General features: G+C 39.4%; 1 protein-coding gene and 1 long non-coding RNA gene across 2 annotated transcripts; both read left to right on the plus strand.

The window, feature by feature from the left end:
- The first annotated feature begins 8,422 nt into the window (after positions 1 to 8,422).
- Positions 8,423 to 15,175, plus strand: LOC113976145. Its single transcript, XR_003537014.1, has 3 exons — positions 8,423 to 8,796; positions 11,811 to 11,919; positions 14,832 to 15,175. It is a non-coding gene; the product is annotated as an uncharacterized LOC113976145 (long non-coding RNA).
- Positions 15,176 to 17,063: 1,888 nt separating this feature from the next.
- RFT1 (RFT1 homolog) lies at positions 17,064 to 30,632 on the plus strand. The gene is made up of 13 exons (XM_027700851.1): positions 17,064 to 17,220; positions 17,306 to 17,391; positions 17,967 to 18,083; positions 19,951 to 20,140; positions 20,727 to 20,828; positions 21,816 to 21,950; positions 22,837 to 22,915; positions 23,193 to 23,243; positions 23,894 to 24,024; positions 24,877 to 25,021; positions 25,492 to 25,597; positions 26,589 to 26,838; positions 27,707 to 30,632. The coding sequence occupies exons 1-13, from the start codon at positions 17,158 to 17,160 to the stop codon at positions 27,869 to 27,871; spliced, it is 1,620 nt and encodes a 539-aa protein (XP_027556652.1). The 5' UTR covers positions 17,064 to 17,157; the 3' UTR covers positions 27,872 to 30,632.
- Positions 30,633 to 72,089: the final 41,457 nt, after the last annotated feature.

Consider the following 72,089-nt stretch of genomic DNA (forward strand, 5'->3'; position numbering starts at 1 on the left):
TCCTCATAAGAGAGATGCTCCAGTCCCTTAATCACAGGATGACATCCTTTTACTGCTTTTGTTTTAACATACTCTTAGGTAATGACAGCAGAGTTATGGCTGATAAAAGTATACACGTACCCCCTAACACAAACACAGCTTATTTTGTGCAGTTACAGTAGGCAAAAGAATTAATTTCCTGATGATATGGCTTATTTTGGTTGTTCCAGTGATGAGAGAAGCAGGACAAAATTTTGAAAATGAGGCTTGTGTGTTTATTTTATTAGGCCAACTTGTTTCTCTGTTAATCAAAGAGAGTGTAATACCTCTGCCTTAAATTCCTGCCTTGCTTATTCACAGATCAATCTAAACAACAAAGGAAGGCTCTGTATCTTCAACATTATTCTGTGTAGTTTGTTCCAGCAGAGCCTGTGACACATCCAGGAGCTTATGATGGTGTAGCTGTGGCAAGTGGTTCTTAATTCATTCTTCATCTCTTAATCTAATCAACTGGGACACAGTAATTCCCAAAACATAACTGGATTATCAGCACAGTCAAGCTGCTATCCAGTCACAGTTCAATATGAACCACCCTATGAGGCCATGGGAAAGGCACTTAATTGACAGAGACACTTAAAACCCTCTTAATTATGCAATTTGATTAATCAGAACATGTTTGAAATCACACTGAGATTTATCATGTGCAAGTATCATTCTCTTTTTCCAGTCTTAATGTACGGCTGTTTGCTTCATTGAAGGAGATTTTTGTTCCTCACAGTGTTTATAAGCAATAGCTGCTTTTCACTGAGGGATGGGTATGAGTCCTTTTTTCCTCAGTTTTGTTTCTGTGTGGGGGGAGTTGGTTTGGTTTTGTTTGGGTTTTGTGGTTTTGTTTTTTTACATTGTGGAGGTCATATAGAGAAAGCCTACGAAGGCAAGGCACTAATGGATAGTCTGCAGCCTGGATAAACCTCTGAAGTTCATAGTCTCATGTTCCAACAAATTCTATCACTTTGCTGTTTTTTGGGTGTTTTTTTTAACTCTGTTAAATTTAAGACGTTGAAAGATTCCTATTGTTGCCATCCACTGGCTTCTGTTTAGGAAGTAATTATAAATTTTGGAATTTTCAGCCGCTCCGTGGTAGCAGCATTATAATACAAAAGCAACTTTTGAAGAAAAGAACTACCTTTCAGATCCTGGGGCTACACCTTCATCTGGGATTCTTCCAGCCAGGAGTGAGAGGTCATTCAAGAGGAGAGTGAGTTTAAGTGTTACCTACTAACACTTTCACTCTGCTGACTTGGCTATATGTCAAATTCAGACAGGAGTTACCTCATCTTTAAGCATTTGCCCCAGAACAGTACTTTTAAATACTGTCCTGCAGAGTTGAACTTCAGTAGAGGTCAGTGCAGTCTCTGGGTTGGTTTAGCTGCTATAGCACAGGTACTCAGAACACAATGCACATACTCCTATGTAAGAAAAATGTAATCCAGTAACCTTGTGATAGTCAGAATTGGTCGTTCAGTTTTACTAAAGACATTTGAAGCTTCTGTAGGTACTGAAAAATCAGCTTACTAACTGTGTAACTCGAATAATTATGATACCTGCTGATTTAATGCTGTTAATGAAAGAGCTTCCTGAAACTTTTCCAGGAATTACATCCAAGTACTGAGTCCCTTCAGCTCTTAAGGTCTTCTCTATCCATAACACTTAGCAAGAGCTACAGAATAATGGATATTTTTGGCTTTGTCAGTGTGTTAACAGTGACATTAAAACAAACTTGGAGACTTTTTGGTGAAGATTTCAAGAAGCAGTAGCCTAATTATGCTCTCAAAAAAGTCAATATGGTATGTCACTGGATTAGAATCAGTTTAATGCTTTTAAAATTGAAGTCCAGAACTGTACTAGGGTGGATGTGATTATTAGGGTGATTGGACAAAGCTGGAGGCAGTATATGAGTCTGCAGTTTTGTATTTTTTGAGAACTTTTTGTCTTTTTTAATTATATAAGTTACTAGAACATTCTCCAGTCCATTTATATTACAGCTTCTGGGTACTCTAGCTTAAAAACCTCTAAGGACATGCTAATTTTCAACTCCCATTTTACAAGTGTAGTTTTAACTGTGAACTGATCTCTTTGCTAAATAGTGAGTCTTCATTAACTTGGATTCACTGCAAGTGATGATGAGATGCAGATCCTTGCAGAGTGCCTGATGTCTGAAACATTTGTGGAAGGCTTGTTTTTCCAGGCATGGCCAAGTTTGTATCTGTACCAGCAACACCACTGGTATCAATACCTGCTCAGAAGCCTACATGAAATGATTGACTCTTGCAAGGGCTAAAATAACTTCTCTTCCATCATGACCAGTGACAGGAGATGTTCCTGTGGCTCCCAGGGCTGAGAAAGCCTCAGGGAATGGTCCACCTGTTCTGACAACTGAGTGCAAAAACCAAATCCTGATCGATTCCACCCCTGAAATCTGTGGTGACTCACAAAAATACCATGTACATGGAACGAGTCTGAGGGTACTGATGACTGTCTCTTTGGTCTGCCCAGCTGTGTGAACAGATTTTGGATAGAACAGTCAGCCTGCCTGGTTTGCTGTAAGAGGGAAACATCTATTCCTGAGCAGCAGTGCACACCTTAGTGTCACTTGGTTGTGACAGTAGCTACTGATGCCCTGTTGTTAATGAAGATACATCACTATTAACAGAGATGTGATTGAAGTGCAGGAAGAAGGGCCAGAAAATTACTGTCTGCATGCAAAAAACGCTTTATGAAAATAGAGGCAGAAAGCCAGTCAGATAAAAATCAGCATTTCCTGGACACTGATTGTTCTGTTACAGTTGTCTGTCTTTTGCCACGCATTATTATTAAGTGCTTAATAATCACTATTAAATCTAATTTTGGGATAACTTCTGAGAAATTAGTTTACAGCATTAGCAGCTGGAAGAATGTACTGCCTGTTAATTATTTATATTATCTGTCTCTTGGGATAACAGCTGGCAAGCAAAAGAGTCTAGAATTAAAGTGAGTACCCAGATAAATGCTACATTTATGTCAGTGTAGGAGTATACTGTGTAATCTCTTAAAGCCAGTGCCTTCAGAAGGTGATGTAAGGACTCATTTGAAGTACATCCTGTATTGATGTGTTTTAAGTAAATGGGAGGTACTTTTCTCTGTGCAGGCGTACACAAGATATGTAATACTTAGAGTTTTGTAATGTGACAGAAAAGAGCTGAAGAGTCACTGCATGGGTAGTTAGTCTAAAAACCAGTGAGAGAGACAGCTGTCATTTCTGAAATGTGACCATCCTGGCTGATTTTGAGGAGAATATCAAGATACTAGTTGTGAAATCTTGTTGGGGTTCTGACATGTGCAGGTTTGCTCCCCATTTTTCAACAGTGTATGAGCACAGATCACTAAGACACAACACACTCATTCCAGGGAGTGGGAGTGGGACTTGGTGCCAGAACTGCTTTTATTTCTGGACAAGCTGTGAATGCTGTTTTGCTGAGAAGGTAAACTAGTAAAATAAACCCATGTATTTTGTCCTTTCAGAGTCTAAGCCTTTTCAATCTGATTCCCAGGGTGGCAGGTTTCAGTCTGTTCCCCAATTTATTAATTCAATTTCTTCAGGATGGATCTTCCCATGGGAGTATTGTGAGGAGTTCTACATGTGCTCACTCTTTGCTTGGGATGCAGCTTTAGTGGGTCCTGTGAGGTCTTGATCCATAATGAGTCATTTGACCCCTCTCATATTTTGTCTTGGAGAAGGGAAGTATCACACAGACATCCTTTTAAGGAGCCAGCATGATCCGTTGGTGACAAAAAGGAAGACAGCGGAGAAGCTGTGGCTCTTAAAACCTCTATGTGATTTTTATTTTTTTAAGAAGAGGACATTTGCTCTCAGGATCTCTGAATTATTTCAGTCTGTAAATGCAACTTTTAGGTTCAAGTAGTTAAATGTGCTTTTTCCTCTTCTCTCCCACCAAGTTGTAGTGCTTGAACAGTGGAAATACTGTGTTTTCCCCAGAGGCAAATAGAATCTTGTGATGGACGAAGTATCTGGGAAACATTGGGATGAAAAAGAAGTTTAGGAATTACATGGCATAATTTACAAATAAAATTCCCAAGATGTTTCTTAATCTTACAAAGGAATTGTTTGCTCCTTTCCCTCCCAACCCAATGATTCATTTACTTTTGGAGTTAGTTCTGTAGGTATGTACTGTGTTGTAATGCTTATTGAGAATATGCAGCTGAAGTTATACTATTCAGACTGAAATTACTAGGGAAAAGCAATGATAATAATATAATGATCTGATTGACTACAGTGCTGTTTGTAGCATCTGGCTGTCAGATTTCTATTTGCTTGTCTCATATGAGCATTCTGACAATTAATCAATATTGAAATGCTGCTCTGGATGTGTGAAGCATTGAACAGAGTAAGTGCCAACACGACCATATGCCTTTTGGCAGAACTGGATGGACTCAAAGAAAGAATGTTTGGCTTTTTAAGTTGTACAGATTTCCACTGGGTATTATTTTTTTCTCAGAAAGTTAGAAACTAATAACGAAGTAATATTTTTTGAGGGCTATGAGCAAGACCCTTTTTGCTGTTGTTGGTACACACATTCAGAGAAAGCACTAACGTTGCACGTTCAGGCCATTCATTTTTATCTAGGTTGACAACATACTCACAAATTTTCTGCAGCTTGCAGTAAAATACTGGCTAATGTGCACTGCTTATTGACTTGGAAATCCTCTTGTGTGCTCCCAAGGGAAGTCTTGCTCTTCCGTCTACTATTTGTCTTAGAAATTGCATTGGAATAAGAAGACTGAAATTTCCTATTTATTCACAAACCAGCCAAAAATGGGCAGTAACAGCAGAAACTGTCCCAAAATTGCCCAAGTAGTTCAGGTGCTGTCAGCATAATTCAGTCTGTAGCAGTCCAGCACTGCCAGTTTTTGCATATTGCTGGTCAAATTTACTTTAGCACTAGTTGCAGAGGAGAGTTGTGTGGAACTTCCCCACCCCCCACCAATGTTTTGGGGTGAGTTTGAAAAAAAAAAAAAAAAAAGGCAATTCTTGGCCCTGTTCTGCCTTGGCAATCCCATCCAGTTTTCCCTTTAATGTTTTCCACATATGGTTGTGAAATCCAGTGTCTGACTTCTTTTCTAAATATAGAATCATAATTCTTTTTAAAATTACTGATGCAACAAGTCTCATTTGTTTTTAAGACCTTTCCTTCTCCTTCTGCAATATAGTGAAGTATTGAGTGTTCTTGTGTTGTCCATTCCCCACAGTCACTTTTGAAAACATTTTATTCTTTATGTTTTACTGCATATTGAGAAGTATCTCCTTTCCAGTTTTGAAGCAAAAAGCACGGTAGCAAAGGCCACATTCCTTTGGCAGTGGAAGAGTAGCCAGGCATGAGTAGCCCCAGTATTAGCCCAGAGCTTGTTTTTTACACCACTGTGCTTGGTTCTTCAGTAGCATTGGTAGAACAAAAGCAGTGGTAGTAGTAGTTGTAGTAGCAAAGCAGAGACTTACTGATTTCTCAGCTGAATTTTAAGTATTTCTCTCTTACACTGCACTACCCAGGTGCAATTTCTTCATGTGCTCCTGCATTATTGAAGTGGTCAAATGAAATTAACTTTAAATGAATGACTTAATTCTCTTTTGTGGTGCAAGATTTTGTCTCAGCAGTGAAAAGTGACTGAATGTAAGTCTAGATTGTGCAAAAGCAAGTAAAGTGAATGAGTTTTATTTCCTCTGCTCCCCACAAATATTCGTGTGCTTTTTATCTACACAAAAAGCAGGAAACAGCCTGTGATTTTAGTAATATGCTTAGAACAAAATCTGAGGTTTTGAACAGCTGTCACCACTTTGGCAGCGCTCTCCATTGTCAAATTTACAATGACTTATTACAGAAGTATTCAGAAGCAATTCCACCAGCACAGATTTCAGTTTTAGTGGCCTGTAACACCCCAAACCACTTCACTTCTTTTGGTAAAGAAAAAAATATAGTGTCATATTAGGGAAGAAACGGGAAAATGGCACTTGAATGCAAACAGTCCTACCCACAAAGAGAAGTAATTATACAACTGGCAGTCACAATTGGTGATGGTCTTTTAAAAGCAGACAGTTCTTCTTGGGTAGTGGAGGTGAGGGGTGGAAGATAAAAAAAAAATCAGGCAATTTTAAAATAACTTCATATTTTTGTAAGTTGGACTCAACAGGTTCCATCCTGCTAATGTAAGTGTTGTTTTGAATAAAAGCATGTTTGGAAAAAATCAACATGCAAGGAAAGGAGCAGTTTTGAACAAGATTAGTGAAAAATCCAGAATTACATGAAGAAAAGGATTGTTTGCTTTATGTCATTACAGATTGCCAGAGTACCTCAAGTTTTGGGCCTATATTGTTGCAGAATATGTATTCTGTACCTGAATAATGGAATTAATTACAGTCACGATAAGAAGATCTCTGTTTTCTTTCTTGATAATCGCATGCAATTAGTGACATAAAGATCTGGAAAACTGCCAGAATTGTAGTAACAAAATAAACCTAATTTCTTACATAATTTCCTGACTAGCACTTTCCCAGGCCACAGTAACCCTGCATATAGATCTGAAAACATTATCGACAGTTTTACAGAATAAAGCCCAGTACAATTTAGTATCTGAGAAAGGATGAAGTGATTAAAGTCAAAGTTTGAGGATACAGTGTCAGTGGAATGGTCAGAAGGGACATGTATTCCTAGATGTTTCTATAGGAATGTTGCAGTGTTCTTAGTGTGTCTGACTGAAAGGATTTCAAATTTTGCTACTCTTTGCCATTAGCAATTTTTGGCTTTTTCTATTGGACTTTTAGTGAGACTGATAACATAAAATAGTGAGCTTTGCATGCAGATGGAAAGGAACTTGTTTTGTAACAGATTGAGTTTTAGGAGTAGGGTGTGGGCAGAAGAAGATATGCATTGCTGGTTTAGTCTCAGACATGTGGTCAGATCCTTTTGTTTGAACCTCCCCACATTCTTCAGGATGTGAGTGGGAGTATTCTCCCATACATGAAAACCTGAAACAACTCCTGTGACTTCTCTTACAGTGAGACTCTGATATTACTGGTTTCTAAGAAAAGAATTTTAAGTTTATGTTTAGGTAGGACAGACATGGAGGTCTAAAAACACACGGTGAAGTACACAGGGCTTCTGAAATCTTCTGATGAAAGAACTGTGCTGTGAACCATGGCATGCAGGCTGCAGAATGGTGAGTAAAGGTGACAAGTTAAGGCTCCAGATTGGTAGTAGTTGTGTGCTGTGCCTTTAGCTTTCTAATGGAATGCCTGTGAAGTCAGGAAGATGAAACTTCTTCCATTTAATGGTATTTCTCTTTCATGGGAGCAGTGGTCATAGATGCAAGAGAGAATACAAGAGCCAGGGTGTGGCTTTCCTTGCCAGGCATGTGCATTGCTCTGTGTGGACACCAGCATTTGTGAGAGGGATACCCAGCTCCTTTGATCTGGCATGAGCAGTTCTGTCAGCTGCTCATTCCATTTCTCCCCTTTGGTAATGACAATAAATTTTTTCAAGAATTTTCAACTCCTATAAACTTGGGAAGGCCTACCTTTTTTACTATTATTATTGTTTTGGGTTTTTTTTTAATTTGAGTTACTTCTGTTCTCTTATGGGCTATAGAGTTGACTGTGTTTGTTTCCAACGTCTGTTCCACGGGGCAAGAAGTCACACCATGACTCTTGATGTAGGGATGCAGATTTTCTGGTACAATGTAATATCTGGTAGGAAATAGAACTCTTTCCACAGTATAAATTCTTAGGAACATGGAAAGTATAGTGAATATAGAAATATGAGCATCAAGGTGCCCATTCAGCCCTCATGCAATTATGAGGGAAGGAAATAGAACCCATTGAATGTGTCTTGAGTGCCTTTCTATTCATGTTAAAGCTCTCCTTTACTATTTATGTGTAAGTTGCCTAATAATTTATGCCCAGGTGTCTTCACAGCACTACAAGCAATCTTTTCACCAGGATTTAGGCACAGTCAGGAATGCATTAATGGATGACAACATCTCCTATTTTAGTAGGCAAATTTTTACCTTCTGCAACTAAAACACGAACCTTCAGAGGGAGAGAGGAAGCAAAAGTGAATAGCCCAGTTGAGACAACAGTTTGCTGCTGTTACTTTGGGGGCTTTATTGCAATTGTGAATTTAGGCTAATATACCTGTTGCTTAAAAAAACCAAACCCTCAATCACCTTCTCAACCAAATCTTAGTAGTGAGAGTGGATATATTAATTCCTCTTTCTTTCAAGTTCAGACAAACTGTTGACACATCACGGTTCAGTTGTAATACAGTTACAACTTGGCTGAACAAAGGGAAATATTTTTTTCTACTTGACTACTTAGCACACAAACTTAGAATGATTGGCAAAGCTGGAAAAAAAAAAGGTCTTTTAGAACAGCTTGTTTAGTAAAGAAGCAAGTGTAGAGTTTTACTTTACATTTCCTTAACGGACAAGGTTGGGGAAATCCCTTCCTATTGTTAGCATGACATGAGATCTTGTGTTTGAAGACTTGCAGAAAGATATCTCATGTGATGACTAATCTCACTTGTTTTTTCTATTTTTCTATCACCGTAACTGTGATGTTTGAGGACAGCTGGTGTCCTTAGAGCTGAAGACATCCTATGTTTGTTTGTTCCATATAAGTCTACAGACTGAGCCAGCAAGGATGGCAGTGAAGCTAAACTTGGAGCAGAGTCTTATTCCTGATGAACTGAGAACAGTTGGACTTTCAAGGTGAGTTGTCTTATGACCTTGGGCCTCCTTGAGCAAGGAGAGAATAGTTGTGCTTTTATCTGAAGAGAAAGATCTGCAATGAAGTCATGTTTTTGATTCAAATGGAGCAATGAAGCTCAGTAGCTTGACTATATGGACATCTGGATTAGAGGCAGAGATAATTTTGGCTCTCAATATTATTTCTCTATATTGAAAAGTTATTTTTAGGTAAGGTAAAGGTAAACAGGCCTTTTGGGAGCTCTCCTTTACCCTTATTTTTAATTGAGAGAACTATGCTGTGCACAGTGTAAGTTCTGCTTCCCATATTGCTAGTGAGTTTTTTTTTTTCTAATATTTCAGGTTTTTGCACTGAAAGTGAATTTTAACTGTTGAAGGATAATGTGGGATTTTCTGAAACTGAATAGGTAAACATATGCTGGGACTGTCTTTTTTAAGTGATCCCTTGTTTGCCACTAAGGAATAAGAGGAATCCAAAAAATGTTTTCCACTTAGCTGTAGCTGTCATGAATGCTAGAGGAGGTCCCATAAAGCAGCTGAAGGTATTTTATTCTATCAATTTGTCACACTAATCACTGTCTTGCTGAGAGGAGTTATTTCAGTAGAGAATGAAAGTCAGCTCTCAAGTGAGATGGAAATGAATGACATGAAGACATACCTGACTGATAATTAACTCTGATCGACAGGTGATCATGCACAATGTTATATAATATCATACGAATGTAATTTGAAGGCAGTGTATGGTGACTCACAAATTCTGTATTCTCAGCCTCTGTAAGGCATTGCCTTGAGTGATCCTTCTCCTCCTAGATGCTGAATTACTTAGGGTAGCAAAAGCACTCATTCCATTTCACAGCAGATATCCTCCTGGTTGTTAACTCCTGCATGTCACCACCTACTTCAAAAGTAAGTCTCTCAGTGACTCAAAGAAAAGGAAAGAGAATCTGGAATATTTTCCAGGAATATCTTGCATTCGGTGCATTTGCAGAATCCAAATTCCTCTAATGTGTATTTCAGAAGCACTTGCCAGTTGAGTCCTTCCACTGTGTTCACTGAGTTATTGTCACTGTTGATTTCAAAAGTCTTAAGGTTATTTCATGCACAAACAAATCATGCTGAGGTCAAAGTAAGTTTAATAACACTTCATGTTGATTTCTAAAATATAGGATTATTCTCCACGAATACTTGGCAGCTGTGAAGTATTTTAATGAACAGAGCCTTATTTCTCTATGACTATTAAAGCAAATAGTGTTGGTGAACATATGTGTTTGTATAGCTAGCAGACTTTCTGCACCTCTCTTTCAAGTACATTTTTTTTCTCAAGGGATGTAGCCTGGAGCTCATGGAATGATTTTGTAGTGTAAAAATGCCCAGCACTAGTTAGTGAAGGGTTTTCAAGTGCAAGTGCTCACAGCTGCAAAATCTTATTTCTGTAACTTTACTCTGGCTGTTCACTAGTAATGCATTAGCACCAAAACTGCAGCAGCAAGTGCTATTGTGAGGTTAATCCTACAGAACGCATAGGAAGGAGGTAAAATGTACGCCTACTCGCCACCATCTTTACAATTCAGGTTGATAGGGTAGGATTTGGGATCTCCTACCTTCCAGAAACAGTACTGATCATAGTGATAGTTGAAGTTGTCATACCTGACATGAGCAATAAATGAAGGCAGTTAGGTTTTACAAGGTAAATGAAACAATCCACCAGAGAACTTCTTATCTATGATTACTGCTGACATGATAAATGTTCCAAGAAGATCGGGAGCTGTTCCATTATATTTTTCTTATTTTATATATTGATAGGCTTCAAAAGCACACAGCAATTAGATAAATTGTCTATCAGTGCTCAAAGTGAGGGACTGATACAAAGCTTCCCAAGCCAGTTGAAAGACAGGTAAGACAGAGATTTAGATTGTAGCAAAAATGGCTGGAATTTCCAGCCTTAAGAAAGGCAAGACAGAAATCATCTATTGTTGAACATATGTAAATACATACAAAGGAAATGTTTAGTATTTAGAACACATAGGACAGTAAAGATGGTGCACAATTGATTATGTACATGTTCAAGGAATGTACAGATTTTGCAAGAATTCTAAGCAAGGAGCTTGCCAGTTCTTGTGACAAAACACTTTAATTTATTACATCCCCCAGATTAACTAACCATGAGGTGTTTTTTGTAGATTTTTAGAATGTCTATTGAATGTTACAGATTTCTGAATTGAAAAGAGACGAAGAAAAGTGTAGAGCTTATTGGAAGCAGACAGCATTGCAGCAGACAGCAGACAGCAAAATACTTGGTTTTGCTCTTCTAATCAATACATAAGATTTCTTAAAATCTGCCTAATATACTGTGAAATATGCAGTTCAATAATTTAGCATGCTTTTTGAAAATTTAGCACTATCCAATCTTTAATATTTTACTATCTGACTTGTATATTTGCTACATTCCTTTGCCTTTCCTTTGAGTTGAACATTGGTTTGTTACGTTTTACTTGTATAAAAAGTGTCAGTCTTCCATATACTTAATACATAAAATATTTCAATAAATAAAAGTTGAATTCAAAAGTGAAATTGATAGGGTAATAAAAACTGGCTGATCACATTACATATAAACAGTGCATTAAAGGCACTGTGAAAATGTGTGAGGCAAGATGAACATTACAAAGTCAAGGGCTACTCTGTAAAGCTGGGACACTGTTTTCAAATGTTGCATATCACAGAAAAAAACACTCCTCTGCATACTTCAAAAAGCCTCTTTATTCTTTCATCCCAAAGAAAGAATATAAATGAAATCCTTGCTGAACTAATAAGGCAGCCAAGAAAAAAAAATGCAAATTTTTGTTTAACCATTTAACATGCACAGGGAGATTAACTCAGTCCACAGGGCCTGGGGAATTAATCTAAAAAGCCTTCTGGAGACACTTTGGTTGGAGGGAAGAGAATCTGGCACAGGAGTAACTCCTAATGTGTCCTTAGCTGGTGAATGGCCTGTGACTCTCTTCTTTTTATTCCTGCAGTTCTGCACTGAATTGGAAATGTTACATCCCCAAGCCCAGATTTTTCTCTGATCCAAAAGGGGTGCTCAGAGGAGGGAAGAAATCTTAATGAGATTTAGTGCCTAGTCTGGTAAGTCTCCATGTGACTCTCTGCTTTGACCCAAACCTCCTACTTATTTCTGTGAAGGAACAAGCTTTCATATGATCAGGAACAAAGAGACAGATCTCTTCTATGCTTTCTTTTCGAAAAAAACCTCAAAGAAAATTAAAACCACACTTAATGTAATTTGTCCTGTGCCGGCAAAAGACTTCTGAGCAGAATAGGGAAAATAATAATAAAAGTATTTTGGTCTTGTTAGTTAAATGGCAAAGTGTGGACTTGTAGCAGAGGCAGGGCAGTTGTGTTAAGCATCACACTCCCTACAAAGCATGGTGGGGGTATTGTGATAAGTGAGCTGTGCAGAGCCAGCTCTGTACCCACTCCTCTGCTTTACTAGAATCCACGTGTCCATCCATGAGACAGAATCCTGATGCAGGCCAGAGGGCTGGGAAGAGCAGTGTGTATCCATCTGTTAATGGAGTCCATGCTCTCAGGGCCTGCTGCCTTCACTGCCTCTCCCCCCAGCTGCAGAGGCACAGAGCAGGGCTGGGTACATGAGCAGCAGCATTTGGCTGCTCCCTGGGGATGTTGGGGATCTTGGTCTCTCTGCACTGAAGAAACTGGACAAGGTGCTGTTGAGGGGGAAGGTTGCTCAGGCAGCACCAAGGGTTTTGAGTATTTGTTTTGCTCGTTTCTAAAATTGGTCCTGACTCCAAAGCTAAAAGCTTTTTAAGCAGCTGCAGAAATCTACAGTCTTTAGCTCACAGCCTAGTCTGTCATTTTGTGTTACATCATGCACTATTCCAGGAGGTATCAGGCAGCAGCAGAGAACTGCCTATGATTTCATAGCACAGTTGATTTTCTAGCTTAATTTCTCATGGGACCTTTAAGGGAATGGAAAGCCACAAATAAAAATGAAGAAATTGAAATATATTACTAACTCTAAACTGCAGTATTTATTTGGATTAATAATATAAAAAATTGCTGACAATCCTTTATACTGGATTTGATTTTGGTTCTGCAGTGAGACTTTTGTTTTAGGACAGATAAGAAGTTAGAACTGATCAGACTTTCAAGGACTCACTGCTGATTCAAAAGATTCCTGCTTTCCAGTGTCACCTTGTTGTTAATTTGGGAAATTTTGTCCTGAGGGAAATTAGCTATAATGTTTTAACTGAAGAGGATTTCCTCTCTGAGGGAGGTGATACTATGGAAGTTCTCTAATTGTTCCAACAGGTTTTAAATTTTCAGTCTGTATAAAAGGTGTGATTTGAAATCAAAGCCCACTTTTCATCTTGAAATACCTTATTAATGGGGTAATTAAATACCCCAAGTTCCCCAGATGTAAACACAGATTGAAGCTATTGAAACACAAAGATTTTTCATTTTTTAAATTCTGAAGGAACAGTCTCAACTCATTCTAAGGCCTGTATATAAAGCTGTCTGGCCTTTTTGGACTCATTAAACTTTGGAGTAGATCAAAGGCGTTCTCTCTGATGTAGAGGTTCTGCTTACCTCTAATAACATGTTTATCCCATTGTCCCAAGTCAAGGAGTGTATGGGGACTCTGCTGGAGGAACATCCAGCCTAGTTTAGTTCCAGATGCAGCCTAACTTTGGAAGTCAAGATCTTTGCAGTAGTTAATCTTGCCTTCTTTGGTGTTAAGGAAAGTGAACTATTTTAGAGTATCCTGCTACAAACAGTTGCCTCAGGACAACCAAAAGATATGTTGTGATGAGAGGATGCAGGAATGCTCTGAGTGGGCATTGCCTGATGTGGGAATGGGAGAGCAATTGTTTTGACTTCATATTCCCGTGAAACTGTTGTGACACTGTGTGCCAGTTCAGTAACTTGGTCCTCCTTTAAGTTATACTCATTCTCAAATTATACTACTAAAAGTAAGCATTTTCTGTTGACTCAGTTGTTAAGCATACTCACACACGGTTGTGAATAAAATTGATTTAACTGATAGGTCAATTTATTTTTTGAGGAGGATTTGGGGGTGCTGGTGGATGAGAGGCTGGATATGAGCTGGCAATGTGTGCTCACAGCCCAGAAAGCCAACTGTGTCCTGGGCTGCGTCACCAGCAGTGTGGGCAGCAGGTGAGGGGTGGGATTCTCCCCCTCTGCTCTGCTCTGGTGAGATCCCATCTGCTGTGCTGCCTCCAGCTCCAGGACCCCCAGCACAGGAAGGATAAGGAGTTGTTGGAGCAAGTCCAGAGGAGGGACACCAACTTGTTTAGAGGGATAGAGCAGCTCTGCTATGAGGAAAGGCTGGGAGAATTGGGGTTGTTCAGCCTGGAAAAGAGAAGGCTTCAGGGTGACCTAATTGTGGCTTTTCCAGTAACTGAAGGAAACTTAGAGGAAAGATGGAGAGGGACTTTTTACAAGAGCATGGAGTGATAGGACAAAGAGGAAATGGCTTTAAAATGAAAGAGAGTAGGTTTAGATGAGATATTAGGGAAAATATTCTCTACTGTGAGGGTGGTGATGCAGTGGCACAGGTTGCCCAGAGAAGCTGTGGATGCCCCATCCCTGGAAGTGTTCAAGGCCAGGCTGGATGGGGCTCTGAGCAACCTGGGTGGGTGGAAGGTGCCCCTGTCCATGGCAGGGGGTTGGAACGAGATGATCTTTAAGGTCCCTTCCAACCCAGGGCATTCCATGATTCTATGAAGCACTGCTCCTGCTCTGATCTGGACTGGTGTTGTGCCACATTCCGATCACGAGCTGGCCTGCTCTGCCTGTCGTTCGGCGGGGCAGGGCCTGGAGCCGCCGCTGGAGCGGGAGCGGCCCCGGCCCGTCCCCTCAGGCCCTGCGGGGGCCGGTGCCGCCACCTGGCGGCTGAGCCGCGTCAGTGCCCGAAGGGGCCGAGGGGCAAAGCTGGTTCCTATAAAACCCAGCTCGAGTTACAGTTGTTTCTCTTCTTTTTCCACCACCCCCAGGCTTTGCAGCTGCTTCTGTTTCGGCTTTATGAGGTGACAAGCCAAACTGTCCAACAAAACATCACTGAGTTGTCACTTCTGCCCATGGCAGATGCCTGAAAAGGTCAGACAATTGCCTCCAGTTAGCGCATTGATTTCTTGTGTTTCATTGAAGTTACCTACTTTTGTCATGAAAATGTTCATAATCAGATGGAGAAGAACATGAGTCCTTCCTACTGGAGTGTTGGTAGATGCTGGAGCATGTCCAGAGAAGGGCAATGAAGGTGGTGAAGGGTCTGGAGCACAAGACTTAGGAGGAGAGGCTGTAGTAGGCAGCTTATAACTGATCAAAATTATAAAGGAGGCTCAGGGCAGACCTTATTTGTCTTTACAACTACCAAAAGGATGTTGTAGCCAGGTGGGTGTTGGTCTCTTCTCCCAAAAAACAAGTGACAGGATGAGAGGAAACAGCCTCAAGTTGTGCCAGCAGAGGTTTAGATGGGATATTAGGAAAAATTTTACACTGAAAGGGTTCTCAAGCATTGGATCAGGCTGCACAAGCCATAACATGCTAGAAGTCTTTTGATTTCTGCTGTCACCATTACTTGTCATTAAGAAAACTCCACAGCCTCAGTTAGGGCAATATTTTTAATTGCTTTTTCCATTTGAGAAGTGGAAAACTGCTTAAAGGAAAAAGGAATGGCAATGTTTCCTCCCCTCTAGCTACAATACTCTTCTATGACTCAAAATCTGTCTCTGCAATTACCCAATGCAGATTAATTTCTCCTCTCTGTCCCCATATCCCTATCTTTACAATGGGATAATAACCCCTTTTTATTTTTTTTGTGGTGTTTTTTGTTTGTTTGTTTTTATCATAGGATACCATATATGTCTAAATTTATACATCACTTCCAGATTAGTTAAATAATGTTATTAGGAAAAATGACCAAAGGGAAAAAAAAGAAACCAAAACAAAAAACCTGGAAAACTTTACTCTGAACATTGAAGGAAAAAAGTAGTGGATGAAACGGCTCAGAGAAGGAGGGAGTTTCATGCAGAAGACAATTGATGGAGAGATGGCTGCTTTGTGTGAACTTGAATAATTTTGGTTGATTATCTAGTTTCTCTTAAGACCCTGATTTAAACTGTTGCTGTTCATATTCTGTCACTAAGAAGCTGAATGAAGTAGGGCTCAGATACTTCCTGCCCCCTCCTCTAACAGCTGCTGTTAGACATGAAAAGTTTTAGCTCAACTGTAGCATTGCTAAGAAAAATGTGACCTCTGAGCTGGAAGTGCTGTGCTTTTGAAGAGAATGTTCTGTGACATGGAAAGAAACATTCTTTTTATATTTTGCTGCTTAAATGGTAATCTGAAATAGTCTGGAACTGTGCAGATTTACAATGAGCCTGAAGTCTTAAAGTCTTGTCTACTTATAAGGCTTCAAGTCAGTGTATTACCAAATTCAATCTGTTATGGTTAAATTGCATTGTGCTATTCGAAGGTGTGTTGGCTTTTAGGAATGGGTTTTGTGTTTGGGTGGTGGCTTTTTGTTTGTTTGGGGGTTTGGTGGGTTTTATGTGGGTTTGTTTGGTTGTTTTTGTGGTTGTGCTGGTTTTTGTGTTTTGTTGTTTGTTTGTTTGTTTTCCGGTTTCGTTGTTGTTGTTTGTGTGTGTGTGTATGGGGGTTTTTTGTTTGTTTTGGTTTTGGTTTTTTTTTCTTCTCCACAGAATGAAACAAGAACCTTTCTTGGTCCTGCAGCAAGTGTGTTTTACCTCTGTGTCAGCTGCCTTTCTCCTAAAGAGTCAGGGAAGGCTGGAGGGTTCGCCCTTAAGTTTAGAAAGGGACTGATGGAACTCTCGCAGAGATTTTTTTCGGAAATCTCTGGAAAAAACAAACAGCACTTAGCAGAAAATACTATTTACCAGGGTATCTCCTCCCCTAAGCCAGTGTGGAGTTTAGGGGTGGCTTTGGAGGGACACCTGCTTGGCTGGGGCTTAGTTTTGGCACCAGCGGGTGCTGGAGCTCCTGGACCGTTCCCAGTTTGTCCCGAGCGCCGCCGGACCGGCCACTCCCCTCCTGCCTCAGCCCGTCCCCTCAGCCCTATCGCGGTGCCGGGGCGGTGCTGCCGGACCGGGCGGTGCCCCCTAAGCCCCATCCCAGTACCGGAGCGGTGCCCCTCAGCCCCGCGGTCCCGTCCCGGTGCCAGGGGGGTGTCCCCTCAGCCCTGCGGTCCCGTCCCGGTGCCGGGGCGGTGTCCCCGCGGTGCTGCCGGGCTGGGGCGGTGCCCCCGCTCTGACGGGATCCGGCGCGACGGCGGCCGCGCCATTTCCTGCGGCGGGGCCGGGGATGGCGGCGCAGGACGTGCTCGGTCAGACCGCCCGGCTGGCCTCGTCCAGCGCTCTGCTGCAGGTGCGGGGTCTCCTCAACCCTTCTCCTTCTCCTCCTCCTGCTCGGCCGTGCCCCGCAGGTGTTTCCCGTGAGGCTTCTTCCACAGGTGCTGTTCCGGGTGGTCACCTTCGCGCTGAACGCCTTCACGCTGCGCTACCTCTCCAGGGAGCTCATCGGCGTGGTCAATGTCAGGTGAGGAGGAGGAGGCTGAAGAGCCCCCGGGCAGGCGGCCCGTGCCCCGCATCCGACCCGCTGGTCCCCGGACATCCTTGAGGCATCCCCAGGCGGGCTTTGGGACGATGCTTGTGGGTGCTGGCTCTCGGCTTTGTGGTGTGTATAGTGTTGCTTGTAATGCTCTGCATAACGCTGTTTAATCTACTTTTGGGTTTGATCATTTAATGCTTCCACAGTTCTGTTTTGCCCCGAAACACTGGTAGCACTGGCCTGTTTTCCATGTTTAAACCATCACCTTGCAAAGGAAAAGCCAGACACAACATGCTGTTCCCATAGGATACACCTTATCTCTACATTTTTGGTTTGTACCATGTATTCTTGCCTTTTGAGTAATCACGTGTAATTACCTCTTTTTATTTATTTTTTTTTTTTGGGAAGAGGTGGTAATTTAGCTCATATCACCATGTTTGCATACCTGTTAAGATCTGTCTGTCTGTCATGCAGTCCTGTGATGCTACTGCATGAAGGATTTCTGTAGTATGTAAAGAAATAGTTTTCTCTTCTTTTTTTTTTTTCCTTCTCACCTCCTTTAGGCTGACTCTGCTGTACTCCACAGTTGTCTTCCTCGCCAGGGAAGCATTTCGCAGAGCTTGTTTGAGTGGAAGTACGAAGAGAAACTGGACCAAAACAATTAATCTCTTGTGGCTGACGTAAGATACCTCTAAAAGTTTACTTCTTTAGAATTTATTTCTAATTCTTGTCTGAGAACTCACAGAATGAGAGGAAGTGTTTATTTACTAAGGTAGTTATTTTAGCACTGAGCATTTAGAAGCCATAGTCATGTTTGAGGACTGATGCAGGAAGCTGGTCAAGACTGTTGTTTTAGCATTTATGGGCTAGATTTCTTTTTGGAGCATGTGGGAAAGTGCATTGCCAAAGGTGTTATCAGGAGCCATTTGTTCTGTTGCTTAACCAGGGTTTCATTTACATTGTAGCTGTTGGAGGAAAACCCTGTTGCACAAATACAAAGTCATTTTTTTTTTCCTTCCTTTGCTTACTCAGTCTTGCTCTTATATTACCTGATGCACATTTGTGAATCTGCTTTAGATATCTCCCCCCTCCCCCGATCAAGTTTTTGTTCTTGAGCCCTGATGTTGATTAATGGCAGGCAGCATAAATATTTGGGTAGGAGAGGTGTGAAAAGGTGAAAGAAAGAGTCGTTGGAATTAAAAAACAGGGAGGAAGTAGAACAACTGCTTTCAGCTGTTTATAGCAGAACAGCTTAAAGTCCACGTGATGCTGCAGCCAGTGTGTAATCACACTTTGCAGCAAAGTGAATTTTATGACTTGTTTCTCTGTTCTGGCTCCTGGACACATTTTCGCTTCCTCTGCTCTTTCCCTCTGTCAGCTGTAGCTGCTGTACAGCCACAATTAAGTGGGTTGGGAAGTAAATTTACTAGCCTGATATGGTGAGAGACTACCCCTGCATGATAAAATGGTACATTAGGGCATTCTAATGAGTTTTTCTGGAACCGCCCAACTATTACTTGGCTCGGGCCCAGAAGTGAGGGGTTATTTATGGTCATCTGCATCCAGATATAAAGAAGAGAGATTGTCTCCTTCAGGGATAGGTTTAATACTAATATTTAAAATGCAATAATTCTGTTCTCTTAACTGTATTATACTCAACTTTCTGCTATGTGACAGTCTTTCAAATGGGCTTTAAATGACAGAAATAACATTAACTGTGTGCATCTGTTTTTGATTTAAATTTTTCCTTGTAGAGAAGCGTAACTTGAAACGAAAGGCAGCTTTCATAAAGCATCTGAAATATGTCTTAGGAGATGGATGTCATGTACCTTAGGGGGTCTGATAATATGAGGGTCAAATAGATCTTGCTCCAGTGATGTAAAACTTTGTTCACTCTGCCAGAAGCTCCGTGTTCCTGAAGCAGTGTCAGCAGAAGGGAATGCATGTCTGCTCTCCTGTGCCTGGCCTGGTTTTTAGCTGCACTCCTGATGGAAGTGGCTCTGAGCTACAGCAGAGCACAGTGAGTTGGCACACTGAGGGGCACACAGGCATTTCCTCATGCTCACTTTGGTGTTGCTCTCTGGAGAATCAGTGATTTCTGGAAGAGTGAAATTTGCAGTTGGAGTGGTGGCATCTTTATCTGTTAGAGCAAGATCCATCAAAGCTTGTCCGACAAACCCCTGGTAAACACGACTGTAAATTTGCAGCAGTGAGAATTTGTGGTGTTCTACAGGCTGATGTGGGATGTCAGAATTTTTTGGTCCTAGGGCACAAGAATGCAGATATTTGACCTTATGGGAGGCTCTTAAGTAGAAAACACACAAGTGAGGAAAACATTTTTTGTGTTTTGCAAAGAGTGACATAAAGATGTTCATTACAACAAAAAAGAATGCATTCTTGGTATAGTAATAACAAATTATTTCGTTGGGGTCTTTGTTTTTGTAATCATTGTGGCCATATGTGACGTTGTGATCTAATTTTCTTTGGTTTTTTTTTTCCCTGCTGAAGTAACACTTGTATTAATTAGTTTTTATGTTAACTTTTTAGAGTCCCTCTTGGTGTTTTTTGGTCTGTTTTCTTGGGCTTAATCTGGCTACACTTGCTCGAAGTCCCTGATCCTTCTGTGGTTCCTCATTATCAGGCTGGTGTGGTGGCATTTGGCCTCTCTGCAATTATTGAACTTCTGGGAGAACCGTGCTGGGTTTTAGCACAAGCTCATTTGTTTGTGAGGCTCAAGGTTAGTAAAGTACATGGGGTGTATGCATGTGGGGGGAATTATCTTTCTGTTGAAAAGAACATATAACTGACCTAGAGCTTTTTATATTCAAGCATATAAAACCCCCCTGTGTGTCCTGTTTAGTACTGTATGGCATGGTTGTAACATAGATAGGGATTTGTAACTATTCAAGCAAGCAAGTTGGTTTATTTAGAAATTATCACATTTGAGATCATTAAATGCTTAATCACAAGTTTTAATTGGAGGGAGAGGCACACTGCTTCCACAACTCTGCATTTCAATTGATTGTTGGTATAAAACTGTGAAATGTAGCAATTGAGAATAGTCTCAGGCAAAGATTTCTCCCTTCTATCCCATACAAAGGACTGAGAAAGTGCAATGGAGGAGTTCTGAAATGAAAGAATAGAAAATTTACAGAGAAATTACAATTTAAGCTGGCCAGCTCAGCAGGAAGAAACTCTGTGATAAAGTCACACTGACTTTAAAAGTCTTACATTCCTACATAAATTCTGTGTGTTAAATTAATGTATTTTAAAGTTGTGTACGTGGCAGAAAATAACTCTTCTCTGTTTTCTCTTTCTTGAAGGTAATTGCTGAAAGCCTTTCAGTGGTATCAAAATGCATTTTGACGGTTACTTTAGTAATCCTTTATCCTCAATGGGGCCTTTACATTTTTGCCTTGGCTCAGGTAAGTTTTCTGTGTGTTCACTCACCTGAATTTTTATTTGCCTTTGACATTTAACCTGTTAAAGAACTTTGGGAAGCTGAGGGGAAAAAGCTTCTGGGAGGTTTAGGATTTAGCACCTGTATTTAATATTTTCCTGATACTTGTCATTGACTTGGTGCCTTGAGCAGTTTAATGGAGGTAGAAGGAAGGACCTTCTGCCTGTGAAGGCATATTTTGCAAATAAAGTTATGTTATTCTATGGATGCTTTATGTGGACTCTTTTTCTTAATGAGTTACACCTTCTAATACCTGAAGACTCTGTTCCCCATCTGGCTTCAGAATTATTAGACTTTGGATTCTACTCTGTAGAAGACTAATCATTTGCAGCTTTATCAGCCTGTACCACCAACCTGTGTCACCTTATCAGGAGGTGCTAATCATGTGCAATGTATTCGAATTAAAATTTTTTCTTTACTGCAATGAAGAAGGGATATATTGGCACCTGAAAAATAGAATTGTGGCCTGTGTACTGTCAGTTCACCTAGAAATAAAAATGTGATCCACTGCAGATGTGGACAGCAGGTTACTTTTTTTTTTTGTTCACCATTTGCAGTGGCTGTAGTTGGTGGCTCATAACTGATGGAAGATGGAAATGGTTCTATAAAGTAAGAGATGTAGACAGTAGCTACTCTGTCAATTTGATTTTTGATTGAGTGAATAATTGCTTTGTAATAGGGCTTTAAATAATCATTCTAAAAATGCTAAATAAGACATGAAAGTTAGCAAAGGACTATGATAACCTACAGTTTTAAAAAAGGAGAGATCAATAGCATTCTTGAGAGGTGTTAAAGTCTTTACCTAGTTTAATATTCGACAGGAATAAGGACTACTTACATTTTCTTTCCACTAAATTTGCAACTACTATGTAATTCTAGTATGTAAATCTACATTTGTAAGTTAATTTTATATCACTCTTTGTTTTTTGTCTCTCCTTCCTGATCTTTCCAGCTTTTATATGTCACTGTTCTGGTAATGTGCTATGTAACTTATTTTGTGATGTTTCTGGGATCACCTGAAGCAACAAAAAAGTCATTTCCAGTTGCTAGAGTGAAAGCTCTGTTACCTAACTTCGTGGAAGATGAGGTAGGTTGCACAGTTTTTCTTGATTTCTCCCCCTCCTTAAAAATCTTTTGTTTTGAAAATTACTTTGAGACAGCAGGGTTAATTGACTGATTTCGGGAATATTTCTATACTGTAGAAGATATGGCAGGTTAAAGAAAAAAAATTACATAAAAGTCCTGTTTGTAGTTTGTATTAGTAGAATCCTTGTCAGAAAAATAAGCTCATAACGGGCAACAGTTTGTTGTTACTGACTTGGTTTGTGCAAAGACATTAAAAAACGTTAACTGGAGATAGAACATCTGCACTGTGCAGGGTTCACTGCACCTGAGGCAGGAAAGAAGCCAGAACCATTTCACCATGGATTTTGGTACTTGGGCCTTTCCACAAAATAAACCAGGGTGCTACACAGCATCCTACAGGTTCTCAAATATCTCTCAGGCAAAAACGACGCAAAGAAAGCATGAAAAGCTACAGCAAGGAAGACAATATTTTGAAAAGATTTACAGATTGAAAAGATAAAGGTGGTTCTTGGATGCAAGACTTGTGGGGACAGTTTGAAGAGCAGTTACCTACAGTGAAGGTGGAAGTTATACTGGCATGCTAAACAGCATAGATGTGGCTTTTTCTGGTCTCTAATTACTATTTTCTATATAAAACTTTTTTGGGTGCTTTATCTGCAACAACAGTATTTTTCAGGAGGGAATAAGTTTTTGCCAGATCAGAGTGATGTTGGTCCTTGAATTTAGCAATATTTTAAATAATATTTGAGGTTGCTAGAAACTGTGACACAGTGAGTTTCCTGATCACTCCAGTTAGAGCTTGCCAGACTATTGCACTGGCTTTGTATTTTCTGTTTCTACTCTGTAGGTTCAATCATGTTTATTACATGTCAGTACTTTTATTGCAGACCTTTGTTAACTGGAAGGAAGCACGTTTGACTTGGAGTTTCTTCAAACAATCCTTCTTGAAACAGATTTTGACGGAGGGTGAGGCTTTACATGTAGTCGTGGTGGGGAAGGGCTTGTGAACACTCCTTACAAAACGGACTTAGAGCTTCAGAAAGCCTGGTGGGGTGGGGGGAGGCAAGGGGCTGTCAGAGATTGTCACCAGCAGGTGTTACCAACCAGAATGAAGCTTTTTGAGGTAACCTGAACCAGGTTCCATTTGGCTTAGTCTCTTAAGTACTTACTATTGGAAATACTAGAACAAGTATTGGGAAATATTTAGAGACTTGTTCTCAAGTTTTTTGTTTTGAACTTACAGGTGAACGATATGTGATGACTTTTTTGAACGTGTTAAATTTTGGAGATCAGGGTGAGTGTGATGGTGCTGTGGAATGGTGACAGAGTTTTCTTAGTCATTGCTCTGAAGATGGTTCTGAAAATGACTTAAAGTATTTGAAGATAATTTGAAAACCTGGGAATATTTCAAAGCCTTTGTGACTTCTGAGATACATTTCAGAGAATGATTGATATAGATAAAGAATTTGATTTAAGATCATAGAAACATAGAATGGGCTGAGTTGGAAGGAACTTTAAAGATCATCTAGTTCCAAGCTCCCTGCTGTGGACAGGGATAACTTTCACTAGATACATATCATTCTCTTCTTCTGTATCAGTGAATCCTTATCTTCCTGTTCTCATTCAGTGAATTTATCAGGATCCTCCTAATTCCTCTACAGTAGGGAATAAGAATTTTAAGCCTGGTTTGGTGCTGTTATTAGATTTACATCTGCAGCTGATGCTTTTGTCCTCCTTTGCCATCTGTGAGCCAGCCTTGCAATTCTGAGCTGTGGTGCTGTGACTGTCAGAATCTTTAGAAAACACTGCTTCAGTGTTGCACTAAATTCCATTTGTTTTCTCTTTGTTTAGTGGAGATGTTAAATTAGAATTCATGTTGTTATTGAAGACTTGGAATTAAAATGCATCTAAAAATTAAAGATTGCTGCTATTTTTGTTTTCAAGGTGTATATGATATTGTGAATAATCTTGGTTCACTGGTGGCCAGGTTTATCTTTTTGCCTATTGAGGAGAGTTTTTATGTCTTTTTTGCTAAAGTGTTGGAAAGAGGGAAGGCTGTAAAGGATCAGAAGCAGGTAAGTTTATTTTGGATTAATTATATGTCAAATGCTTGATTTTTGTTACAGAGAAGTTGCATCACAAAAGTGTGACAGAAATGTGTGTTTGAATTTGAGTACTGAGGCTGTTAAAATTGAAAAGTTCAAGTGGAGAACAAAAATGTCAAGTGAGGCTGGACCAAAAAAAGACAAGAGAATAGGTAAAATGCTAATGAAATAGAAATTAAAATATGTAGTGATGTAGTATTGCCTTGTGCCAATGAAGTGAACATCCTCTCCTCCAAACTCTGTGATGTAAGGCCTGCTGTACTGGGTATTTCCATTATTTAAATCATGAAATCATACTATTTCTATTAAATGAATTCTTGAAATACTTGAAAATGTCAATAGCTGTTAAGTAGCGTTTCTGAAGAGTGTGATTTTGGGAAGGAAATATTTTTTTTTTTTTGCACTTTTGAATTGTATGTGGAGTATTAATGAATAAGAGCTTTGCTCCACAGAGTAATATTCCTGATCAGTCATGAAGGTCATCCTGGACTGACCTTCCTGTGGTAATCCTGCTACTTGCACATCAGCACACAGTTCAGTGCTGTGCTTCAGGTCATTGGTGGGCTAAGAGAGGTGTATGTATGTGTATATTTTATATCCAGTGTACCTGATATTATAACTGGAAAAATGACGGGATAATAAATATATAAAAAACGTTCCAAGTTAAGACCATGTGTGTGGATAATTCAGTAACCAAGGATAAGTTTCACACCTTTTTACACTGTGCAAACTAATTTATTTTTTCTGTGAAGTAGCATTTCTGTGTGAAGATGACCATGACATTGATTCTGGTTTGTGTCAGTGACTACATTTTTTTTTCAGGATGATGTTGCTATGGCTGCAAATGTATTGGAATTGCTGTTGAAGCTTGTGCTCCTGATTGGCCTTACCATCACTGTTTTTGGCTATGCCTATTCTCAGCTGGCTCTGGATATTTATGGAGGCTCAATGCTCAGTTCGGGAACAGGTAAAGATTTATAGAGCTGGCAGAAAACAACCATTCCTTTAAAAAGGGAAACTGCAGCTATTATGAATTTTTTGGTAAATCAGCAGATTTTTTTTCCTGTAAAATTCCTATTAAAATCTGTGACTAAGCTCATTGAAATCCAGAATTTGTGCCTTTGTAAGAGTGTCTTTAATAAGTAGTCCCTTAAACTAAAATATGCTGAGGACCTCTAATGAAGTATGATGAAGCTTGGGGCTCTACCCTCTTGCATTATCACATTGTTGAAAAACAGCATTTAAAGGATTATTTGGCTAAACCATGATGTACAATTGCTGACTTCAGCTGTTTAAAACAGAAAACCCCCATACAACAAATGGGACCCAAAGAACTATTATTTTTAGCATAGAAACAATAATACTTTTTTTTAAACATCACTAAACTACATAATGGTCAAGGAATTTATCTGTTTATCTTTGTAACATGTTTTTTAGGTCCAGATCTCCTCCGGTCTTACTCGTTATATGTCCTCTTTCTTGCTGTCAATGGAGTAACAGAATGTTTTACATTTGCTTTGATGTGCAAAGAAGAGGTGGACAGGTAGGAAACTGTCCCCAGAATATTCCTGTTAATTTATTTGTGCTGACCTGATAAAAAAATTTATGCTTTTGTAATCGGCATAATAATATCCCGCCCCACTGAAAAGCAACTCCTGGTTAGGCTGTCTGCGTGTAGATTTAGATGTAGAACCTTTGGCAAATGTTACAAAGTTTGGGTAAAAAGGTCAGAAATTAAGAAATGCAGGTTGTTAAATTGGTTTTCAGTAAATCACTAACTGGGAAAGTAATTTAAGTGTGTGTTTTCTGTACAGATGAGCTGGAAGTTATACTTTTTAAAACAATTATTTGACTCATTAGAACTTTGCAACTGTTAGAACTTTTCATGTACAGTTACTGTATATACGCTTAGGAATGATCTAAATTGTGGATGTGAGTTCAGTGGTTTATGTACTTTGTAGGAGGTTGGATTAGATGACCTCCTGAGATCCCTTCCAGCCTGGATTATTTCTTGATTCTGTGTTCAGGCTGTCCTCAGTGTGGCCCTTCCAAATTAATTTCAGTGAGATCTATTTTCCACAACCAACGTAGGATCTTTTTTGACTTTGCAAGGGCTGCTTTCATGACCCCTTTAAAATGTGAACTTGTTTTCCAAGCCACTGTTTGGAGCAAAAACTAAATAAAGTGTCATTTTTATGTTGTTGAGCATTTACTGTGTTTAATACATTCTTAAAATAAAGTAGCCAAAAAATCCACAGGTTTTTACATTACTAATGATCGTTACTAAATTTTGCTTTCTGAAATGAGTGTACAGCTGATTAGTGAAATAGAATTTCCTTCACATAACATAGTTCTTGGTTTAATTTGTTTGATGTATTCTCCGTTCTTTCAAGTATGTCTTTCAACATCTCACTTCTCAAATTTATCTTCTCCTCTAGAAGATAAGAGAAATTCTGTTCCTTATTGTAGAAAATAAATATCATCAGTAAAGGAATGCAATGCTAAATTGTTTCTTTTTTTTTTTTTTAACCTAGGTACAATTTTGTTATGCTGGCCCTGTCCTTCATATTTCTGTGCATCTCTTATTTCCTGACCCACTGGCATGGCAGTATAGGCTTTATCCTTGCCAACTGCTTTAACATGGGCATTCGAATTGCTCACAGCATCCACTACATCTATGATTACTTCAAGGAAAGCACTTACAGGCCTCTGACAGGTTTGCTTCCCTCTCCCTTTTTGGTGCTGGTTTATATCATCAGTGGAGTCATCACTGGTTTCTCAGAGGTGAGCATCTGTCTCTTCCCTGTCACTGTGAATACGAGTGTCAAATGACTTTTGTGTCCACAGGCAGAGAAAAACATTAAGAAAAAAGGGTAGGCCGGAAGGTTTCCATTGCAAGCAAGGCAAGATATAATATTAAGAGATTTAATCTTTGATACAAAGTTATCTCTGCCACCTGTACAAGGTGTATCTGACAAGTGAAATAAATTTTAAAACATTTCTGCTGTTTGTAGATAAATGTGTCCTTAGTTATTAGTAAGTGAACTTTTGCAGTAGCACAAAAAAACCCTATTAAAAATTCTGTAATAAAAAAGTGATAAACAACCAAAACAAGAACAGAAACAAAAATTCCTTAGAGCACATTTATCACATTTATTCAGACTACAATGGTAATTACACAGACTAAATATTACAGAGATGGTAACTTTTCAGTGTACAGATTTTGACAGCTTGAAAATCCATTATGCCTGAGAAGGGAGAGCTTTGTATTTTGGAATGGGAGATTTCCAGTTTTGTTAGATAATAGCCTAATATGGTACTGCAGAGTAGCAGAACTGCATGATAGAACCACAGAGTTGTGATGTCATCTCAGTTAACGATTTTCTGCATGCCAGATAACAGGAGCTTCCTCATTTACCAGATACCTACTGAATGCTTATTTTTTGTTGACAGAATTTTCTTAAGAGAAAGCAAGTGTTGTGCCTCCTAAAGGTACCTTTACTGTAGGATCAGTGCATGTGGCCAATCCATGCTCACCTTGACTGTGGTGTAGCGTGATCAAGGGAGGTGTTGGACCTTATTTTTTATCGAGACAGTAAATTTATTTTGTGCTGACTGGTTTTCCTGCAATTGCCTGTTTCCTTTGTTGTAGGTGTTCTTCTGCTGTGATAAGGGGTGGATGGCAAGGCTGATCCACATCGGTGTGGGCGCTCTGTGCTTTGCAGCAACCCTTGTGACGATGTTCTGCACAGAGACCAAGCTGATCCACTTTGTCAGAAGCCAGTTCCTCTCCCGATATTTGAAGAAAGGAACATGACATGCTCCTGTGCAGAACAGTTCTTGTATGTGCTTGCAGTAAAGGGATGTGTTTTTTTCCATAAGATCTGTATGGGAAGAAGGTTTCCACATGTGTTTGGAAGCACTGATATTGGAGTGGCTATGTAGAAGATTGAATATTAGTTTGTCTTCTGAACTGGTCAGTACGGTGAAAGAGGGATGAGTAATTTTCTCTTTATTCACTATTATTTTCCAAGCTTTTCTTCAAACAGCCTCATGGGTAATGAATGAAGATCTAAGATGCGCCTTCTGACATAACCTGGCTGACAGACTTCATGTAGAGAGCTCCTGTTCCTACCAGTGGGGAGTGTGTATGTGAAGGCATGACGTGGTTTATATCATAAGGTGTACTTAAGAATGCCCTTATTTGGCACAGAGGGGCTGCTTAACTGGTGAGAAAATGATCTGACCAAAAAAAACCCAAAAAACCCTCACTAAAACCCATTAAACAAAACAAAAGCTGAGGAAAACACTGGGGCAAGGACCAAAAGCAGTGTAAGTGTTGGTGGAGCAGAACACAGTGTGGTGCAGAGGGATTGAGTTGTCAGTGTTTTGAAGTGTAAAGCGGGGACCAGAAAGTCCTGACGTTTACAAGTAAATTAATGGCACGCACAGCGTGTGTCCGTGCTGGCTCTGTGGGATTATTTCACTCAGCATATCCCTCATTTCTGAGGGCATTGATTAACTTGTCAAAAATACTCTGAAGCCTCAGCTGAAAGGAGAAAGAGGGTTTGAGCAGTGTCTTGCAGGAGGTGGTAAGTACAGTCACACTAATGCTGAAGTTTCAGAAGGTTAATCATAAAACTTTCTTCTTTCATTCCATTATTTTTTGGTTTTGTCTGAGATTTTAAATGCCAGCATGAACACGTATGTCTCAATAAAAATTATTTTGTTTTATCTGTAAAAAAATCTGAATGTTAAATATATTTATTAAGATTTTTTTACAAGGGTTTATGCATATTGAAGCTTTCTTTATTGGATAGAAAATACTTCTCCTTGCAACATTTTCCTCACATCTTGTTCGTTTAGTTGTTCAGTCTTCAGATTGATTTTTTTTTTTTTTTTGAATTGTTGAAAACTTGGGCATTCAGCAGTTGTAAAATTTGATTTTAGGCTGCTGGTTTAGGTTTAGTAATGGTGTATTTTATTGCTGCTCTAAGATCTGAATTTGGCAGCTTCAGAATGTACAAGGGGCAGGTTTATAATGATCAATGTTCCCTTTGCGGTGTTTAGATGGCCTAAAAGGTGCCAAACGGTGAAAAATGTCTGCTCAGACATGTACAGGCGAAAGCTTTTAGTTTAATTATGTAGCAACTCTGCAAGTCCTCTGCTTAAAAAAAATAAATCACTGTAATGGCACTGTGGAGTTCATGCAGGTGACCACAGTGCCCAGAGTGAAAGGCTTTCTGGTATCAGGGCCTTCAGCTTGATAATCAGGAATATTTTCTGAACTCTGCTAATTCCCACTTGGAAAACATTGCCAAAGAAACTCAGTGTGGGAATTTGGAGATTGAAAAATGACCCCAGAGAAGCCAAAATGTAACAGTGGGAGGGAAAGGTGCACGTCCTCAGCTAAGGGCAGTGTCTCTGTTGCCTTAGGAATAGGGAATAGGTAGAGACTTGCTGATTCTTCTAAAGCTGTTATAAAATCCATCAAAATAAAACAAACTCTACATTATTCTGTCCTGTTAATTGAGTTTGGTAGTTCTTTGCCTTTTAAATTTTTCTCTTCTGAGTGGTCTTGCAGTTTTTTTTCTCATTTCTGTCAGGTGTGAAGTTTGTTATGAAGTATAGCTCCGTATATTGCAAGAGGGTTGAAACTGCTTCATTATAAACTGTTCTGTTTCTTTTTCTTTGCTCATTCATAGTACAAAAAAATCAAGATAATTGAACCTATGGACTTATTTTTAGGGTATGGCTTTGGGACCCTACTGTGGAAATAATTCAATCTGTACAGTGAATTTTTATAACTACTTGGAATGAGATATTTTGTATAGCCCTGCACTTGAAGTGCTTTGGAGATTGAAAAACTTTTCATGCAAAATGAGCTTGAATTCCTGCTGCCTTGTCTAGTCCTACAGTCCAGCTGGACACTGATATTACTTCTGCTACTTACAGTGTCATAAGTAGGGTGATGTGAGATCTCACTGTTGAAAGGGCTGTCTAGTCTCATAAATCTTTTTTAACATAAATGCATTGTATGCATTTAAAGACAAGTTAGATTTTTAAAGCAATTTGTTTTATTTCCTATTGGAAAGGCTTACAAGTGTCTCTTGCATCTCAAATGAGTGCATTTTCATGTGAATCAGGAAGACATTTAAGATGGCTTAATGATTGCTCATTTGCAAATTAAGGACACATTCCTCATTTGAACATCATCTGTAAGCAGTTCAGTAATGGTTGACTGGGTTTTGTGATGTGGGATGTTTTATTTTTAATATATTTTATGTGGCAGGAAACTGCAAGGAGAGTCGAGAAGTAGAGACCCATGAAGCTGTCTCCTGGTTTCTTATTTATCTGTGTGAACCTTAATGTGACAGCTGTTAATTGCTTTATTGGTAAAGCAGTCAACTGTCAGACTCAGGGACAAAGTTGAGATTGAACTTGACCATGTTTCCCTTTTGTTCATAGTTCTGTTAGTCCGTTAAAGGCACAATTGTCTAAAATTTCATGAAACTGTTTTGCAGTGTTCTGAAGTCTTTTAGTTCAAGCCAAAGGAGAATTAAAAAGTTTTCTTTGTAGAAAAAGTGATGACTCTATGGTTTGTGATGTGTTTTTCTTATTGGTTGGATGAGTGAATTCCAAAAAACTGTAAAATATAATGGTTATGTAATAAGGTAACACCAAATAAAATTTATTTCCTTTACATTTTGTTTTTGTCTTCCACTTGGGGATTATTGGAGTTTTAGTTGTGTCTTTGATTGCTGATGCTTGGTTTGTATTTTCTAGGATATTTTATGTATAAATTCATTTATCAGCCTAAACTTACACACCATTTCCTAACATACACACACACACAAGCAAACACACAGATGCTGTACTGGTTTTGTAAGAAGTGGCATCATTATAGTCACTCTTTTCCTCTTTGTTTCTGTCAAAATGTTTGTTTGTATGGATTGGAATCACTAAGTGCCTTTGTTTGCCTTTACAATGCATTGTTGTGATAAAAACTGTTTCAGTGGCCAGGAATAAATCTGATATTTAATGAAGTTTGTTAGTGGAATTAGGCTGTGACTGGCAATGCTACTGTTGGGAACTAACCAATTAACCAATTGTTCAAATGTTTTTTTTCTGGTATGGTAAATGTTTTATTTGTAATGAAGTAGGGCAGGGGGAGCACCTCTTTAGGAAAAGAAATTAGGAGTTAAAGCTTTACCTTAATGGTTAATCTGCTTTAGCAGGCACAAAAGTAATAAATGTAAGCTTGAATGTTAACCACAATTTGGCATCCAAAAGGAATGTTGATTCTTAGTGGGTATGAAGGATTAGGAGTGTGAGTACCTTGAGGTCAGCTAGTCTTAATTCTCTGGTTTCTGGATAGTGTTCCTATCTAAACTGTGAAATTCCTTTGGTGGACTTCATATTTTTGCTGTTTGAACATCATACCTTTTTTTTTCCCCCCTGTAGTTTAATTACCTTATTTTAAAGATAATGCGGAGAGAGGATCTGAAGCTTTTTGAGCCCTATCAGTGCATCAATAGATCTGCTGAGATGTAATGGTTTTGTTCAGCACAAAATGCATAACTCATCTGCATTCTGATAGTGCTATGGAAATGGAGTTTGTTTTCATTATGAGCTGAAAATGAGGTTTGCAGCTCTGCACATCTGATGTACAGCTGGGCCGTGGAAGCTGAGCGCAGGTCTGCTCAAAAGCGTTGGCAGCTGGGGGATCTGAGGCAAACACTGATAGGAAGTGCTTATCTCCGTTGCATTTTGGATTGCTTCCATGGAAAGATGTTTGTTCTCCTTCGTTTCTGGATCTGAGCTGTGGCTCATGCACTGCCTTGCTGTGATGTAGAAGGAGGAATGAGCCCTTTTCAGTTGGGGTGTCTGTAACTGCACAGCTGCCGTGGGGGGAGTTGTTCACCCACTTTGATCAGCGTGAGCTTCCATGGGCAGCCAAGGCAGGATTTTCTTCTTGTAGTCATGGGGAAAGGTAAAACAACTCTGGGTTTTGCTTTGTCAGACTTCCTGTTTAGCTGTGGTAAGTGAGCCTCTGACGGAGCTCTGTGTGTTGATTTACTGGCTGGGTTTTGTGATTTACAGATAATCTGTGTTCAGTGGAACTTAGTTCCAGAGTTCTGTGTCATCCCACTGATCTGAGAGAGTGGAAGGGAACGTAACCAAGAAAACAGATGTGCTGTACCTGTGGCCCACTAAATAATGAAAGCTGTGTCAAGAAGAAAAAAACTGGGAAAGATAGCAGTCCTTAAACACAGATAAGGTGTATGAGTAGTTCTAATCCACTAGTAAACAAGAATCATGCTTTGTTCCTTGTGATACACTTTGGAGAGGCTGCTCCACAACAGGAAGGTGTAACAGACTCTGGGAGAAGATTGCAAGGTTTAGTTTAGTTCTTCATGTTCTTGAATATAGGAAGATTTCAGACTCTTACAGCCTCTTGGGAGAGGGATGAGTGCAGAACAGTGCACTGATGCTGTTCCAAAGCGATGTGTTTGTGTTTCTGAGAGCAGCCGAGGCACAGTCTTGCACTGCCTGTGAGAAAGTGCCTTGTGGTCGCTTGGGAATATCTTCAATTCCTTGGTTTTTATTTTTTTTTTTCTGATTCCTGTTTCATTCATATGTTGGTTTCATTCATAACCAACTCCTGCGTGTAGGTGTGTCCCTTATTTACTGTAACAAGTCAGCCTAGCCAGTCTCAGTATGAAAATACAGGAGGTCCCAGAGCCCTGCACTGGGCTGGAGTGAGGAGGGTGTTGGTCAGCTTGCTGCAGGCTGTATCGTGGCCTGCTTGCCAGCCCTGACAGCAAGGAATGAGGAGGGGGTAGATTATGATTGCACAGAAAAATTTAATTGTGGCTTCTTCTCAGTTCTACATGTTTGACTTGGCAGTACTAATGTTTTCCTAATGGAACGGTTTTTTGGGAGTAATTTTATAAAACAAGTACCATAAAGTGCACTCATGTGCCTTCTCTTATTTGTGTAATGGTTTTTAGCTGTCTCGGCGTGGGTGAGATGTTCTGGTACGAGGAAGGGCAAACATGGCCAAGTATGGTAGCTGTGCAGGGAACACAGTGTCCCTGAGAGGAAAGGCCTTTAGTATGTGAGTTACTTCCATCTCTGAATGCACTTCTGTCACTGCAAATAAAACTCTTAAGTATGTCTCTGCACAAGTGCTTCTCTAGGCAACCAGGAGACCATGCTTGGAAGAAGCAGAGCATGCCCATGAAGTAGAGCACTCTTTGCTACAGACTGCTTGTCATTTTACTTTACTGGTCAAGTAGGGCTTATTTATGCATTGAAAATAGAGGCCTTAGTGTGTAACAATATTCTTTTTTGCTCTCTCTGTAACAGTCCTCCCATATTAGTCCTCTGTATTAGCCTGTGGAAAACTGTTTTTCTGTGGTTCCTTCAGAGTTGTACTGATCAGTTTTAGTATATTCTTTTTCTCCCTCAGGTGACTTTATTACACAGCAGCTGTACACATGTTCATCTGAGAGCTCTGCTGAAGCACAGGGTGAGGGTCAGGGAGGTGCTACGGCTTCACTCAAATCCTGTTCCACACAGCAGGGTTGGATGAAGTCTGGATAGAACCTGCACTGCTCAACAGGAGGTAGGTGAGATGTCCCATGGCCTGGGTCTCACACTGCACAGATGTGAGTACCTTGCTTCAGATTTCTAAAGAAAAGTTGAGAGAACTGTGAAGAAAAATCTGTAGTAAAGCCAGGCAGGATAAGAAAGCCAGGACTGCTGTCTTGAGACAGCAGCTCCAGGATTCAGGAGGAAAACCTCCTACAAGTATACATTCCTGAATGTAAATACAGAGTTGGAAGGTGGCAACTTATGAGCCCTGAAGGTCCATTTTGGGGAGTTGCAGAGATTCCCTGCTGAACCATCTGCTGGTAGAGATGCTCTGAGTTTTACTGAGTGTTGTATATAAACTGTGCTTTGTAGCTTTTAAAGTTTCACTGGTTTTGTGCATCTAAACCAAGACATGAGTTATCTTTTTGAAGTTGAATACATTATAGAATCGTAGAATAGTTTGAGTTGGAAGGGACCTTTAAAGGTCATCTAGTCCACCCCTCTGCCATGAGCAGGGACATAATAATCCTACTTGTGGAGTCTATCTGCAGTTGACAAAAGTTGCCTGAATGAAATAGCTCAGAGGGAGGACTGCAAATATGTGGAGTTCGGGTGAACCAAGTCTTGTGGAGTGAAAGCCAGACACTGAAGCAGAAAATCAGAATAACAGAGACTGAAAACAAATGCACAGTGCAGTTGTTTGGTAACTGGGCACTCAAGGTACTCAGTATTCCTCTGGGACTGACTGCTCCCTGGGTAGGGAGAAGCGGGAAGGACTTTCTTCCCATCCAGAGGAAAATTTAGGGATGTAGGTCATCTGAAAGATATTTTGGTGTGGAAGCAGGAAGCTTTCATGGCTGAAGATACATTGAGGAAGGCTGAAAAAGCATTTGCAATCTGTCAGGGGAGCAGTACATCTAAGGCAACGTTAAGGTTGCTGCAATATGGGCCTTGAGGTGAGCTGTAACCAATTTGACTTAATCTATTACAGTTAGGAAAAGGAAAATTAGTCTCTGTAGGGTACGAAAAGGTGAATTTGAAAGCAGAGGTTGAATTATTAAAGGAACAGGAACGGAATCAGAGTGGAAGCAGAAGAGAAGTAGTGCAGGAGTGTCCTGCAAAAAGCCTGTGTTCAGCATCTGTGATGAAGTGAGACCAGACAGTGTGTGATGAAGGACATACAAAAGGCTAGACAATAAAAACTCCAGCTGTGCAGTTAGTTGGGAAGTGGAAAAAAGCTTAAATAGCTTCAGGGTGGTAGTTAGAGGCAAAATTGTGGATTGGATCATTCAGCTTGTTTGAGGAGTCGCTTTGTCTTTGGAAAGAGCATTGCAGGAAGAACAAGGTGTGATTGGGTTTGTCAGTGCAGAATTTAGGCCAGAGAACTTCAGCCCTTGGCAATGAAGTGGAGATTGTTGGTACAATCCAGATCCCATTGGTGTGGATCTACCAAGTTACTTGGAAAACACACACCCTAACTATCCCCCTGCTTTGCATTGAGACTTAGACCCTTCTACTAACCAGCCTAACTACTACTAACTACTACAGTTCCCTTCTGCAGCCCAGAGGCAAAAGGATGGGAGAAATTGTGGATGGTGGCAGATAGATCAAAAGCTCTGTCACTGCCAGAAGCAGCTGTCACACCATGTGAGTGAGAACATCTGTCTCTGCTGGGGATCAGGGGACACAGGCATGGCCATGAAGGGTCAGATTGTGGTGCAGACCATGCTTCCCCAACAACACGCAAGCTACCTGAAGGAACACAGAGTGGATGTATAGGAAACCCATAGTGAGCACTGTAGATTTAATAATTTGGGGAACAGAAATGGAAATGGAAAATTATATGGGTTTTGCAGGGATAAAGTATGGATTGCGAATAGAAGTGTATGACTATTAATTTCCACTATTAAAATAGTAGAATATTTGATGTATTAAATATGGACTCAATCCTGAATGAACAAAGAAAGACAATTGGTAAATGTTGGTTACTTGCAGATCCACTTCCTTTAGACAAAGGGGGATGTGTGTGATTTACAGCAATTGGGTAAATGAAGGAACAGAAATGAAAGAAAGGGAGTGTGCCTTCTGGCTGAGGAGAGGAAACTTCAGCCATTAAAAGAGTGATAGAATACTCAGAGAATCAGTCTTTTCAAAAAAGGGCATGTGCTGAGAGAGTGATAAAGTACTGATACCTTTTGGGGACATGTGACTCAGTCCCCAAGGATTATACAGGACTTACATGTGTGTGGAAAGGTACAACCAGGTGTAACTGCAGAAAGAGTTTGTGCTGTCTATCAAATAATAGGATTAAGAATAGACCAAAATACAAAGATAGACCAGCCTTGGAAGAAGTAATTTAATCAATTTAGCGAAAACTTGGAAAGAGTGAATCCAAACCATAGTAACTTAATATCCACTGTAAGTTCTTCCAGTTTATTTTACAGGATGATGCTTCTGGCATTATTGGCTGGAAGAGAAGTAGCTCAGTGTAGTGAGGATGATGTTGACTTCATTCATATCCCTTCAAGCAAGTGTTGTAGCTACAGAGGGACTCCAGGAGAGGTGAATAAAACAGAGGGGAGAAGGTTTGAAACAGAGGAACACTAAATACTGACAGTACTTTAGTAAGGAGTACAGAGAATTGTGGAATTTAACGTGTATATGAAGGAAAAATTACTCCTGAAATAGTGCAATCAGACTGGGATAGATGTAACATGAAAGGAAGATTGTACAGATAGGTGTTAAAAGGAGGCTTTTTTGTGTGTGTTAATCAAAGCTTGCTCCCTCCCTCCCCTTAGGTGTGTATCTGTGTAGCATTTCCAATGTTAACCGAGATTTCAGTTGATAAACATGATTGCTATCGGTAAAATGAACTGTAAAATGAATACATCTCATTAGAATAAAGGAGAAAGTGGTAGAGGTACCTATAGTCCAGTAACAGTATCAGACATCTTAACCACGAAAGAAATTTTTTCAGTGCAAGCTGTAAGAGTTCAGAGTAAAGACTTCTGTGTGCCAAGGAAACATGGTAGTTATTGTTCTTTCTCAGCTGTATTAGATCATTGCTGCAACAATTAGTTGTGCTAGATACAAAGTTTAACTGCTTGTTGAAGTAGAAAGTGGAAGCAGTGGGGGTATCAAGCAAATGGAAAACAGACATAAGCAGATCACAATATTATTCAGGCTTACTGGCTAGAATATTAGCAAAAAAGAGTAAGAAGTTTGCTGCCTGGATACAAATAATGCCTTACAAAGGTGGAAAGCTGGCTCAGTGGATACTTCATCAGATTTAAAAATAACACCAGTAGCAATACCCTATTTTTTTTTCAATGGTAACATAGTATTTCTCTGTCATTAAAAATGACAAGCAACAGTTGACGGTTGTGCTGGTTTAAAAGTTAACCAGCGAGGGAAAATGAACTCAATTCAAAAGAGAGATTTATAAGTCAGAATAACAATTTATTAAAATAATGCAATAAGTACAATTATACAGACAGACAATTGGTTTTAACCCACAAAACCCAAATGTATACCCAGCACCCTGGGATATGAACAAAAGTGGTGTACCTTGGCCCACCCCCGAGTCCAAAGCAAAGGGAGAGTGGATAAACCTGCTGGTGGGAGAGCTGCTGCAGTCTGGTCAGAAGTGGTGATTGCAGTCCAGTCGAGGGTGGTGGTCTCAGTCTGGTTGAACGCGGTGGTCTGCAATCTTCCTCTGGATCCCACGAGAGGGGCCCAAGGCTCTGAAACTCCCAGTTATATACTCTCCAGTTCAGGCGGGAGTGCTCAGTCCCTCCCTCAGAGTAGGGAATTCCATAAAAGGGCATGCGGATACTCAGTCCCTCTTCCATATAAGGATATCAGAGCGGGGAATTCCATATAAGGATATCAGAGCGGGGAATTCCATAAAAGGGTACAGGAACATCTTCCCACCTTGCAGGCCTCTACTGACAGCAGTTTTTGGGAAATGGCATGGAGGCTATAGAATACACAGTTTTGGGTTACACCCATCCAGGGATGAATTGGTCCCAGCCGTTCTAACCAGGACAACGGTATATGAACTTACTGTTCAAGAATGTCACTGCCATGGAATATTAGCTGAAGATGTCCCTTGGCTACAAAAAAGCTTTATGAAGGTAAAAAGTTAAATTAGCTTTACAGTCCAAAAAAGAAAACAAGCTTAAATGTAAGTGAAATCTGCTCATGCAGAACTTGAGCAAGTCATTACATGCAATTACCCTTAATCTTTGGCACTGCAATTAGGAGCTGTTTTGATGCCATATCTCCATTATCAATAAATCACCAGGCTGCTAACAGGAATAATTGTTTCCACATGCCAAAGCCTTCATCAATTTCTGTGCTATTTGTTGCCATCACAAACTGCTGATGTTTGTGTAGGTTATAACACACCCTGACTGCCAAATGCATTCCACCCAGGTAAACGTGTATGTCAAACAAATCTGTACATGTGTTAGATCACAGACCAAAGGAAATGTTTTTGTTACTACACAGCAAGCATTAAACATCAGTGAAATCCAGTTTGCACTGATGTATTCATAAATATTTATTAAAGTAGCAGTTCTTGGAGACCATTTCTTGTGGAACACCACGGGTAGCTTGCAAATTCACCTCCGAAATAATTAGTAAAACTGTATGGTTTGGGGCTTGTTTCCTTGTTGTTTTTCTTGTGGTAGAGTGCACAGGATCTTGGTGACTGTGACAACTTATACAAAGTCAGGATGAGATAAAGGGATTGTGATAACCTTTGGCCAAGGGAATGGTGCCCTGCTGCTCCTGACAGGCAGCAGCACGCTGGTTATACATCAAAATGTGCTGGGTTTTGGATGCATGTGTGGAGTGACTTAACTTTTTTCTTCCTGATAGAAGATCACTTGAGAAACTGTGTAGAGTGCATCTGCTGAACAGTATTGTTTTTGTCAAAAAAAGACTGATTTTTAAAAAATGCTTCAGGTTTTTTAAATTCTGCACGAGTGAAATAATTAATTGCGTGTCCTTCCTCCTTCTCCTGACTGTCTCCAGAGTGGTGCACAGTGGTTCTTTGATGCACTGACTGCCAACCATTGCCAAACAGCATCACCTCAGCAAAAACAACAACAAAAATAATTGCCCTCCTCTATATTATGTCTCATTGTTCCCCTCTTTGCTCTCTCTTGATTCCATTGGTGTTTTCCTTCTGTCTCCTTTGCTGTAGCTGCCATGGGACCCCAAGGAGGTATTTTTTGTGCATTGAACTGTGAAATATTTACATGTTCATTGCAGCTGATCCTTCAGCTCAGTTGTGTGTTATTAGAGCAAAGTCCATGTGTAGCAATTCAGAACAAGTTTAGATACCATCAGTTACTTCACTATCTAATTCTAGGCTTAAATGTTTGTGCTCAAGGTAAGAAAGTGTTCATCTGATCACAGCAAATAAAAAGCAAAGATCACTTATTTTAAAAATACCTCCTTATTTTGGGCATGAATTTAAGTTTTTAAGGTTTACAAGTCACCTGTTACTAAAGTAAAGTCTGGAAAAGAAAGTATCAAAGCCAGGAGGTGTTAAACAAATATACTTTTCCGATAATAAATGGATTCTGTCACCTGAATTGAAATATACTACCTGAAACTAGTTCCCTGATTACTTTTAACAGTTTATGAAAGGTTTTGAGTGGTTATTTGGATTTCTTTTTCCCCCCTGCAGCTGTGAATTAGATGGAAAAATACTGCAGCTGAACATAACGTTGTTTTGTCACTAGAAAATTCACTGCTGGCATTGAATTCAGCCTGGAAAAGTAAAGAGGTCATGACACAACATCTGTTTTGTGGAGAGCATAGTTATTACCACCAGTAATACTGCAAACACTGGAGTGGAAAAAATAACTCCAGGGCAGAGATGCTGTAATGATGCCTTTTTGACCATTGTTTTATGGACCATGTTATCTGGATTTCCCCTTAGATGCATGTTTGGAAGGTAAGTTTGAACATAACACTCATGCTGCTCAAACATAAGGTGGAGCTGTTTCTTTGTGATAGAATTTCCACCTCAGCATCTCCCCATCTTCCTTGTTTGTTTTTTTGGTTTTGTTCTTTTTTTTTTTTTCTGTCCTTACCACATTTTCAGTGTTGCCAGTGATTTTACAGGCAATATGCTGGAGGTGCATGACTAAGGTTTGTTAAACTCCTGTGATGATTTACATTTGCTCTTGGATTTCATTTTTAGCCAATACAATCCATATGAGATGTTAGGGGATCTCACCCTGCATTTAGCTTTGGTTAATCCTCCTCACCCTATTGCTAATCTGAACTAACTTTAAATCCCATGCCTTGCTCCCTTGGGCTGGTTTTAACTGGGAAAGCTTCTTACCTCTTCCTTGAGGTGGTGGCCTTTGTGTATCAGTGACAAGGGAGTCTCTGGGGTTTTCAGTTTTTTGACTGTACCATGGTATAAATTAGTTCTTTTGTGCTGATGCTTCCTACAGACAAATCATTCCAATAATTAGGAAAAGCTTGTGTAGAACTGTTGTGTTTAAAGCATTGACACCATTGGGCACCTGCTTTATCTGTTGGGATTCTGAGCAGCTTTTTGTGTCTTCTAAAGCCAGACAAAGCTAATTCCAGCCTACAGTAAAACTGATCCTGCAAAACGAGAAACGTTAGTGAGTCCTTGGAGCTGCAAGGGATTTTCTTATTTCTGTCAGCCTTAATATGTCTGTCAGGGGTCAAGTGGAATCTGGGCAGCATTCTTAGTCACGTGATGTGGTTTTAGGTAGTCCTGCAAAGAACAGGGAGTTCGACTTGGTGACCTTCATCGGTCTCCTCTAGCTTGAGATATTCTGTGGTTCCTGAATATCAACAATGCTACAATGACAGTAAGAGGAATTCTTCCTGCTCTGGTGCCTGTGAGGGGGGTGGCCCATTTTACATAGGAATAAGCTTAGGAAAATAATAAACATAGGAATAAACAAAGGAAAATCGTGATTTGCCATGGGCTCCTGGTAGGTTGGATCACTGACAGGCCAGTGTGGGGATCCAGGCAGCTGATTGCTTTTTCATTCTTCCTGATGACACAACTTTTTGTGCTTGTGTGAGCTACTCAAAGCACCACCACTTGCGAGGTTTTTCTAGCAAAAATGTTAGTTCCCCAGTAAAGTAAAGCAATTGAACAAATATTTTTCCTGGAGTGGCAATTATTCTCTGCCTGTCCTGGTCTTCTGTGTTATTTCCAGGTACTCCAGACTTCCTGAAGAAGCCTGCCATGTACATTCTTATTTTTTTCTTGGCTTCTTTAGAGCTGTGCTTCTTTGGGTAAACAGGATGAAAGTTATTTTGCCACAGCAATTTGGAGACTGTCATGCCTGCTGCAGAGTCAGAGTAAAATTCGCCTCTTAATATGACTAGTGCACTGGAGGAATTATGGAAAGAAGGGTGTTTTTTTGTGGACAGTTTGATATTTTATAAATTTTAAAATATTGTAAATACTAAGAAGTCACAGATGAAATGTAACGGGTTTGCTGATCAGCTCTAAGCATTATCAACTTCCCACAAACCACAGCTTCTGACAGTCTGCAGGGAGTCATGGTTGCCTGGACTGTGATTAGAATCTTCAAGCTGTCTACTGAAAATGAATCCACATTAAAAATGTTTTTGAGAAGAGTCGTGTAAAGCAACCTTCCCTTTGAAAATCTGTATGGGATACAGCAAATAAATAAGTTCTAGTCCTGCAATCACAGAGGAGAGTTAATGGGGGAACAGGCTACTCATATATTTATTCCTGGTGGTGCTGGGATTCACAGTGATGCTGCTGTGTTTGATTTTGAGATGATCTGTGTATCCCTGCCTAGAGAAAGAAGGCAAGTGATGCTCTGCGTTTTCCTGTTGTTTGCTAAAACAATCTTAGAAGTGAAACTGCATTTCCTTTTGTTGCTCACTCCTTTGTTTGTCCCTTTCCCCTCCATAGAATGTTTCTTCTCTTATTCCTTCCATTTTTCCCCTGCTTTTGAAAATAGACATCTAGTTATGCTTGCCAAAATCCAGTCTGTTGTAGTGTAGCTGGGAGTTTGTAACTAAAAGAGTAGCTGAAATTAACTCCCTGGTGCAAATTGTCAGGTCTTTGAGCAGTGCTTAAGACAGTTTGCTGTACTTGTCTGTTCCTTGGTAAGGAGAGGAGCAGAGGTCAGCAGTTTGCAGATTGTTTTTTCTGTTCTTTGAGTTAGTGTGTATGAGTTAAAGTCATGTGGGACTTACAGCAGAACATTGATAAAAGATTCAATATTAAATTGTAATATCATTATCAGAGAACTTCACCTCTAAAGGTACATTTTGTACAATAAAAAATGTAACATATATAAATATCAAGTATTTATTGTCCACTTCATGAGGTCATTTCTGTATTTTTACTGGTAGTTTTAGATTGTGGTTTCTAGTGAACATGTGCTGAGGACAGCAAGTGTTCCAGCATCCTTGGAGGTAAGATTCAGAGTTAAGAGCAATGTTTTACAATGACTGTATTGACACCTGTGGCTCTCTGAGCTCCTGACCCTACTAGAAGCATCACAGTATCATGTTTCTGTGCTTTGGAGGAACGATTTGAAATGTGGATGCAGTGCTCCCTAGGGAGAGTTGGAGACTGCAGTTGCAGGCAGCCTCCAGAAACGAGCACCCTCCTCCTGTGCTCGTCAAACCTCTCTTGTGCCTGGTTTGCTTTAACTTTGCAGTTGCTGTTCCCAGGTGCTGACTTGCAGAGCTTTGGACTCTTACCCTTCTTTGCTAAAAGCTGGCTCATCAATCAGTCCATTACCTGGCTCACTTGAAAGTCTCAGCTGTTGAGTTCAAAGCTGCCCTGTGAACTGGATCTGTGGAGGGATTTAACTGGGAGATGGGCAGCAACTCCAAATGTAAAATTCGCTCTGTGTGTGTAGCAGACAGTGTTACACAGCCCTGAGAAAAGCTCCTCACCCACACACAGAACAAAAACAACTATGGCAACTCCTTGGAATAATGAACATCTCTTAATCCTCAGGTTTTGCAAACACTTAAGGTACTGAGTAGTCATCTGCTGTCAGTGCTCTTCGAAGCTGCTCCCTATAAGGTCCCCTGTAGCCAGTGAAGTAAAATCCTTTTTATGAGGTCACTCTTCTCTCATTCAGTTCTGTAATAGAAAAGTTGACTCACCAACCCCAGCCCTGTAAAACGAGATACGATATCTACAGTGTCGTTTCGCTTGTTCAGCCCTGTTATGCTACCTATTAGTCAGAGTTCATTTATTTCATTAGTTTACTTTGTAAAGCAATTACAGAACTGTTACCACAATAGGACTAGAATGGTGTTTTACATTTACTAAAATAACTTGGCAATTAATTTCAAATGATCTCTGTGCAGTAATCTCCTACATATAATAGAATTATTCAAATGTCTATGAACATTTTACATGCAGTACTAGAGTGAGTTAGATCAATCAAAAATTAATTGCATCCAAGGCATCAGTATAGCCTTCTGGGATCAGCTGAATACCAGTATGTCACAATAAAGTCATAATAATTGATGTAGCATTGAATCGTGCCTTTGCTTCTCCCTTATAATGGCAATTTTATTAGCTGAGCAGGCTAGGTGGAAAAATGAAAAGAAAAGAGAAATGAAAGTAAGTTAAATACCAGCTAGTGGCCATTAACTTTGATTTAATTCTGTGCTTATGTGGTTTATCATCCTGACACTTTTTGTATGCTTAAAAAAGCTTGTCCTTGTTTTGCACAATTGCACTTTGACTGTATTTCCTACTTATAAATGCGTAGAGAACAATGGAATATATGGCTCAGTATTCAATTCAACTTGTCAGCCCAAAATATTTCTTGTGAACTTTTATGTAATGACTTGGACATTCAACATGAAAGATATTTCTTCTGGTAAGTATTTGGCATCCCTTGGGCTTTCTTTTTTCTCAAGGTGTGACTCTTGGGGGATTTATGTCATAGAAGTAGAGTGTGGATATCAAAATATTAGTAATCCCTCTTTTCACTAGCAGATTTCTTCTAAGTTTTTTATTTTTTTTTTTAAGTTATAAAGCAAGACTGTTGCTGTATCACAACTACTGAAGAGCTGGTGAACTGACTGCATACTTTTACATTTTTGTATATGTGTATTAGGGAACAAAGAGGAAATACTAAGCTTAAAATTCAGCTACAAAGTTTTTATTATTTGCAGAGAATCTGTGAACCAGGCAAGAGTTTGTTTCCCTTACTTGAAAAACCATATTGACAGTCATCGGGTATAAAAAGATAGTTATAAAAGAAGAATTTTGGATTTAAGTGAGTTTTTTCTGTCTTTTTATGTGTTTGATATCCTTTTGTAACACATCACTGCTGCTGTGTACACTTGCCCCTTCATGGTGCTTCTCCAAGTGCTGGTCTGGCTTCTTAAAGGCATCGTTTTGGACCTTGTTTGTACCTATTAGGTAGCCAGTGCATTTTTGAGTGACCTGAAATGGTTTGGTCCTTGGATGAAGAGATATGTTCCTGCTGTCCTAGACCATATCCAGCATCCCTAGAAACAGTCACTGCTTTCCCAAAATGAAAGATGGAGAAGCTGCTGAAGCTCATACGACGAGTCTGTCATGTTGTGCTGCATGAATAGTGTCAGAAATGCAAGTCTTCTTTCCCTAAACTGGACAAGAAGGGAATAAGACAGGAAGAGGGCAGTTAGGAAGCCATCAAAGAAATATTTTATGAGTCAGCATTTGCTCTGTAGGTTTTGTGTTCTTGACTTTCCTCTGCTCCTTCCAGGGTTGTGTGTTCTTGCTCATCCTTTTTTGTACCCGTGCTTGTGTTTGAAAGCTTGCTGCCTGTTCTGTGCTGCACTTTGGACAGTTGTGTGTGCTTGTCTGAGAGGCGATCATGCATTCTATACATATAGAATGTATTTTTGCTCTCTTTTCTGCAGTACAAAAATGCAGTCCTGCATCTGCTGAGGGGGGTGAGAAGGCAAGCAGGGGTGGTAAGGTGTAAAAATGAACAAGAAAACCACACTGTTACCTTGGGTGAGGGGAAGGTGGGTGGCAGCAGTTATTTTGTCTTGTTCTGTGGCAGAGGGATCTGAAAACAGATGTTGAAAATAGTTAAACATGCTCAACTTGTAGAACTGTAGCCAGATATTCGGGGGGGAAACATTCAAACACAAGAGGGAAATCCAGATCTAGAAAAAAGTTCTGAACTGTCAGCGTTCATGAGTACTGAAAGAAAGTGATGTGAGAGGCTGGAAGACATGTTGGTGCCTGAGAGCTGGCAAATGGATCACTGGAGATTAATGTAGGACTAGAGGAAGTCTCCTAAGTCCACATAATGTGACTTTTTCCCCATGAGTTTGTCTGTGTTGTAAAAATGTTGTTTTATCTTGCTCCCTTTGGCATTTCCTCTATCCAGTCTTCTTTCATTACTTCATCTTACTGCTAAATTCTTAAAAACAGGAGCAGACTCAAATCTGCAAAGCTGTCATGTTTGTGGACAGGCAGGAAAACTGAGTTTTCAGAGTGAACATCAAATGAGTGGATTGTACTTGTGAATGGTGGAAGGTTCAAGAGAAATGTGAAAGTCTTTGGACTCTGTTCACGAGAAGTGCTCAGATCCTGATGGATATATTTACAAGCAAAAGCACCTGAATTTTAACAGTGAAACTGTTATCAACTCCTAAAGATAGCCCCATTCTTAGAGGGCAAAAACAAGGCAATAGGTGGATAGGTGATTTAACTATTAGAGCATGTGGGTGACTTTGCAGCTAGAGCAACTACAACTTGACCTCTGATAAGGGCATTTTGTCACTACAGACTTGACAAATTTAGATTGTCAGAAAAGTGGGTAGAGCATGGAAGGGGGCTGGGGAGGAAAAAAAGCTTTCAAAGTTTGAAAAACTGCAGCCCTTTCAGGGCAGAAGTTTCTCAGGCTACATCTAAACAGCAAGACCTGAGTTTGACTGGGGATGACAGAGCCAATCTCTTTAGCCAAGCTAAACTCAGTGTAGCTGGCCCAGTACTTCAGATTCGTGTGGGTTTGCAAGCACCAGAGCTGGTTTCACTGTGCTGCCCAGCTTATTTTTGCACACTGGCTCCGAAATATCTTAGTTATATGTGCTTAGATTGTGGGGTACTTAGATTTGCCCTGCAGTTGGTGACACAGCCACAGATAATTGTCCAGACCTTTGTTAAATATGTGCAAGAATGGGAAGGGATTGTGGCAGTTTACAAGAATTTACAAGGCATGGAAGAGGAGGAAGAGGTGAGATAGGTTGGCATGTGGTAAAAATGCAATGGTTGGCAGGAATGTTTCCTAAATTACAACTTTCTAATTTGTTCCTCATTTAAATTTCTCTAGAATAGATATCTCTGTGGAAGTGACAGCAAAGCCCTCATGTTTGAGAGGTAGTAAAATAAGCCAATATAAAGATGCAGAATGTACTGTAGATTGTGTAGCTGCAACTCTGTGATGGAAAAATCTGTTCCCCTTTCCATTTACTGATTATAGATTTTAACATGCTAATTTTTTTAATGCTTAAAACCAAATTAAAAGGGACAGGGATAATTCATTGGCTTCATAAGGATGTATTGTCTTGGCAGATGTTGCCAGTCAGACTTGCTGATTAAACCTACCCTTCAGAGCTCCTAATTTGAAATAAAATGTAAAGTTGAGGCATGACAGAAATATTTCTCACAGTCATCAGATCAACTTTCTGATTCTGAGCAGAGTTTCCTTTCACTGAGTTTCCTTTTAACCCAAGTAACCTGCAAAAAGTCTTTATGAACTACGTGGCATCAACAAGTTGCACTGGACACTGAAGAGCCAGCTCAGCCTTTTTAAAAAAATCAATGATTCCTGATAGGAAAAACCAACAACAGTTATGTGTATCTGGCTTTCTCTTAGACATCTGTGTGCTTTGAAATTGTGTTCGTCTTTCCCTGACTGGGTGCATTTCACTTCATTAACAGAGAATTTGAGAATATCCCCTTGCCCAGTGGTAATCCTGTAGCATCTCTGGGTTGTTTGTCACGACTGCTGTGTGTCAGCAAACTGAGGTGTTTAATGGCTTTAATCTGATACACTGTTCTCCCCCTGCACACAGTGCATTGTTTTCTGTTATTTTTCCCCGCCTTTCCTTTCCCCATCTTGTCTGTACCTCTCTCCTCCTCTCTGCCTGCACATGCTGCCCTTTCAGAGTTGTGTTTGCTTAGCCCTGAGCCTGATTGCCAACCTGTAGATTCCCTTGTTCTCTGGGTGTTTCTCTCCCAGGTGCTGGGTTCTCTTTTACTCCTGTTGTACAAGGTTTTACTGGTTGTATCCTCCAGCGCAAAAATGTGAAATTAATTTTGTTAATTAATGTTTGACTTCTTGTAGTAATGAAGAGTTTATTAAATTGCTTATAATTATCTCATTTATTTCTCACTGTGAAGAGACAATTTTTATTTGATTCAAAATTTAATCATAGTTGAGTGATTTAACTAAGCTATTATTTGTGACCTTCGTTTGTACAAGTATTCTTTGCTTACTGGCAATACCTGGGAGGCTCAGCATTTTTTTTCCTATTTGTGTGATCTGATCTATAGCTGTGAAGTACAAAATGTTTCTTCTTCCCTAAACTGTGTTTGTGTAACAGTTTTCAGGCATTTAAGAATTTTTCTAAGGCTTTTTTCCCCCTAACATTACAGGTAAAACCTATTGAAATTCTGAGCTCCCCAAATTTACTCCCTGTCAGGAGTGTGAGGTGCAGTCAGCAATCAAGCTGGCATTGCAATCCAGTTCAGTGATGTGGCTTCTGCTTCTGTCTTGGCTATTTCTATCCCATATTTCTGTGTTGCAGGTTTAGGGCTTTACTTTGAGAGAATCAGAAGTTCTGAAAACACATTTACCAAAAATTTAGCTTCTTATTGGAGCATTCAGTTTCTATATTTCCATAAATGGATTTGTGAATACAACTGTCTTAATGTTTTTGTCTTCCAGTAACCGGAAAAAAAAAGAGGTGTTATTTAAATGAGGAATACTGGGAAATAGCTCCATGTGAGCCCATTTATCTGCTTTCTGTAATCGTGGGTTACATTAATGCACATAATGCTAATATGGCCAGAAGCTATACAGTATAATAGCAATGTCCTGTTAATAGTGATATGAAAGTATTTCCCATAACAGAGAAGTGATACTTACTTTACATGATTTTCTTTTCTTCCATGGTTCTCCATGACAGAGCTTTCTGAGTGTTCATAGAGCTGGGTATTGTCTTCGTTTTTTAAAGCTGTTCATAAGCAGATATTCAAAATGCTGTGTTAAATGTTTACTTGTTCTGTCAGACTTCTGCTTATTTTCTACAGCTGAAAAAAAGCACCATTGCAGGTTTACTTTTAATAATTGTGTGGGCTTGCCTATTGGTTTGGGTTTTTTATGGCTGTTACTGAAAAACTTTGTAGCAAAAGAGGTATTCCCTGCACCACCCCAGGAAATATTGTCAGTGAGTAATGAATGAGACTGCTCCCTATTTTCATGCCTGTCAAAGTATTACTTCATTTACAGTTCTTTTCAAGGTGTTTTAAGGATGTTCTTTCTTATTTCAGTATGGATCTTGTTATCCAAATGAATTAAGCTGGCAATAACTTCTGGCAACTTCAGTGAGGACAGAGACCTATCAGGCTGGAGCTGGGAACTTCCAGTCTCTACCAGCTCATTATTGCATGAAGACCTTAGCTGAGACTTGGTGCTCTTGAGCAGTATCATTTTATGCAAGGCATCACCATTGGACATCTGGTTCTACTTTCAAAATAAGAGATATTCAGTGATAAGCTTTCAGCCTGTGGGACAAGCAGTGCTCAAAGTCCTTTTGTACCAACAGCGATCTGAGTTTCCAGCAGTTGGTGGAGTGGGGAAGGAAGAGGGAACACAAGTGCATTGCACTCCTTTCTTCTGCCAAAAGATGGAGTACATGATCTACTGATCAGCCTGTGCTGCTAATTGCTTTTCTAGGCAACCAGGAACTTTTCTGTGAGGAAGGAAGATTTTCTGTTGCCTTAGAGTGTTAAAGCTTCATACTTCTCATAATTTGTGCTAAATGTAATGAGGCAGTTCATCTTAATGAATTGACCAAATTGGTTGGTAACAGATGGGTTGAAGACAAATGGGTTAATTAGTAGTCTTATATAATCAGTTTTTATTTCAATTATTTTGTCTGCTTATGTGTGAAAGGGTTGTATCAAAAAAGTCCTTTCACCTCTTGCAGAGAAAAGAAATATCTGTGTTATTGGTCAAAGCAGTCCCCTCTACAAATATAGGGATCCTCATCAAATCAAACTAAAAATAGTATTGGTGTGCCATAATTACAAGTGGAAAAGCTGGCATTTTCAGCAGTGCAAGGAGATTATTTTAGGCAGTTGCTATGGAACACTAAGTTTCTTTGGCAAATAAACCCGTGTGCTGTAAGCATAGCCGGGTATGTATTGTGTTTTTCTGCAGATTTTCGTTGTCCATGCTAAAATCACCTGTTAGATACTGGTGATTGAGCTCCCATCAGTAACACTGGCAAGAAAGCAGTTGACTTTGTTTTTTCTGCTGTATCCTTGTCCCCGTGCTTGTTTTGCTCAGTGTGTGCCTTTGTGCCCAGGGACTCTGCCTGATTGTTCCTCTCAGGTGCACCCCAGGTGACCTGACCCTGTTCATAACCCCTCGAGTGAGGTGCTGCCAGTCTGAACCGTTAAATGAGAAGTGCTGGGAAGACTAATCAGGAGAAGTTGGAGGAGGCTGAAATCACCAGAGACAGTGTGATTTAGATTCATCAGGTAAATGAACTACAGACATGTGTTATGGGTAAAACTGCTCCCAGAGTGGCCTTTTTGCTTGGTGACACCATGGTGATTTTCCAAAGGTGCAGCTGCCATTTTTACAGAATATGTGTTGCATCCTATGTCTGCTGTCTTCTGTTGCCTGGAATTTATTGTCCCCCAGCATTCCCCTTTATTCGTAGAAATCTCACCTGTAGAAGCAGTCTCATTTGACTGCTTCCAGAATATCCCTTTTTCAGTCCTGACTTTGTAGCTCTTCAGAGAATTGAAAGATGGAGGAGTACTTTGAACATTTCTAGGAATGCAGATTTTTCCCTTTAAATGTCAGTTACTTGCAGCATTAGAACAGAAGTGAAATGTCTGGTAGGTGGCATAAATGGGGCAGAGAGGTTAAATTACTTCCCTGGATGCACTTGGGAAGTCTGTATCAGATTGCAGGTCCAGACTAGAGTTGGGATTTTGTTCCTTTTTCAGGCATTCAAATGATTATGGCATCAACCTCCCCGTACAAAATTTTAAACATAACCCCTTGATTCCCTCATGTCCTACAAAAAAACCCACAAACCACTTTTTTTTAAGTGTAAGCACTTAATAGGTGATTATATAAAATGCAATGTGGGAAGGTGAAGGAATTACGACAGCAAATTGGATGGTTGTTTTGATTCAATGAATTTTGTACATGTGGGCACTGCAAACACTGGCAGCTCTAATGGTGTCTTACAAGACTTTATTCAGCTTTCAAGTGTGTTTATATAACTTTTTTTACAAATTATTGTAAAGAAAATGCAAGATACTTTAGCTAGATCAATAGCTCACATGAAGAATGCTCACACTGAGAGGATGATGAGGAGAAAAGCTTTGATTTGACACACAGTGATGAGCTTTTACTTAAATGGAGTCCTTTGCAGTGCTGTATTTGCATATTACACTGTTCTCAAAATAAAAAGGATTCTCAAGCTTGCAGCAGTTTATACTTGAAATACTCTGACTTTGTTGCTTATTCTATATAAGGCAAAACTATCTGGAAGAACAAACTTAAATGTTAATGAATTCAACTGCTTTATCCATTCTATGTGTATTCATTTTAGGAGAATTGGAAGGTGTGAGCTGAAGGAAAAGGGATGAAAGGAAAGTAAGGGAGGAAAAGAGATGTTTTGTGTAAAACAGTTGCTTCTAGAAGTAGATTTTTTCTCTTCAGGTCTAAGTTGTTGTGCTGCATGGGAAAGGTCTTCCAATATGGAGATGGCTGATGTAATATTTGCAACATCTAGATCCAAATCACTGTAAATATTGAAAATGTGCTTCTTCTCTGACATCCCAAACAACCTTTTGGTTCCTGTGGGCCACAGGTGTGGTGCTGTCCTTTTAAAAAGTAAAAAGCATATTTAATACATGGAGGCAGACCAGAGAATGGGAAACACTCTCTAGAATCTCATTGTTCTATTTCTGCTCTGTGCTTGTTTTAGCTGTGGCAGGAGCTCTGTACAAGCTCTGTAGATAAAATTATCTATGGCAGGATGCAGGGGTGCTACTCTAATACTTGAAGAAGCAAGTAGCTTGTGGTGCCTACTTGTGTGGACATGAAGACTCAGTTTAAGAGTTATCTGTGGCTGTCTTGGTGGTATAGGCAAAATAGGAGTGATCTCATTTTGTTAGTTGTTTACACTACACCCATCTAACGTGCTTTTCCTCGTGCACTCTGGCACAAGGCACAGAGCAGTGATGTGGCTGTGGGAACTCTGTGCCTGCATTCATATAAATATCTTTCTTTCAAAGCATTTAGTGCCCTTAAGCAAATTGACTTGAGATCTAGGATCAGTCTGCAGTCTGAGCGCTCAGAAGTTAGTTGGACTTTCAAATCAAATGCATTGCCTGATCTCTTTACAGAGGAAATTGCAAACTGCAAATACAGTCTCTTGGTTTTAGTTTGATTTCTGGACATCCTTTACTAGAGCTGCTGAGAACAGGCAGAGTCATGCTGTAGCTTTGGTTCTAGAGCATGTAAATGGGGATTGCTTCATCTGTCACTGTAGCATAAAGCTACAGCTGTGAAGAAGCACTTAGTGGTGTAATTGCACACATCATGATTATATGCTAGTTTTATCTGATCCTGCTCCTACTGAAGTAAAAAACCCTGTCTTTGAATTAAAGTGGATTTGAATTTTAAAAAAAGTTCTATCTGAAATACTGTGTGTATATATAAATGTATCTTAGAGATCAAAAAGCTCTCTTCTTGGTGTGCTGTTTTTTATAAGATGTGCTCCAATGTTGACAGTGCAGTTTAAATTGCAGTATTCATTTGTAGCAAGGTTGAGTGAGCTCCCAGGTCTATCTTTTAAACCCAAAATATTGACAGTAATGTCATCAGAGTTCTTACTTTTTAAAAAAGATTTCCCAAGGCTGTCCATCAGAAACCTATTAAATCTGAAAAAGAAACAAAAATGTAGTCTCCTAAGGCTGACTTGAATAACACAGGAAAATCCAGACCTCCACTGAATTTCTCATTCTTGATGAGAAACTAGCACGGACTTTGTGAGCCATTTTCATGTTTCTTTCCATGTGCATTCTTTTCAGCATTTATAGTGGGGAATTTACTGGAAGACACAAGAGCTCTTACTGGCTTTCTTTTTTTTTTCTTTCTCCTCTTTCTGAGTGTTCTGTTTAAAACCATCTACAGGGGCTCTTCCTGCCAGAGCCTTTTGTATTTAAATCCATAACATTACTAGTGTAAAGACTCACTCTCCCTAATGAAATGGCTTGTTAAACATATGGATTTGTTTGAAAAAAAAAACTCAAAAGGAGCAGCCTGAAGTTTTTAAAAATATATTGCCATATTTCATAGCTACAGTGCTGTACTTACTGGTGGGATTATTGGCATAAGGCCTTTGATTCAGCGTGTCTTCCAGTTAGCTGACTCATGATCTTCATGTGCTACTTTTATTCTACCCTGAAAAAACATTCTAAACTCCAAAGTGCCTGATGTGCTTATCATGGAAAATTGTCCTATTCTTTGAAGTTCTTGTCAAAATTTTTAGGGAGAAGACTCCATTTGCAGGAGTGTCTGTAAGTAAATCATAAATATTTGTAAGTAGTATTCTATTTGCTCAGTTGTAACTTCTAATTCAAAAGATCTTCCTAGCTGACAGCCATTTTAGAGTTTGTTGCTCAAATTAATTGTAGAAAGTGCTTTTTAAGAGAAAAAAAAATGCATCTAGTGGTATGGTTCCTACTTCATATGGTAACTTGCTACTCATGACCTCTTTGAACCCACTAGAAGATGAGTGTCCATTCTAGTCATAGGCAAAAGTTCTTAAAGGTGTCTTGTGTTAATGTCTGCTTAGGTTAGTGAAGGTAGGACTGGATGCTGACCTGTCCTAAATCATTCAAACTCTCCATTTGGTTCATTTTATTAAAATGAAAAGTTAGCTGACCCATGAATATCCCAACTCTGCTTCACCTTTTTCCTACCTGTCCTGCAAATGCCTGGAGCTTGGAGCTTGCTACTCCTGTTTTCTTCTGTTCTCTGCTCTGCCTTGAGAGCATCACGTATTCCCCCACAGAAAAGGGAAGCTGAATGGTTGGTGAATTACTGTTTGTTTTTCTTTCAGATGCAGTTATTTAGCCCAGGTGTTTTCAGGAGGGGGAGAGAATTCAAGGAGTATTCAGTGACCTTCACACTCACCCTACCATGTGGTTTGGTGTTGGCAGAACAGTCTGTGCTTCCAGTGGGACCTGCCTGGTATCACCACAGTGGTTACACAACCATCCAAGTTTCCTGTATGTGGTATTTTTGGACAGTCTTTCTCCTGCAGGTGGAATACTTTTTCTGTGTCAGGAACATTCCACATGTGTAACTAAAGAGAATTTTTTTTTTTTTTACCTTTAATCCCTGGCTCATTACCTTATTTTTCTCCCTCTGCACACTTGAAGGAATCCTTGTCATGTCCTATTTGTGTTGGACACAGGCCAAAGGGCTTTCACTGTAATGGAGACCCAGCTGTGTGAAGTATTGGTGCTGCAGATGGTAAAAACACAAACCTTGATCCAGGAGAGCTTACAGCCCACTGAGGGGCACCATTTGGAGGCAGAGGATGGGACATGAAAGGTAGGTGAGATAGAGTGAGTGCCCAGGGCAAAGCAGCAGGGCAGTGGTGGAAGCAAAAACAATCCCAAATTGTCTGAACTGCAGGTTATATTGCTCTGTGCCCTTGCCTTTGGTGTAGGTAGCCAAACTTGATCAACTTAAAGGATCAAGTCCTGAAGAAAGAAGGAGCCTTTTCCCTTGATTGGGAAGTTATATGGCTGCTGTGCAGAGAGTAATATTTGCTATTAAATACAGAAGTAAAGTTATATGACTTATTCTGCCACTGTTTTTATGAGTCAGTAATCAAGAATTTCTTCTGTTACCTTAGCTTCCCTAACCATCTCCAGTAGTTAAACAAGGACCACCTGGCTCTGGACACCTTTGTTTTGCATGCAGATTGTTTTGATTGGATTTGGATTGATTTGATTTCATTGAAATATGAATAATATAACCAAGATGTTATGAGTTTATACTAACATCTCCTATAGACACCTGTGGTGTCAAAGCAGGTGGTACTATCTCTGGCTCTAGAGTCGAAGTAAGGCTGAGAATGTGTTTGTTGCTTCAATGTTAATCCTGAAAAAGTAGTAATCTAAGAATTTAACAGGAGCATTTTTCTATACATTTCTTAAAAAAAGCCCCAATAAATACAAATAAAACAAGGAATGTTCTTAGTACTTGGTAAGAAGAAAAATCTGATGTGGAAAATCATAAACCCTGGAACCAATAATCTGTTTTCTCCCAGTTTGGATCCCTAATTTTTTCAGGACTAGTATAAAAGTGCTCGATCTTACCTTTATTGTTCTGTTTTGCTCACAGTTAATATCTTATCTGCTTTCCTAAAACTGTAGAGAAAACCATTACAGCCTCTCCTTAGGCACTGGTTCTCTGGTGGTTTGTGGCTGTGTTGGGCAGGGTCTGTTGAGTAATTTTCTTCTTACTGTTCTCATGGTGCAAAGGATGAAAACATTCTGTTATGAAGAATGAAAATGTTTCCAACATCTTGTTGAAAACTGTGTCATCTAGTCTTGTTTTCTGACTACTTGTAAACTGCTAAGAATAGGCTGTAATGCCTCATCTCCGTGAAGTCCCTTACAGAATGCAATTCCCACATGTTGTGGAGTGGGTTGTAGTGTACTTGTTTGGCCCAGTACAGCCTAATTCATCCTGTTTCCAAACCTAGATCCTGTTTGGAGCAGTGCTTGAGCAGATGCCTAGGAAAATGCTGAAGAGCAGGATAAGCACATAATAATACTTCCCTCACTATTCCAGTGATCCACTTCATTTCTGAACTGTTGTAAGTATTTATATCCTAAGGGAATGAGTTCTACAGTGTAATTATGTGTTGCAATTTCATTTGACATCCCACAGCTCTTGTATTATAAGAGTTATTGAACATTGTTTCCTATCTAACTTTTCCATGACTTCTAATACCTTAATAGTCTTCATCATATGCTTACCTGCCTGTTTTCCAGACATAGTACTGATGTATTTAGTTTAGAGGATACTTATTCCTTTGTTAATAATTCCTGGTATTTGATTTGATTTTTTTGTTAATGGCTGATGAAGAGTGAGTTGAGGTGTTTACAGAACTGTAGATTGTACCTTCAAAATCTCATTCCTGTGTGGTAATAGTTTCTGAGTCCATCACTGTATATAAAGTTAGGATTATCTTTCTTTGCATGCACTACTGGGAATTTGTAAGTCTGTAGTTTTATCTGCTCTTCTATCAGAGTCACTCAGCACTGTGAGAACCCTCTGCAGACAAGTTATTTTTGTATTATTATAGATGCTTTATTAGCATAAGCAGACTTTCTCATTTTGATATTCATCCCTTTTGCAGATGATTTATGCATGTGGTGAACAGTTTGGCCTTTAGCAGAAATCTCTGCTGTCTGATCTCTCCGTGATTGCTGCTTGAGCAGTGGGACCACACTGGAGGCTTCCTGGGTTAGATGATGGGTTTATTTTTGTATCATTCATTTGTGAATATTAACCAATTTAAAGTGTATATTTCTGTACCTCACAGATTACTTTTATAAGAAATTTCACTGATACGTATGATCAGAAGCCTTATGGAAATCCAACAAGATTACATCAGGCATATATATCTTGTCCATATGTCTGTGACTCTTTCCAAGAACTCTAGTAGCTCGTGAGTCGTGATTTTCTTCTAGAAACATGATGTTAACTCTTCCTCCATATGTTCTGTTTATACATGTGTCCTTAAATTTTCCTTATCAATTCTGGCAGTTCTACTGCAGCAGAAGTCTGAAGTTCTGCTTTGTATTTCTTTGAATTATCCCCTAAGTGCTTTTAAAAGTTGACACTGCAGTTTGCTACCTACAGTTTCTCTGGCATCAGGAGGAGTTTACATCCAAGCTGTTCCATTTACTTCCCGTAGTACCCAGGTGTTTGATTTCAGACACTACACTTCTTTTTATTTCTATACCTACGAAAGGGAAGAGAATCTAACTCAGGATTTATAATTTTATTTTTTTTAATGTGAGTTGGACCAACACCACAAGGCAAGTGGTCCTGGGCTCTTGTGGGAGCACTGGAACAGTTTTGTGACCAATAAAGCTCCACAAGAAGTAACTGGTTGGGATGAAAAGGGAGAAGCCCCTTGTTGTCACTGGCAAAGTAGCCTTTTCCACAGAGGACATCTTAAAATTGAATAGTATGTATTGTCTCTATGATTCAGCAAGGATTTAATGGGCTGAGTGAGTTTAGTGTCTTGCCACAGGCAGTGGATTGCTGGACAGGTTTGAGCTCTGTTCTGTGATGATAATTAAATGTCATTAAGAGGGAGAAAGAATGAATTGATTTAAATTACTTGTGTGGGATCAGATGGAGAGAGAGAGACCACCTTCCCAGCTATTTCTAGGACATGGATGGATTGGGTAGGGTTGTAGAGAACTGAATCCAGCTGGTTAATAGATGACTTCACAGCTCTGCTGCACGTGTTGTCCAGCAGCACATATGAGTTGTTTGGAATAGTTGGGGACCATGTTGACTTCCTCAGTGTTGTTTTCATTTGTGACATGTTATTCCTGATGAAATTTCTTACCTGTCTGTGTCTGTTTATTGTAACAGAGCAAAGTTTTTCTCAACCAGCAGGTATGCAGGGTTAATTGTTTGCTATCTCTGCAGCTCCCTGTGTCAGTAGAGAATTTGATTTGATAGAAAACAAATGCATGCTCTTTCCAAGTCACTTCATAATAATTTTGGCCTCATTTTCCTTGATATTGGTAACTACTGTAGTTTTTCTCCTATTCAGGACAGTGTCAATGAGCAAAAATTAGGCTTTCCTGTATATCCGTTTTCACAAAAAAAATTGCATCCATTACTCTTTTTATTTATTCTGTTTGTGCTGCAGTTAAGCTTTTGAGGCTATCAGAGGTCTAGATTCAAGTCACAAAGATGGAAGGAGAATGTTGTGCAACATGAGCTACAGGCAATTGGTTCATATAATTTGGTGTATGAGTGGCTATTTTAGAGACAGATGGTGTATGTTTCTATTTGAGCTCTCTCTCAAAATACATAGTATATATGTACTTTATAGAGACAGAGTATTCTGGTAATATTTTGTCTATAGTATACACCAGGGAGTCAAAAAAATAGCTGTATTTGTTCTAAAAGGAATTGGATATTTTTGAACACAGTTGAATTGGATTTTTTTTAAGCTTGGTAAAGTTGTAAATTATTCTTAGGCCTGTTTCTTTTTTACCCTGTTTACCCTTTTCAGGACTTTATTCGTCCAACTGCTGAAATGTAATGTTAACACATTTATAGACCCTGAGTCCCATTTACAAACTCCTTTTCAGTTACAGAAAAGAACAGAATTACCAGGGAAAGACTCACACACATTTTAAAAAGATACGACAGGAAAAAAAGCCTGTGCCATTAATTAATTCTTTCCCAACCTTAATATATTTTAATTTGTTAGTCTGATAGCTGCATTGTGCCAGAATGGCTTAGGGTCTGCTTGCCCTATCTGTGTGCAGCTGTATCTATTTTCTTTCATGTATCTGATAACACTTACATTTTATGCAGTTAATATGACAATTTACAGTTTGCTCAAGGCAAAATTATACAGTCAAGTTTTGAATGCATCCAAGGACAGAGCCTCCATGAGGGATGGAGATGTACGTTTGTATATAGTGTTCACAGTACACACTTTTGTAGCACCATCGCTCAGCTGCAGGAGAAATGTGCCCAGTATGATTATGATATGAACTTAATTAGCATGATGTCATTGTATGTCTTCAAGTTTGAAGCTACATTTTTGAATGTTGCCAGATGTCTCTCCTAGTTTGGGCGCATCTGCTTCTAGTGGAACAGATTTTAGTATGTCACTATCACTGTTATCTACAATACCCTTTAAATATATTTGTTTCTAGAAAACGGAGTAATTTTGGTGCATTTTACTTACTATATGATGTTATTATTGCTGCCCCCAGTAATAAATCTGTTACTTGCCTAATACTTTAGCTGGCTCTTCTCATCCAATTCACTGTAACATTTTGGCTGTCCAATAATACAGGGATGTTTATGTTGCAATCTGAGTGAACTTCATGATACGTGTTTAGTGTGTAAAAAGCTTAAACTTGTGCCATCAATCCAGTAGGAAACAATCTATACATGCACTTGGTACTTTATTTTGAGCACAGACCTCTTCACACAGCACACATGCTCAAACTTGATATTACATGAGTGTATGCAGGGAGGCATTCATGCTTATTAGGATTGCATACTTCACAGAAGAATTTTTGTAGTCAATATACAAAATTCAGTCTTAGCTAATTGTGCTGTTACATGTGCTTTTACTGTTACATTGATTTTTAAAAAGCTGGTGGTTATGTTTTCTGTTGCATAACCCCTTTTATCTAGTTTCTGTGTTTAATGAATTTGAGATATACAAGCATTTAGAAGCGTTATATTTAGTTTGCAATTGGTTGCCTGACAACACAGCATCAATCTTGTCTTTCTCCAGTAGAGATATGGTAATGTTCCTGCTAGTCTTAAGAATACTTATGCACTTAAACTGAGAAAAAGGACCTGTCAGCAGCATATTACAGGTTTCCATCTGTTATTTTCGGGTACCTTGTTAGGGTGTACTTATTACTTTACCAATAAAAATGAGGGTTTCAAAAAGGAGCATTCAAATGTTGGGAAACAGCAGCTTTACAGTTGTGTGGTGCTTGTCACGTACAGAACAAGGAAGGAGCCCTGTAGAAAATAAGTATTCAGCTTTGCAAGTGAAGGGTATTAAAACTTGGGAAGATGGGGCAGAAGGGACCCTGTTCAGGAAGGTTCTGGCCTAGCATTTTTTTAAGTTGAAAGCTTGATTTAGCTTAATTTTGATAATAATTCAGTTTCTCAGTAACTTACTGCTCTCCATTTTCACAAAAAAAAAAAAAAAGAAAAAAGAAGAAGTGAAAAATATTGTCCTCTGAAAAGTATTGATAAAGCCCTGCCCCATCATGCATATTTTAGGTCTTGTGCTTTTAAGATGCAGTGCAGGTATTTGCCAGACTAATTCAGTGGGTGGCAGAAGACTTTCCCTTGGGGGAATGGTGTGTCAGTGTCATGTGCTGAGATGTGGGAGATGGGAGGAATCGAACCTGGGAGCAACTTCCAGCTCTTGCTGCTGCCTTGGATGCAGATGTTGGTGCTTGGGCAGAGTTACAGCCCAGCACTGCCGTGTTTATAACACTGGCTCTTATTTCACCGTGCTCACAAAGTTTATGGGACGAACAAAAACCAATTCCCCTGCTTGAAGGTCTCTGGTCTGTTCTGCCTTGCAAAGGCTTCCTGTAAGTAATGGCTTCCATTAACCAGGCAGGGCTCTTCAGTAAGTGGTAGTAATGCTCAGTTTTCTTTCTTGCAAGAAAATGCTTTTGTTAAGCTTGTGGGGACCCGCAGCTTCCCGTGGGTGGATGAAGTGATGAAAAAGATGTTTTTTTACATTTGACGGATGAAAGAAGTAAAAATAATTAAGAAAAAAATTGGACTTCTTTTTAAAACCACTATTTCAGTTGAAGTTCTATTTTTCTTAATTTAAAATTTCTATGTCTTTCCTCACCCTTTTAGAGTGCACAAGGGAAGGAAAGGTTTTAATACCCTTCTGGAGAAAACAGAACTAGAACTGAACTTTCAATTACCTTTGTTTAATGTTTTTGTGCCATTGAAAAAGTATGGCAAACTTTTTTCTTAACAAAAATAGAAAGGTTTTTTCATTAAATCCAATTCCTCAGTGGGAACATTTGTGTTGGGAAATTTACCAGCTTTATTAAGAATTCTGATTATACTGGGTTGTTGACTTCCCCCTCTAATATATGTAGTAGGAGGATATCTTCCCTTGCAGTGCACAGCAGTCTGCTTGTTCATTTCCAGAGGCTATGCTGGCTTTGACACTTCCAGGACACACATCACTAAGGATCTCCTGTTTCTCAGTAATTCAAAGTCTGAAAATCGAGAATGGGATACTGGTTTATTTCAGCACATCTAGAACTTTAGAATAACTATTTCGTAAATCTGTCTCACTTTGATAATTGCTTTTAAAAATCATAATACTGACAGACTGCAAATATCTCTAGTTTTGGTAAAGATTCTTTGACATGTGACTCATTGAAGGATAAGCACATTATGAGAGTTTTCAATGAGTAGCTCATTCTGAAAATTGATACTTTCCTTGGGATTTGAGCTCTTTGTTGGTCAAAGTTAGGATCTCAGACCTTTACAACAATGCCTTCCAAAGTTATTACCATTTGAATGTGCTGTGAAAGCAGTTTATAGTCACAAACCTGGAGAAGCATCAACTTTCTCTTCAAAACTTCAGCAGATGTTGGGTTACACTGACTCGGGAAGATTTCCTCAAACACAAAGCTCATCTGACCTTTGTGTGGCTGGCAGAGACACTAATGAGATTGGTCTGTTGTGTACATAACGGATTTTTTCTCTTTAATAATTAAATGCTTTTTTTCCAGTGCTAAATATTATTGAAACTACTGAAAAGATGTTTAGTTATGAGTGGTAGCAATAGAAGTAACATAGATGTGATCATGATATCCATTCTTTATAGGTATACCAGAGGAAATTTATAATGTATGTGGGGATTTCTCAGGTGATTATCTTTACAGAAATGTGAGATGTTTGTGTAATAGAAATAATGTTTCTCTTGAAAATATTATTGTTCATACGCTCTTGGAAGCTTAGTTTGGAGTAGATTTAGATGACAGCAAGTTCTGAATCATTAAAATGAGAAACATCATTGAGGCCAATTTGCTCTCCGCACTTTCAGGATTTAGTTTTGTGGTGTGTGATGCTAAATATTGAACTAATTTTATTAAATGTAAGGCAAGTCCATCTTACTTAGCCAGTGATTGTATGGTAAGTGGATAAAAAGGTACCTGGGTGAATCTCAGTAAATGCAGAAATGAACTGCAGATTTACATCTGACCTTCCAGGCAGTACTTTGGACCTGTAAGACTGACTCGAAACAGACAAAATGATCTTTTTGGGAGACTTGATTCTTCCCTTTCTGGTGCATATTGAATACCCCAGAGGAAGAGCTGTTCTTTAATGTGAAAAATGGTAGACCCTGAAAGGAGGAGATGATAAATCTAATTGCAGTTTTCATCAAGATTGAAGCTGGGTGAGCTGCAGAAAACAGAACTTGGCCTAAGCTTCTGTGTTTGGGCTGTTTTGTATAAGATTGTCCATCCATGCACACACACAATATATATGCCATAGCTGCATGTGTTTGTATCTACGAAAACATACATGAGTTACTCCATAGGTGAGAATCGTGGATTTTTTATGTGAGGGCTCAGTTAAAAACCTGAATATCATTCCAGAGCCTGAGGCTCTAGGCATAAACAACAGCACCTATGCCTTCATGCTGACCTAGTCTGATGAAAATTATTCTTTCCAAGGGAAACATGTATAGTTAGTCTAGTAAAAATTGGATGAACTTTTTCTTCTTCACTTTATAAAGTCCCTCTGGAAAAGATTAAATTTGAAATCTAAAAAGCAAGTCATCTCTCACTGTTAAAGCAGAGTGTGTAAAACACTCATTTATTGCTGGCTGTAGTATTAAAACCTCTTATTATACACTAGACTGTTTTTAGGGAAAAAGGATTGATAATAAACCCCTGATATCAGTAGTTTTTATGAAACCCAAGAGAAGACACTGTTTATTCTGTGCCTTTCACTGGCAGCTCCTGTAGAATTTGCTGCTAAGTGTCTCTTACAGGAAAGCACTCTGAGCTCATGGGTAGTTTTCCCCCTATCTCCTCATATGAGAAAAGTCCTGTAAGATTTGACAGAGAGGAAATAGTGATTTCAAAAGAACAGGGAACATGTAGGTGTTCTACATCCTCTTTTGGACCTTCAGTGATTTGACAGATCCTAGGAAATTATTTGATTCTCAATGTAGAATTATAGAATGATTAAAAAACATAGTAAGAAGATCATTCTCCACACAATACTGGGCATGTTTATGAGTGCAAGAAACAGATGTAGGGGCATGTGTAAAGTGTTTCCTTGCTGGTTTGCCTTAAACTGAAAATAGGGAGCCTCAAGAGGGAGTTGGCCCCTGTACTAGATGACTCTGCTCATCCTGTCTCAGTCATAAGTTGGCAAGAGCTTGGCACTGCTGTTAGTGCCACTGAGAACACATTCATGCCCAAAGATTTCTGTGAAAGATGTAAGGGAAATGATAAAATCTTGGGTATGTGGAAAGAACTGACTGATATATTTCGCTTTGCTGACTTGAGGTTTCAGTAGACAATACTGCTTTTTCTTCAAGGCCAGAATGAGCCCTAACCAAGAACAGTGAACAGACAGAAGGTTGAAATGAAAACACTGGAAAGAAAATGGCCAGAAGAGGCAAAGCTTGGAGATGGGCAGAGTAATAGTACAGTGGCATTGCTAAAAAGGACTTTAATCTACTTATATGGCTCAAGAGACTTGGTCACTAAACTCTTCTGTTGTGTGGTATGTCTGCATTAGCTCATTGAAGAGAAGTGGCCTTAGAAGGGAGAGGTTTGAGTTGCCTGTTGAAAGCCAGCAAAAGTGAAAAAGTCTTTCAGATAAAGGAGGGAATTAATTTGACATCTCTGGTTGTGGCCTTATTGTCTTCTTTAGCATGTAGTGTTCAAAGAAAAGGGAAGGTTTGTTGGAATTGCTTGAGGAGGGCTGTCTATAGGCTTCTCAAGTCTGCAGCCAAACACTGCTTTTTAAACCCATCAGTGAGATGACTTCTTGTACTGTGCAGCTGCCCCTGAATAGCAACATCTTGAACCTCTTTTTTCTAAAAAATAGAGCTGCCCGAGCAGGTTTCTCGGATAGCTAATGGCACATTTGTTTCAGGAATCTCATGAGCAAAGGCTGGCAGAAATACTGAGTAGATGAATATGGTGCTGTGCAGTCCTCTGAACTCTTCAGACAAACATTTTTCTGTAAAATATAAAATATTAGCAAGAATTTTGCAGAATTGCCAGTATGAAGGTTTTCAAAAGTTTACAGTTGCTGTCCAGTACATTATTTAGGCAAAAGAATACCTCACTCTTCAAACTTGCAAATCGTATTCTTCACAGAAGGTGATAGATATGATAGGAAGATCACTTTGTTGTAGCATAAAAAGGAGTTAACTGCTTTAATGATGTTGAGAAATAAAAGATATCAGAAGTACCTCACATAAGCTTTAAAATTTGATCTTTAAGAGAAAATCTGGTTTGAAACAATTAAGCTAGATTATACTTTAAGACTATAGGAGTGGGTCTGGGTTTAGGGCCAAATTTAAAATACATGGATATCTACTTCTTTTTAGGACAACTTTGCATGACCCAATGAGCCACTGCCTGGGTATAATGCATTCAGTCCAAGTACTTCTTTCTTAATAAAATAAGCCACATGCTTTGCAGTTGCAGGTTTTGGTTGTGTGTGTGCTGGTTTTGGTATGTTTTTTTTTTCTTCCTCTTGGTAACGCAGAACTTAGAGGCTACTTCTATAAGAATCTAAGAGACTTGGTTTTGTTTTAAATTAGAGTTCATAATGCTATTAATGGTGTCTACAAGCTCATACACAGCTGGGATTCACTCTGGACCTAGACTCCACTGGCAAAAGAAAATCCCCACCTCTTCCCTGTTAACTGGTCTTTGGGCTTTTTTCCTTTCCCGTGGGGTGGGCAGGTGGGCTGCAGCTGAAACTGGAGGGTGAATTTGCTTGCAGCCAGTTTGGGTCAGATTTGAACTGACAAGCCCTGAACTATAGTGCAGAACTCCCAAGTAAGCTGGGCAGCCCTCAGGGTGCTGTTTAGAAGTGCTGATGCTCTCTGATTTCCTGCCATTTGCTATATCACTGTACAATCATTGATATATTTAAGATTTGTTTAATATTGGATTACCACTTATAGATGAATTGTAAGCCTGGGGGTGCCTAATATGTCATTGAGAGGTTGTTAAATGATTTATGATGATTGTGGGTTTATTCTTAGATAGTCTCTTATGTCAGGATAGTTTAGGAGCATTTTGAGAATGCTATGCTTTAAAATTATAATGTTAAAAACATAAAGGACTTTTTTTTAATCAGCAGTAGAAATGTTAAATATGATATGTCAGTGTTGGTTGCTTGTAAAAGGACTGTCTGTATATTAAGGAAAGCAGCAGGCCAAGATAATGAAGAAAGAATCATGGAATATTGTGAGTTGGAAGGGACCCACAAGGATCATTAAAGCCCAACTCCTGACCTTGCACAGGACAGCCCCAAGTCTCCCACCATGTCCCTGAGAGTGTTGTCCAAACACTTCTTGAACTCTCAGGCTTGGGACTGTGACCACTTCCCTGGGGAGCCTGTTCTAGTGCTCAACCACCCTCTGGGTGAAAAACCTTTTCCTAATATCCAACTTAAACCTCCCTGACCAAAAAAAAACCTGACAGCTGCAGACAGATATGCTGCATAGGTGGCTTTTATCTTGCTGCACAGTTGTCCATGACCTGCTTTCAGTCCTCCTGCTCAAGTTACTGGGCAAATTCTACTGCCTCCTGTGCAGATCACAGCTCTGATGAAAACATTGGGTTGTTTTTTCTGCTTCGAACCTCACCAGGAACAGGTCAGCTGAGGGATTCTTCTGGTAGCACTAAAAGACCTTCTGGGAGAAGAAGGGAGAGGAGACATGAAGTGTCCCATGTGACAAGTGCCACTGCTGCCAGAAAAAAGGGCTCCACCAGCCACTCTGTGAGTTGGTAAGTGAGATTGGATGTAGTGGATTGACTTAGTTTGTGATAGGGGTGCTGCCCTGCTCAGAGGAGCAAGGACCTCGCAGCAGAAACTTGTTAAGAGTGCATCTGAGATATTGTGTCTGGCTGTGGCACTCGGCTGGGTGGCTTTTGAGGTAGATTAGTTTCCCAGAAGTAAGAGGCCAACAAATACAATACTCAATCTTGTCAAAAGTTATTTCTCTTTGGTAAAATGAGTAACTACATCATCAATTGCTTTGCCTAATCCAGATAATCAGTCCTCCGTGATGATAAGGAAGGTGGGTTCTGACTGAAGTTCTGTGCAAATTAATTTCCAAGTTAGTGGTGTGATTCCTTATATACCCAATTCCTTATATAAACCTGCTGATGACAGTGAGCCGGGCTGGTCTCCCCTGACTGCATGAGAACCAGTGACAAATGACATTGAACTTCATTTCCCATTTTGCATGGGCAAAATCATCCTCATAAAAATATCCTCCAAAGTTCTTTCAACTTTGAATGAACTCATTGGTGCTGGAATGGAAATAGACTTGAACTGATAGTTGCAATAAATGTTATTGCCTGTAGAAAACATATCTTTTGCCTCACATGCCATTGTATGGTGGTAACTCATTTGATCTCTCAGCCCTTGTCTTCATTATTTGTGCCTGTTCACCAGCATTTCATTTGCTTGCTCTTTATAGGCAGTCTTGATTGGCAGTTTATATGCCAGTGTAATTTAAGAACTCAATAAAAATGCTTTTTACACAAATAATATTCTATAAAATAGTCACATTTCTTCAGGGTAATTCCTCAGATTCTTAATGAGCCACGCAGATCCTGTATTAGATCGTGGCTTCTTGTAAAGGGTCTATAACTATGCTCAGATGCTTTGTTTGGTGTGTAATCAGCTTTAATAATGGCAATGTAACCATTGACATATGACAAGAATCCTATGGAAGGAACTAGAAGGGACTATAGGGACTTAATTGGAGTATATAAACATTTTTCTAAATACCTATAAACACTTAAAAATCTGAATTGCTTTGTAGCTCTGCTCAGTCATAGCTGAGAAAGTGGAAGATCCCTTATTTAACCTGAAGGCTTTTCCCACAAGAAGCTTTACAGGACTCACTGCCACTGAGCTGCTGACCCATGTGTGGCTGAGGATTTGTACCTCTGTGGTCCATGACATGCTCTGTGTCTCTACAGGCACAGGGTGCCAGGGTTGATGCAAACACACACATCCCTGTGGCAGCCCTGCTCTCTGTGTGGTCTTTGTGGGACATGGGTGTGTGAAACAGAAGTCAGTCTCAGACCACTAACAGAAAATGTACTTGAAATAATATACTTCTTTTAAAATTTTATTTTTTTAAATATTGGGGTTTTTGTTTCAGCTCTTCAATTATTTTTGTATTTCAATGTGGTGTCTTAATGTTCTCTGTGGTATTTTACTAATTCCTTAAGGTTATGCCAAGTTCACTGACAGTCACACTCCTAGTTGTGATGTGGAGTCTGCCAAAACAGGTGTCGGTGATGTGTGGTTTGGTTTTGGTGTGTGTGAAATAATATCACTCTCATTCATATCAGTGTTATAAAAGTGAATGAAGTCTAAAATGACAAAAGTCTGTAGTGAAACTAACACTTCTCTATCCATTATAAGATGGCAGGCACACACTGTGTGTGACCACACAGGACAAGTACCAAGTCCTAATTTTGTCTGTGCAATGTTTGAAGCATTTGCTTTTAGAAATGTTTAATTCTGTGTTTTGTTTTCTGAGATTTGTTACATTGTTTGATTAATTCGAGGTAGCCTGTGAATACCTGGTAGAGACAAGTTCTGCTTTTCCAGGGAGCAGAGTATGAGCTGACACCAGGGATTGAGGGAGCTGTGCTTCCTCAGTGAAGAGAAGCTCATACTGGGTTGCTTCTTGGCAAAGATGAGGTTCAAGTGTGACCTAGTGGCAGCTTTGCAACTGCCCTCCAAGCAGTAATCAGAGGTGGCATGTTCTCCTCAGTACTGCTGCAGGGGGCAGTGGCCACAAACCAAGTCTGGGGAGGTTCAGGTTGCGCATCAGGAAAAAATCTTCATGAGGGCAGCGCCGCCCCGGGCAGGTCACCCAGAAAGGACTCTCCAAACTTAAATGTCTTTTATAAGGGCTATTCTTTCCTGCCTGGTGATGGGAACTGCAGTACTGACACGTAAACTGTTTCAGTAGCAGCTCTTTAGTGCCCAGTTCTCAGGGCTTCTTTTACTTCCTAGACAAGGGCTAGGAAAGAAAATGAGGCAAGAGTTTACAGAAATGGGTGTGATAATTGGGGGAGGAGGGGAGTGCTAGAGTTCATCATAATTTATGAATGCAAGAGGCTTAACTTCTGTTAGCATCTCGGTTTAGTAACAGCCCATTCACTCTTTGCCTTCCTTTTATTTTCCAGGAACAGGAATAAGATGTGTCTTCCTCGTGTCTCTTTCTTCAATAAAAGGCCTTCCTGATTCCAAGGCAGAAATGTCACAGAGAGGTAGGAACAAGTGAAGAGATTACTCCTCACTGTTTCATTTGCTGACAAATGTAGAACAGAACACAGTTCTGTTCACAGCTACCAAGGACAGGAAACTGAATTGCCTGTAGGCATTCACTTCATTGTGAATTTATGGTGTGACTGTAATATTTGCATTAATCCCATCAGCACAAAGCATACATAAATGCATTCAGAATTATTTTGTCTTGCTCGTATAATTTACATTAAGATCCATATGCAGAATTGTATTTTCACAGCAAGTTTTACACATAATATTAAATTTTTTTCTCCTTTTCTCCCATCAATATGTTGCATATTTTTAAGCCTAGCTGGGCTCAGTGCCAGCAAGGAGCTACAAGGATCTATGGCAACTGCCACATTTGCACTTTTCATTTACAAATCAGTAACTAAACTCTCATTAAATATTCTTAACCAGCCTGTTCAACATATGTTTGCTTGGGTATTAGTACTTATAAGTTGAAACAAATTAGATCAGTAGCTAAATTTGCTTCCTAATAGCCAAAGATATTTGAAAAAGAATAGATTTAGGAATGTAGAAGTATCAATGCCTCCTTTCTCCTTTATTCTTTTAAAAATGGGACATTCAGCTCTGCTCAGACAGAGTAAAAAAGAGGGAATTTGAGCTCCTTCTTCCCATCTTCTGTGGGGAGACTGGTATAGGAACAGCTTTGAAATGAAGCCAGTAAACATCCACCCATAGCATGGCTTACAAATTCGGGTTTGTTTTGAGATACATTTCCTTCTGTTTCATTCTTCATGTTTCTCCCTTTCAAACATAGACCCTTTAAATACTTTTTTTTTTTAATAGTAAGACTCTTGCTTGTGGAGAAGCATTTTCATCTGTGACTTCTGAGAGCACTGACAGTGATTGCAGAAAGAGCCACTTAACAACAGAAAGCACAAAATCATGGATGTTACATCATATTAGACTCTTAAAACGGTTATTGTCTCTGCTTAAATGGTTATTTCATGCCCTTGCAAAGGTTGTTAATGATCAGCTTTTAATTAGTGTCACTGTGCTATCAAAACAATAGTGCAAGTCATATTATTATGTTTTCAGGTTTGTGCTACTTCATATGAAAGTCAATAGCAGCTCATCCATAATGGATCAGAGATCCCTCTGCACACTGGGAATGTGCTGTTGAGGAGATTGGGAGACATCCAGTGGTGATCCCACCTCTCTGCACGTCCGGGTTCTGGGGTTCTGCCCTCTGCTCTCTCTCTGGCTGCAATGCCTAATTCACTTTGTCTTTGTTTCCACATCTCTAAAGTGGGATTCATATTTATATATTTTAACAATGTTCCACACAGATTTAATTTCTGCTTGTAAAAAACTTTACATATTTCCGTAAGTGGAGATTATTAGCAAGTAACAACTTGGGCTTTTTGAGCAGTTTACCGTTTTAGTTGTATCTTTGTCCCACTCAGGTAGGTTAAACTGTGACAAAGTGTCTTCATATTTCTGGAGGAAAGTCCTTCAGATAAAAAACCATTTTTGCCACATAACCCAGGACTCTGAGGAGTCTTTCATTTTTTTTTCAGTAGTCTTGCCCCATCCCTGATCTTGCTTTTGATTTTGTAAGATAAGACAACCCTTTTCCCTGGAGAGGCCAGCACACACAACTCCATTCAAAGCCAGAAGAATCAGTTGGGAAGCATGTATTGGTAGCAGATCCTACTGCAGTGAAATAACTCTTTGTGTTAACTAGAGATGATGGTGTCAGTCAGGAATGTAACTGAAATATATGGTACAACAACCTCTGATCCCCAAAATCAATAGACAGATAAGATCCTTTTTTTTAAGAAAAAAAGCAGGCATACTTGTTAAGTTTAAATTCTTAAGAGACACTGGCATACAAGTGTGCACGGACCAGTGGGGAGGATTTGGCCCATAGTAAGAGACTTCTCAAAGTCACTGGAATTTAGAAAATCACTTTGATGCCTTTTTTTTTTTTTTTTTTTTGGAGGGGGCATAAACTGACCTGCAGAGAAGAGCAAATGCTTTCTTTTCAGCTTATCTTTGGAAGCAGGTTTTTTTCTGTCTGCTGCTCTGACCCAGGCTTGCCTGGCATGTTCAGTGTGTGACCTGCGTGCTGGGGGTGCATCAAACTGTATCAGCAGCTGAGCAGGTGGTGAAGAACAAAGCACCACACGGGAAAATGTTGAAAGCATGTTTGAAACCACTGTAACTGCAGGAGGGGTTTATTTGTTTTATAAGCATGTGTGTGGTGAGAGGAAAGGAGAAAGCAGAAAATAGCAGCAGTGCAGGCATTGACTGCCCCTCTCTGTGCTGACATAGATCACTTGCAACTTCTTTAGGTGAAAGGTTGATTTCAAGATTTAATTTCCTTCTGTAGGAAAAGGGTTACAACCAATTCCTTATTGCCAAATAAGCTGAAAAAGATGAAGAATTAATGCTTATTTTTCAAATAGAGAAGTTTGGTAGTTTAATGATTATATTTTAAAAAAGTCATATCGTTCACAACTATGGGGGACCAAAGGAAATTATGCCAAGTACTACTTGATTGTTTTAAGAATGCATTGAAAATCTTGGGAAAACATCTCTTCAAGCTCTATCTGCAGTACTTCAGTGACACTAAGCTGTTTTTCACACAAAGTCTAACAGAACAGAAGTGGCTTTTATTCCGATGACAGTTTGCATATTTAGTTTGCTGCATTTTTCAATACTGGTTAAAGCTTGTAAATAAATCTGTGATGCAGTGCAAAAAAAGTTCAAGGCCAACATGTTTTGGAAGAAATAACAACCTTGTTTTTTTTAAAGAATCATAGAATTTCCTTTATAAATATGTTTAAATGTCAGCTGTTGACTAGCTCCAATACATGTTGGATGATATTTGTCTGAAAATCAGAATAACAAAATGCAGCACTTAGCTTAAACCATTTCCATTATTGCTAGCATAAATTCCATGTTCTTCATCTAAACTTCTTACTGATCTTAAGTTCATGTGTATGTACAATTCCCAGCCCCATTCTCTGTTCTTATAGTACAAGACTTAGTCTCCAACTGTATTTTGGGTACAAATTGAAAGAGGGAAAATTTAGATTAGATATGAGGAAGAAATTTTTTACTGTGAGGGAGCTGAGACACTGGCACAGGTTGCCCAGGGATGCTGTGGATGCTCCAACCCTGTCAGTGTTCGAACTCAGATTGGGTAAGGGCTTGAGCAACTTGGCCTAGTGAAAGGTTCCCTGCCCATCAGGATCTTTAAGGCCCATTCTAACCCCTTAATATTCTATGATTTGCAAAGTGCTTTGTGATCTAAATTTATAAATTTATCACCTTTGTCTCCACAAACTGACTGAGGGCTGTGACATGTGTTGGAGTGTGATGATTTAACCCCGTTCCTTGAGCCATCCTTCCCCCTCCAAGTGAGTGACAAATAACTGGGCATGCTCATGGCTGACTCCAAGTTCAGGCAAATCTTTCATCCTGGAAGCTCTCTAACCTGCCTGCTTGGATAAAGTGTGACTTGAGCCTTTTGTTTTGTTCTCTGTATGGTCTTGGACATGGCCCTGCTCCCAGAAAGGAATATTTTACAAAAAGTCTTGGGATGTATGCCATAAGCCATTCTACTCCACAGCAAAGCATGCACTCATGGACATTACTTCTGTTCTGTCATGGGACATAGAAGCAATTTCTATCAAATACTTACCAAAACCCAAGGAAAATATACTCAAGTTTAAGGTAACTGTGAGAGATGCTGGTTATTATGTTTAAAATTGCCACTTACACTGAGGTATAAAAGCTCAAAGTGGGATTCAGCTAGAAAAAGACCCACAACACGAATTTTTTATGTAAGTATATATACATTATATATATAAACCAAACACAGTTCTTTTATATCTACATGAAGTAAAAAGAAAGGCTAAAGTTGTACTTGCATAAAAAAATTAGCCATTGGACAACAGCCTTACTGGATAGAGGAGCTGTTCAAAATTCAGTCAAATATCAGAGATAATAGAAGGTTGATAGAGCTGAAGGATCAAAGATTTGCTAGAAACCTAGGAAACAAATCCTTCTTGCCTGATTTGCAATTTGAGAGATACTGCCAGTATCCTGATCAGTGCTAACACTTAGGGAAGGGAATGACAGCGGACTGTGCTGTATTTGTTCCTATGAATAGACAGAAAAGGAAAGTTGGCATCCATTCTTTCATTTTGCAATCCCAAGTTATTACTAAACTTGGAAAAGTGAGAGAATATAATTTTTAAAACTTCAGCTTCTGCTAGAACTGATGAATTCATTCAGTAGAACTAATTCTGTGTGGTGTGGTAGCTCAGAGCACTGCAAAGAATTAAGGAATAAGCAAGCTACATGTGTCTCTTTGAATGAAAACAGGATAAGATGGTCTTTTTAAGAGGAAGATTGTGAGGACAATTTCTGACTTCTGTTCTATTATTTGAAGGCCCAAGTGACTGTGAGCCAACCTCAGATCCAGAAAAAACTGTAGGAGAGACTCTGGGTAACTGGTATTCTGAATTCTCCTTTAGGAAGTTGTCCTTTGGGTGCTGCATATGGGTGTAGGAGTCACTGTGGGATTTTTATTTAATTTGTGACAACATGTGAGAGGAATTTCGGACGGTTGCAGTAGTATGGAGTGTTCATACTTGTTGCTTTTGAAGTAATGGGTGAATATTATTCTTTGGGTGTTCTTGTAACCTTAAAAATCTTACATGTCGCTGGTGTAGCAGTGCATGTTTTGGTATATCTGCTCTGGTTGGTTTGGACAATTAAAATCTTTCT

Source organism: Neopelma chrysocephalum, unplaced genomic scaffold, assembly GCF_003984885.1.
Source record: "Neopelma chrysocephalum unplaced genomic scaffold, ASM398488v2 Primary Assembly neopelma1_147, whole genome shotgun sequence".
Classification (NCBI taxonomy): Eukaryota; Metazoa; Chordata; class Aves; order Passeriformes; family Pipridae; genus Neopelma; species Neopelma chrysocephalum.

What these genes read in the sequence shown, in the direction of transcription:
- RFT1 (XM_027700851.1), top strand. Translation starts at nt 17,158, where the DNA reads ATGGCGGCGCAGGACGTGCTCGGTCAGACCGCCCGGCTGGCCTCGTCC. An exon ending in CGTCCAGCGCTCTGCTGCAG is followed by an intron (nt 17,221 to 17,305) that starts GTGCGGGGTCTC and finishes CTTCTTCCACAG; the next exon opens with GTGCTGTTCCGGGTGGTCAC. An exon ending in GTTAAATTTTGGAGATCAGG is followed by an intron (nt 23,244 to 23,893) that starts GTGAGTGTGATG and finishes TTTGTTTTCAAG; the next exon opens with GTGTATATGATATTGTGAAT.